At 36.1% G+C, this 72,089-nt stretch overlaps 2 protein-coding genes across 2 annotated transcripts; one reads left to right on the forward strand and one right to left on the reverse strand.

Annotated features, from left to right (window-relative positions):
- The first annotated feature begins 12,555 nt into the window (after positions 1 to 12,555).
- Positions 12,556 to 17,253, forward strand: LOC129892597 (purine permease 3-like). The gene is made up of 2 exons (XM_055968178.1): positions 12,556 to 13,341; positions 16,863 to 17,253. Exons 1-2 carry the CDS (start codon positions 12,592 to 12,594, stop codon positions 17,211 to 17,213), a joined length of 1,101 nt encoding a protein of 366 aa, XP_055824153.1. The 5' UTR covers positions 12,556 to 12,591; the 3' UTR covers positions 17,214 to 17,253.
- Positions 17,254 to 21,218: 3,965 nt separating this feature from the next.
- On the reverse strand, positions 21,219 to 25,182 carry LOC129892959 (uncharacterized). The gene is made up of 4 exons (XM_055968463.1): positions 24,220 to 25,182; positions 23,777 to 23,840; positions 23,469 to 23,536; positions 21,219 to 21,425 (listed from the first exon to the last, which is right to left on the reverse strand). Exons 1-4 carry the CDS (start codon positions 25,180 to 25,182, stop codon positions 21,219 to 21,221), a joined length of 1,302 nt encoding a protein of 433 aa, XP_055824438.1.
- Positions 25,183 to 72,089: the final 46,907 nt, after the last annotated feature.

Consider the following 72,089-nt stretch of genomic DNA (forward strand, 5'->3'; position numbering starts at 1 on the left):
ATGTTTTTTTTATATACCCAAGTTTTATCACTAATGGTCTCTTTTACTCCTTGCAGTTTGAAGAGATGGCGATTTTCAGACAATACTTCTCTCCCTTCACCAAACTTAGGCATCTGGTAGTTGAAACTGAGAAAGGGGTGGATCAAACTAGGTTCTTGACTCACATCCACTAGTCGGTCAACATGCGAGTCCGTGGCCTTCCTTTAAAAACCCATTTTGTATGGCGAGTTGGACTTCGGTGCAAACCCATAGTTCTAATAACCTGCTCAGGTTGTGGTCCCTTCAAGCACCAGATCATCATCATGCTAATATTGTAACTTCTCTTCTAAGTTTAGGTCATTGCATAATCCAAGGTGAGATACGCTAGGGAGATACAATGATGGTTGAGGGAGAGTATCATCATATTCCAGGGTACTGGAGTGGACCGAAGATATACTTGGTAAAATTCAAGAAGTCTTAGGTATGACACAACTTTATGATGTTGTTTATGCATCTCTTTTCACTTATGATCGTAATTTAGATATTTTATAAGCATTCTATGAAGCTTGGTGTCCCAAAACAAACACACTTCTTACCTTTGTTGGGGAATTATCTATTTCTCTCTGAGATTTACATATTTTTGGAGGCTTGCTGATTTGGGGTTCTCTTTATGAAGAAATGATGCTTGAGGCTAGAGAACTTACGTAACTAGATGAAAAGAAGGTAAAATACATTCCTCAAACTTGAAAATATCTGTTTGCGGCCTTTCATCATCTTCGGGGTGCTAACCAAGAAGTATCTTTTAGTAAGTGGATAAAATTCTGGTGCAAGAAACCTTTAAGGTATGGACCTGCTCCGCCAAGGAAGGAGAAGAAGTCTACTCGCCTTAAATAGACACATAATCCTAGTGGGGTTTTTCCTAATATAGTCAGATGATCGCGTGTCAAAGAAAGAGTATTTGCTGAGCTTGGGGTGAAATCTGGCAAAAGAGATGACACATATCTGATAGCTTTCTTATCTTGTTGGTTGTGCGATTTTGTTCTCCCCAATAGGGAAAGTGACTTCATTCGTCCGGGGACTTTCAAGATGGAGAGTGGGAGGAAGGTCAGCCTTGCTATTTCGGAATTAGCCAGTACCTATAATGGTTTGAAAAAGATCTCGACTTTATTACAACTTAATCAAATTAAAGTCTACTTCCCCATTCACTATGTTTATGGTTGACTTGTTCATTATTTCAAGACTCATTACGCATTTGTCAATGGTCCCTTTGTTCCCACTATGGTAGTATATTTTGGAGAGGGTGGCGCAAAGTATTTTGATAAAAATGATGCAAGAAAATGTTTTCATGGTGGAGAGGACGCGGCTTAGACATCTACCACACTGGATAAAACGTACCCTTACTTTTATGTAGATAATGATCATGCACCTGATTTAGAGTCAAGCTATTTCATGAGTATCTGCTTCAACTATCTTCCTCTTATATGTAAAAATTCATTTATCATTGAGCCATATAGCCCACATCGCTTTAGTCTCCAATTTAGATTCTGCCAAAATATTCCTGGTATCATGAGGAATGACATTCACAGTACCTCTTTGGACAAAGGACTCATGTTTTGAAGGATTTGTACTATGGGCTGTTTTTCATCATGAGAAACTTTTCCTTCAATCACGCCTAATGCGGGAAAGTCCTTTGGATCTGATTATGATACTTGGTGGAAGAAAACTCATGGGAGTTTCCTTAATGATTATTTACAGACTTTAGTGAATGTTGCTGGGCTGACTCCTGTCGTACATCTAGAGGGTTTTGACGAAGTACATATGAACAAAGTATTTAATGCTGGTGTGCCTATTTTTTTGAATGCCACATTGCCTGCTAGTATGCCTATTTCTTTGAATGCCATATTACCCCAACAACGTAGAAAAAAAATATCTCAACTGTCTTCAAGGGTGTTGAAAGAGAGGACACTTGCTCAGGTTGCTCATATCTCTAAAAGGGTGCTTCAAGATGAGAGTGAAAGTAGCAATAGAGATCATTGTTGGAAGAGAATAAGAGCAAGCCCAAGCAATTTGAAAGATGTTACTATACCTGTGGTTGAACTCTATAATGATACGAATAGCCCATCAAGGACCATAACAGTCCCTATTGAAGAGGTAGATTAAGAACTTCACTCTACCGAGTATATACTAACACCTTTTTACTTGAATATTTATCTATTTCCTTTTCTAATGCAGGAGAACAACACTGCGGCATTACAGCGAGGAAAGTCAAAAGATAGTGATGAATCTATATCTGCTTCGAATTTGATGAAATCACCTTCCATGGCTAAAACGGGTGAAAGGCTACTTTTTATTTCTCGTGACGAGGTCAAAATAACTTTTGAAGTCTAATGTACACAAGCATCCATCAGTTGTTGTATCTATATTTGATAGGAAGAAGGTCATTTTAGATGCTCAAAAGAATTTTGTCTCTACTCTTTGGGCCGTCATTCGAGGAAAACTTTCTAAAAGTGATGTAGATTCTACTTCTTCTCTTAAAGATGAAATCCAAATAATTATCAAGGAGATATAATGCAAGGATGTGGATATCTCACCTTTGTGAAAATTATTGAACTCCTTCTTTGAGTTTTCCACTTCGTATGACTAAGCACGATCAGCCCTTCATGATATGGATGTGGAAACTGCAAAAAATGAGTTGTTTTTAGCAGTGGGAAAACGCTTTTCAAATGCTATGGTTGAAGAGCATGAAAAAGTTAAAGTGAAAAAGGCGCAGGATTTAGAAGTCCTTTTAACAGCTGCTCAAGATGAAGTCAAAGGAGCAAAGCTAGACACCTTACTGGAAGTCAATGAATTCAATGCATACTTTGATACAGATTTGTCAAATGATTTGGGACAAAAGAAGGAGCGTCTAGATGCTATGCGTCAAGAATTGATTAATTACAAATTATGTCTAGATTATATTTTCTTTTGTTTTCTTTATCTTCTTTTTTATTTATTTACTTTAAAGTTTGTTTGATATGTTTAGACGATTTTATGGTAACAAAGTTTCTCTTTTATTTGTTTCGCCCTACACCATGCATTTTATAGCTCTTTCATTTGCACTCTTCAATTATGAATTTGCTTTTTTATTTTCTAATAATCCAAACTCGATCCACATTTTGCATGTCATTAAGAATAAGAATAATGGAGTTTCTTCTTTTCTTTAAGTTTGTGCATTCAATTTTGACTTGCAAATATTATAGACTTTAGTGCTTTAACTTATAGAATTTATTTTTTAGATTTTTGAGGACTTCAACTCGTAAACCTGATTGATTTGAGATCTAACTTGAAGACTTGAAGAATTTGATGATTTTAATTTGTAAAACTTTTGTTGATTTTAGAACTAACTTGAAGACTTGAAGAATTTGAGTACTTTAATTTGTAAAATTTTAATTGATTTGAGAACTAACTTGAAGACTTGAAGAATTTGAGGACTTTAATTTGTTAAACTTTAGTTGATTTGGGACCTCAACTTCAAGACATGTAGAATTTGAGTGTTTCAACTTCTATTGGAGAAATTCATAGTTCACAGGGGTTTGACCCCATCGAATTACCACCATTTGGTACAAGTATGAAGTTTGATGAGAGAGTATATAACATCAATATTTATGTGATAGATCAAGCGAGAACATGTGAGTTTTTTTACACTCATGCAACTGAATTCAGAATATAATTCTAAGCGCATACGTACCTCAGTGAAGAGGATCAAATCACAACGTAGTTCTAGGAGAGTGATTTTTTTTGTGTCCTAACTTTTGCCTAGGCCGCTTCTTTCGAGATTTTCAATCTAGCGGACTTCGTTTTTGGGCCGTACATAGTTTATACTCTTACGGTCCACGAGTAACATGCAGTTTATACTTATACCTTAAGGAGTGGCATCTCACTTTAAGTATAGTATCTTTTCAGGAATTTTGCATTAATAGGACCAATCTTCATGTCATCAGCATCAACAAGCTTGTAAGCGCCATTTATATATGCTTCTTGTACGATATATGGTCCATTCCACTTTGAGGTGAATTTTCTCCTAGATTTATGTGAAGTGATAATGGGTCTTCTTACTACAAGGACTTGATCTCCAACTTGGAAGCACATCAAATGAACCTTCTTGTTGAAAGCAGGAGATTGATGGTCTTGATAACATTTAAGATTTTGTTGAGCTTCTAGTCTCTTTTCATCAAGTGCTTCTAACTCGGCAAGACGTACTTGAGTATTTTTTTCCTCAGTGAGCCCTTCTGGGATAGAAAGTCTTAAGGAAGGTATTTGACGCTCAAGTGGTAAGATAGCTTCAACTCCAAAAGTAAGTGAATATGGGTTTGCTTGAGTCGGTGTGCGGTATGTCATCCTATATGCCCACAAAACTTCTTCCATTCTTTCATGCCAATCTTGCTTGGACTTGGAGATGAATTTCTTCAATAGATTGCATAGAGTTTTATTGAATGCTTCAGCTAGACCATTAGCAGCAACATGATACATAAAAGATTTACGCTACTTGAAATCAAAGAGATCACACATTTTGTTCATTAATTTGTTATCAAATGGCTTGCTATTGTTTGTTAGTATATAGAGAGGAATGCCAAATTAGTAGATGATATTCACCAGAATAAAGTTTGCAACGTTCTCTTTCTTCACTTCTTTAATAGCGATAACTTCGACCCATTTTGAGAAGTAATCTGTTGCAACCAGGATATATAAGTGTCCACTAAAAGACTTTGGTAGTATTCCAACAATGTCTAATCCCCAAGCATCGAATGACCAAGATGCGATAGTTGGATTATAATACTTTGGGCGGTTGTATAAAATTTGCATGAAATTGACAAGCCTTGCACCTTCGAGCATAGTCTAAGCAATCCTTCACCATGGTTGGCCAGTAATAACCCATTCTTTTTATGTGAAAGTGGAGCTTAGGTTCAGATTGATGTGATCCACATACTTTTGAATGCATTTTTTGTAGAGCTTGGACTGCTTCTTCCTCTCCCCAATATCGCAAAAGTACTCCCTCAAATGACCTTTTATATAATGTGTTCTTGTAGTATAGGAAGCGAGGTGCACGACGATGAATGTCAGTCCTTCTTGTTGGATTTTCTGGAAGTATCTCATAACACAAATAATCGGTAATAGGTTGATGTCAATCTTATTTTGCAGCTTTAGAAATAGCTACGAGATGCTCAAGCTTATTTTCTGCATATTCATCCTCATGTGGTGGTGGTAGTACCCATTTTTGACAGATAGTGACTTATGTATGATCTGGAAGAGTCAGAGTTGAAGCGAGGGCAGCTAGAGCGTCAACTTTCTTATTCTCTTTCCTTGGAACATGTTGGAGGGTGACATCTCCAAGCCATCCTATTAACTTCTGAGCATAAGAATGATAAGGACGTAGTTTAGGTTTCTTGACTTCATAACTCCCTAGAATTTGAGTGATTACCAATTGAGAGTCACCAAAGACTTGTAACTATAATTGTTTCGTGTCAACAGCCATTTTGAGTCCAAGTATTAATGCTTGATATTCAACGACATTGTTGGAGTAATATTGTTTCAAAGTGAAAGAGAATGGAAGAACCTCTTCTTGTGAAGTGACAAATACTATGCCAGCACCAGCTTCTCCTGATGTGCATCTCTATTAAAGTACATCTTCCACGGAGGTAGGACTTTGATAACCATCGCATCTTCATTAGGAAGCTCATCGGTTAACTCCCAATCATCTGGTATTGGATGGTCTGCCAAAAAATATGCCAATGCTTGCCCCTTCACAGCTTTTTGAGGGATATACATGATCTCAAGCTGTTGGAACTATAGGTACCACCTTGCTAGTCGGTCATTAAGGACTGGTTTCGACATAACAAATTTGATGGGATTTGCTCTAGACATAAGGAGAACAATATGAGCTTGAAAGTAATGCTTCATCTTTTGGATTGAGAAGACTAGCGCTAAGCACAACTTTTCTATTAGCGAATAATTTAGTTCATTTGATGTCATCATTCTGCTTAAGTAATAAAGAAAGTTTTCCTTGCCTTCACTATTTTTTGAGCTAATAGGGCTCCTACCGACCTTTTTTGTGCCACAATGTAGAGTATTAATGACTTTCCAAGCATAGGGGATGCTAGAACTGGGGGCTTCACTAGATATGCTTTGATACTTTCAAAGGCATTGTTACATGTTTGGTCCCACTTGAAAGGAGCACCTTTCTTCATGACATGGCTAAATGGTTGGCATCTTCTAGGTAGATTCTAGATGAACCTCCTCAAGTAGTCTAACTTTCTTAAAGACTTTTTAGCTCATGAACATTTCGAGGCTCGGGCATCTTTAAGATATCATCAACTTTGGCTTGATCAATCTCAATCCCTCAATGTCGCATAATAAAGCCAAGAAACTTATCGGAAGCAACTCCAAAGGCACATTTCAATGGATTCATCCTTAATTGGTATCTTCGAAGCAACTCAAACACTATTCTTAAGTCTTTCAAATGGTCGCTCCTCTTTCTTGACTTCACCACCAAATCATCAATATAACATTCAAAATTTTTGTAAAGCAAGTCATCAAATATATTTTACATAGCCCTTTGATATGTGGCGCCAACATTCTTTAAACCAAAAGGAATCACCTTGTAACAATAAATACCTTTAGGCATGGAATGCGGTGAGTTCTTTATTTTTTGGCGCTATATGGATTTGGTTGTAGTCGGATGAACTATCCATGAAAGACATCGCCTCGTAGCCAGTTGTAGCATCAATCATCAGGACTGGAATGGGAAGCAGAAACTCATCCTTAGGGCATGTATTATTAAGGTCTCTAAAGTCAACACAAACTCAAATTTGGCCATTCTTCTTCCTCACAGGAATAATACTTGAAATCCATGTAGGGTATTTGACTTCACGAATAAAGCCTGCTTCAATGAGTTTGTTAACTTCATTCTCAATCAATGGAACCAAGTCTGGCCAAAACGGTCTTTGATCTTGCTTAACAGGGAAAACACCATTCTTGACTGCTAATTGATGGACTGCTACTTTAGGATTCAAGCCAGGCATTTATTTATAAGTCCAAGCGAAGACATCCCAATATTCTCTGAGTATATCCATATAAGAAATTTCTTCATTATCTTCCAAAAAGGCACTCAGGTAAGTTGGCCTTGGATCTTTATCAGTGCCAAGGTTAACTTCCTTTAAAGGATCTATTGTGGTCTTCACTTTTTTTCTAATTATGGCGGAGCATCTCTAACATGTTCATCTTTTTGAGGATCGTTGTCATTGACAGATATGTGATAGCACGAGGTAATATATCTCAAATCTTTATCAATCTTCATTTGAGGCGAGATGTCGTGCTCACTCTGGGTTGTAACATGAAATGAGGAGCCTACACTTTTTTCATCTTCCTCACGCCCCTTGGTGTAAACCATAGTGTGAGTCTTTGCCTTCAGTATTTCTTTACATGAGACCATAAGTCTCACTTATTTCCTCATTCTAGAAGGAATTAAACTTTTGAAATCCTTCTGGATCATAGGTGAATCATGCGTTGTCACCCTTAGGTAGCTTTTTTGGTGTTCGATATTCTTTTTCTTCAACAGACATAACCTCTCAAACACAGAAGTTCTTGTGGTTGATTTTCCAAGTCGATCAGAGATGAAAGGCCTTTGGTTTGAGCGACAGACTCATCTTCTATAGTGATATAGTTATTGCTTGCCCTTCTTATAGAGATGCGAACTGGCGGCGGTTGGCTATAGGCTAAGCCTTTATGTGCTTGCCTGGTTGTATCCTCCGATGGGAGCTTTCCTAACCTTGATGTCTCATTAGGGTTGTATCCGGTCTTCGTGAATAACTTCTAAGCATTTGTGTCAAATCCTTCTTGTGTACGTCTTATAGGAAGTACCACATCTTGCGATGGATTTTGGGTAGTTGACTTCTCTGGTAGCTTCGAAGATAAGTTTATTGCATCAATCTGTTTGATAGGAAGGGTTAGTCCTCTAAGTACATTTCCTTGGGTGCAAGATGATTGACCTTCTGGTTTCTTCACCTTTAGAATGTAGCGGAGTATAGAAGCCGACTTCTTTTTCGAGGATATGATCTTCCCTTCATTGAATGGAACAAGGCTCCTTAATATCAACCTTGAATTTCCAAATAGTCATATCAACTCTTTTACCTACGAGCTTATTCGACTTGATCGATTTGATATCGTCGAGTTTTTTCTCCTTCACGATGTAACTCTTTAGATAGAATTTTGCATCGGCAAAGTGTGATTCGACTTCAGTGAAAGGATTATTATCAGCAACTATTTTCCTTTCAATTTCATTGTCAAGGTATTTCAAACATTGATAGTAAGAAAGAGAAACAATTTTGTTCTCATGTACCCAAGGCCTGCCAAGCAATATGTTATATGAAGTCTTTGCATAGATCACATGCATCCAAGCGCTTGATCACAAATCTTTCATGTGGATTTCTATCTTGATTGAGCCTATGGACCTCTAACCTTCTTGATTGAATCCTTTTATCAGCAAACGACTTTCACTAAGTTCTTCGGTTGTGATGCCATGTTCCTTCAAAGTGTGGATGGGCAGAATGTTAACTCCAGATCCTTAATCCATTATGATTCTATTTATCTTCTTCTCTAGCACATGACCCACCATATACAATGGACGATTATGTAGTTTTTTACCAAACAGAAGATTTTCATCGCTAAATGTGATTTTTGTATCACATGCATGTACTTCTTGGGAAGAAGGTTCAACAAGATTTTTAGAAGGTGACGGAGATACCTTTGATAAGATTTCATATGTTTCTTCTTCTTTGTTAGCAGAAGACGCCTTTGGTGAGATTTCACTCAATGTCTCTTCTTTGTCAGTATTGAAACATGAAGCCTTGATTCTGTCTTGAGTAGCCTTTGCATAGAACCAACTTGGTAAGAATTCCTCTAGAGTCACAGGAAGTCGAGAGATGCTTGATTGGTTTATGCTTTTTTAGTATCCTCACCATATTTCTTCCGATTGGTTGTTCGGACGATTCTTTTCACAAACTTTTCTTGTTGCGTCTTTGTCTAGTCACAAGAATCTAACCTTCCTCATCGTCTATATCAACTTGGGATTTGTATTGCTCCAATGACTATTCTTAATGCTTTTCAGAGATACATATTTGTACTGGATCACGCAAGCCGAATATGATAGATATTTGGTTAGAACTGTCCTTAGTATCATCAAAGACAATCTTCTTTTCGTTAGCCAATCGCATAACTTTATCCTTAAAGACAAAACATTTTTCAAGAGGGTGACTTACAAGTCTATCATACTTGAAATAATATGGGTCATTAGTTTTTCCAACTTCATCAAGTCGCTTCATCTCTGAAAACTCACTGAGTTTTAGTTTGAGCAACTCATCAAAAATTTCAAGGACGTCAGAATCTAAAAATGGGTATTCTTTTTCATGCATCTCCCTCAAGGTTGTCTTTCGATTCAGACGCTCTTGAAAAGTCGTCTTCACACTTTGCCATTTGCTTTTCTTTGTGGTAAAGTCATCTTCACACTTTGCCATTTGCTTTCCTTTTTGGTAAACTTCACAGGCGACACATTAGTATTCATGGATTCTTTATCATTCTTGGGCACAAATCTCATCCACCTTTTGGGTTCATGTTTTTCCTTTTCTTTGAGAGGATCATGGACGAACGTCACTTCTTTTCCTGTAGAAGACATGCTCAACTCTATATCATGAGCGCGAGTAGCTAGATCTTCAAAAGACTTTGGTTTTATTCCCTGTAAGATGTACAAAAGCTCCCAGTGCATTACTTGGATACACATTTTGATGGCAGAAGCTTCACTGAGTCTATCTTTGCAATTTAGGCTTGCATTTCTCCATCGATTTATGAAGTCTATGACCGGTTCATCCTTTCTTTGATGAGTATTTGTGAGTTCTACCATGCTCACAGTGCGCCTTATTCTATAGAAACGATTGAGAAACTCATGCTTTAGTTGCTCCCAATTATCAATAGAGTTAAGCTCGAGATTAGTATTCCAATCAAAGACATTTCCTTTCAGAGAGAGGATGAACTGCGTCACAAGATAGTCTCCATTGGTCCCAGCGTTATTGCATGTTTCCACAAAGTGTGCAATATGTTTCTTTGGGTTTCCTTTTCCCTTAAACTGTTGAAATTTGGGAGATTGATAACCGATAGGCATTTTGAAGCTATCAATTCTTACAGTGTACGGCTTGGCAGACATATAGGAAGACTTGATGGAGACTTCATAGTTATCATTGATGGTCCCTTCGATGAGCTCTTTCAATTGATCGAGTGAGATTATCCCTTCAGAAAAGACTATCATATCTTTGACAGGCGGTGCCTGCTTTCCAAGATCTTCAATCTCTGAAACTTCTATACCCTTTCCGGGTGCATGACTGGCATCTTCGTCTAAGAGACCCTCCATCCTATCCATTAACTTATCAATTCGAGACTCTAGATGGTATACATGCTTCGCCAATCTTTCAACTAACTTCGTCAGGTTTGCAAGTTGTTCTTCCATGGATGAAGCATCAATTACCATTACTTGCATGATCATTAGGGTTGTACGAGAATAGCATGGATTATCGCGTAAGTTGATATTCAATGGACTCATATTACGTAGTGCATGTGGAGAGGATATGCCAGTTGAATCATGATTCCCATTTGTGGTAGAGTCTTTTAAGCCAGAGCGCTCGAGTATAGCTAAAGTCTTCTTGATCCTTTCAGCAACACTCCTTCCTCCTTCTGAAGCATTTGTGGAGGACTTTGAACCTTTTGGAGTTAAGGACCCCAAAATAGGAGTTGATGTAGACGACACTTAATGTGTTTGTTGTCCCAACATAATGGCTTTGCTCCTCGTGACATCTCCAAATCTTCCGAAGGTAACATCAATGATTCCTTCTATATCAGCAGAGAATTTGGAGTTAGCAATCTTGGAGGAAGTTGATTAGGAGTTGATCTTCTTAAAAGTCATTTTGATATTCTCTGATGCTTGAAAAGTTGACATGAGAGGTAGAGATCGTCCCACTGGATGTGCTAGAATTTGTAGACAATAAAATTTGCGTCAAGAAAATAATAATCAAAAATGGAAAATATCGCAACAATCATAGTATTTGAATTTTTGAATATGAGTGTTATAATCTCTCTGTATTCTCTGATTCGTCTTTTCGAATATAAATTCAAGGGCTCTTGAGCTTGATCTTGAATTTGGTTGAACTTAATGGATTTGATCTTGACTCGTTACTTCAATTCAAGGGCTTTTGAGCTTGATCTTGAATCTTGTGATCTTGATCTTAATTTGTTGATTTGATGATCTTGAACTTAACTTTTTCTTGAACTTGACGATCTTGATCTTCACTTGTTCTTAAACTTGACGATCTTGATCTTCACTTGTTCTTGAACTTGATCTTGAATTCTTAAACTTGTAGCTTGTAGAAAAATCTGCGGCGTTTGATCCACGAGCTCTCTCTGGCTTCTTGTTAGAATTCTTATCTTCTTTCTGAATTATGAGGACCCCTATTTATAGTTGTAGGATGGAGGAGTTATGATGAAAATAGATTTTTCTTCAGCCAATCAGATTTAAGTGACATGACATAATGGGCTTTAGCGAATGGGCTTGTCATTTTGATACATGACATGATTCTATTGGCTTATTTGTTTGACTTGACATGACACGTCACTTGACACGTGACATCAAAATGGGTCTCTAGGATGAGATGATATTGGGCTTAAAAAAGTGAGCTCATCTTTATAACCCAAATCAATGAATTTGGATTTTTAATTAAATCCACATTTATATATAAATTGAATCATTTTATAAATTTATATTTAGTATACATGACAATTAATATGGAACGAAGAGAGTATATATATATAGTGTTTCTGATACAAAATGTATATATTCATTGATACTAACTTTTTGTGATTGCTGCACTTGCCTAATCATTCCTACTGGCCTATCTGTTAAAGGTCCCTTTCCTCTCATTGATCTTTTTAGACCATTGTTGATATTTTGAGGTAAAAAAAAACAGTTTTACATTATCTGGCTGACTGGCTATGCTAAGAACCTTATAGTATGACATCTGATATCCAAAATTCATTGTAATTCACTGCTTTCTAAACATTTTAAATTAATTATAATTTATAATTTTTTAATATAATTTTTACATATATAAATTTTATTTGAAAAATTGAAGAATTTTAAGTCTGGATGATTCACATCGAAAATTAGATAGTTTGACGCTCATACTCTAATTGTTTCATATGAAGTAGGACGGAAAAAGTATATGTAATTGAAGACATTAAAAATAATTGTGTAGATTGTTGTTTCACACATAGAGTAGAATTTAAGCATCTTTTGAACTTTGTTTTTTTATTTAATTTGTATTGATTAATTTTTTTTATATGTTTTAATTTATCATAAGAAAAGGTCCTTAAAATCGGCACGAGAAAATATATTTTTGACAATTTTGACACACAAGACGTTGACACATTTGAAATCTCCAATACCAAATGACTATATATTTAATTTTTCCACACATTATAAATCACTACTCAAACAAAAGAAGAAAAATCTTCAATTTAATCCTCTATAAAAATTAAATGACGACTCAAGCAAGTTCATCAAGAACGAAGAAATTTCTTCTAGTTATAAATTGTATAATTCTAGCTATAGGAAATTGTGGTGGCCCTTTAATCACCCGCCTTTATTTCATTAAAGGAGGTAAAAGAATTTGGCTATCAAGTTGGCTACAAACGGTTGCTTGGCCAATTATTCTCATCCCTTTAGCCTTTTCCTATTTCAATCGTCGTCGTGAATTCCAAGGTAAAATATTTGAAAATAACGACAATAACAATAACAATAGTAAAACGAAAGTCATTTTAATGACTCCTTGGATTTTTGTATCGAGCATCGGGATCGGAGTCCTAATCGGTTTCGATAATTACCTCTATGCTTACGGCGTAGCTAAATTACCTGTCTCCACATCAGCCCTTCTCATCGCTTCTCAACTTGCTTTCACCGCGGGCTTTGCTTTCCTTCTTGTAAAGCAAAAGTTCACGTCCTACTCCATCAACTCAATTTTCGTACTGACACTTGGCGCGGTGGTATTGGCCCTCCACGCGAACGGTGACCGACCGAATGGGGAGCCTAAGAAGGAGTATGTTCTAGGGTTTATCATGACACTTGGAGCTGCAGCTTTGTATGGACTTATTTTGCCTTTGTTTGAGTTGTTGTACAAAAAGGCAAAGCAAGGTATCACTTACACACTTGTTTTGGAGATTCAGGCTGTGTATTGCCTTATTTCTACTGTGGTTTGCACAATTGGGATGATAATAAACAAGGACTTTCAGGTTTGTCTCTTCCTCCCTCTTTAACACAATCATTTTTCTTCTTCTTCTAACAATCGTGTTCAAGCCAACTTGTGCACCTCAACTAATTTCATGAAATATATATTATATAAATATGTGTTGCAACCACCATCAGTACAGACAAATAACTCCATCCACTAAAGTTTAAATAGATGAAAATACCATTAACATAATTATTTAATTACTATTCTCTCCGTTCATTTTTAATTATCCACGATGTACTTTGCACTTTCTTTAAAAATAATAATTAAAGAAGTACATATTTTACTATAATATCCATGACTATTTAGCATTTTGAAAAATCTTAGGAAATCATGATTTGAGGAATTGGTAGTTCATGCTGATGATAAAACATGAAAACGATTGTTCTTTCTCTTGATATGCTAAAGCGGAGAGAATCAATTTTTTTTTTTTTTAATATAATGGATAAGTAAAGATAAATGAAGGGAGTACAATATAATTAGCGCTATCTCAAAATAGAATTTTTTCATCATTTTTTAGTTTGTTGTGATTGAGGTCTAATTACCTTTCTAAAGATTTTTTTAAGTCATTGAAATTATCATTGGCAACTAATAATGACAGGCTAATAATTAAATTCTGGTTATAAATCACTAGCAATATCATGTACTTGTACTTTCATCCTATCTTTTGTTAATCGGTCGTTTAAGGTTTGACATATTAATCAAGAAAAACGTTTTGTAGATTTAATCAAAAGAATATTTAACTAAATTATGTTTGCCGGCAATGAGCAACTAATAATGAATATATGTCATGTTTGAATATTTAGGCCAGGGTGGAAAAAAAAAGACACAAAGTTGTCTTGCTAAGCTAATTTTTAAAATGACAAATATTTTGAATTAGATTATTTTAACTTTAGTGATGAATTAAAAGAACATGATAGACAGTGGCGGATCCAGAATTTTAAATAAGGGGGTTCAAAATTTAAATAACTAGACATACGAACTAGTCGAAGGAGGGTTCGACATCTACTTTATATACATAAAAAATTATTTTAACCATATATAATTAGTATAATTTTTCGCCGAAGGAGGTTCGGATGAACCCCTCGGCATAAGGTGGATCCGCCCCTGATGATAGAGTATCCAATGTTTTTTTTATTTCTACGGATTCTTAAGATTAAATAACTCAATAAAATAGCAATAATCAAATTTAGAATTTCAAGATTGGGAGTATAAATGGAGAGAAAGTAGGTAAGTACATACTCCCTTCACGTTCATTTTTACTTATCCATTTAGGACATTATACGCCTCATAAAAAATAATAATTAATATGAATATTTTATTATAATATTTATATTAATTGATGTATAGTTTTAAGTTTTGAGAAATAATTTAGAGAATAAGTAATTAATATTAAGAATAAAATAAAAATAAATAAATAATTTTTTCTTAATATATTAAAAATGACATAATAAAACCCTCTCTTCTTCTCTTTAGTGATTGCCACACGAAATGATGTTGACTTGGTAATTAAAAGAACTTTATATTGAACATAATAATTATATTTTTGGTTCATAATTTCATATATTATTTTTTATAAATATATTATTTATATCTTCGCCTAAAATTTAGTCGATATATATATATATATATATATATATATATATATATATATATATATATATATATATAATTTTTTATGTAACATTAATATTATTAACTTTTAGTTTGTGGCTTGACATGCATATATATTTTCCCACCAAGAAGATATTTAATTGATTGACATCATCATATCAACAACCTAACTATTTCAAATGCAAATTTGTCCTTTTAATAAAATTAAGAATAAGACCATGAAAATTGATGATATCTAAGTCAGTGGTTGAAGTAGAAACGTCATCTAGTCTTGAATAAAATTCCACTATCAAACTTGGCTGTCCATCTCTATCTTGAAATAATTGATTTCTAACAAATACTAAAAGTTAAGGCTCTGGATTCAACAAAATAGGCTCCCATCTAATGACAACTTTATTATTTCATCTACTTTTTGTTTTTGTTTGTGTGGGGGTGGGGGTGGGGGTGGGGGTGGGATGTTTGAACTTTGAAATATCTTATTATTATTATTATAAAAGTATTTTAAAACACTAAAAAGATTGTAGCTTTATTTGCTTACTTATCTCTCACACGCTTCCTCCAATGACGGAGTTAGAATTTTGACTAAAAGGATTCAATTGAAGAAGTAAAAATATATGAACTAATTGAAAATGATTTGATAATTATGATATAAATAAAAAATATTTTAATCATATATAAATAATATAATTTTCTAGCTCCCCATATTAAAGACATCTTGAGCAGCAATAACGAATGTATTAGTTTCAATTTTTATTTGATTGTATCGAAAGAGTCAAAAGAAAGAGTCAAGACATCAAATACTAATATTGATCTTATCATTTAATAGGTGCATGATAGACTTAGAAGTTTTGACCCTATTGATCTTAGCATTTAATAGGTGCATGACGGACTTAGAAGTTTAGATGGTCAAACAAATAATAAAATTGATTTTAAAATTTAAATTATTTTTTAAAAAAACATTATAACTGCCATGTTATTAAATAAATACTAAAAGTTATATTTTTGAAAATAATGGTCATGAAAGCTATCTTGACAAAAAATTAAGTGACTTTTGAAAGACAGAATAAATTGAGTGATTATGATGACCAATTACTCAAAATTGATTGACCATATAAAATTTTAATTTGTGTATGACGATAACAATAATAACGTACTTAATATAATCTCATAATTGGAGGAAAGAACAAATGTACAAAAAATTTATTTCTTTCTTTATAGATTAATAAAATTATTTTCAATAAAATTATTTTATCAAAAAGTTTTAAAAGGAATGCCAAAGTAGAATAGGTGCATCACAACCAATGTATAATTTTAACTTATATTCATTATGATTTAGTCATAGGAGGATCCACCCTATATCAAGAGGTGTCAATTGACATATTCCATTTGCTCAAAAATTACACTGCTTAAATAAATAAATAATTTGTTTATGTGTATATATTGCTTGTTGAATTTTTTTGATTTCTTTATGTATTTCCTCTTTTATAGTTTGATATCATTTGGCGAAAATTTTAGATCAACCATTGAAATTCGTATTTTGTATACCTTCTTATGTATCTTATTTTTATTAGCTTATTAGTTTCCATTTATTATGAACATAATTACCAATCGCGGATGCAGAATATACTATATAGGTTCTTGAAAAACTATATTTCTATTAAGAAATTCTCAATATATATAAATATGTAATCATGAACTCAATTATTATTATATGTTAACTTGAGATCGTTACAGAGAATTCATAAATCTCAAAATTTTGAATACGTTTCAGACGATTATATATCGTTATTTTTAAGATAACCTGATACTGTAAAGCTAAATTGGTTAGTTAAACATGTCGATTACATAATAACAATATTTTCGTAAATAATTTATTAGCTTTCGTATGTCTCTTAAACATGCATGCAGGCAATGTCGAGGGAGGCAAAATCATTTGAACTTGGAGAAGGAAGATATTATATTGTGATAATATGGTCAGCTATAATTTGGCAATGTTTCTTCTTAGGTGCTATTGGAGTTGTTTATTCTTCTTCATCATTGGTTTCTGGAATTGTAATTACTGTTTTACTTCCTATTACTGAAATTTTAGGTGTTGTTTTTTATGGTGAAAAATTCACAGCAGAAAAAGGTATTTCTCTTGTACTTTCTATATGGGGATTTATTTCTTACCTATATGGTGATATTAAAGCCAGCAAGGTGAAGACAAAAAATGAATCTCAAGAACAAGAGATGATTGATAAAATTATTTGTACTCCATGATTAAAAATATTAATCATTTATATAATTATTGCAAAGACAATTATTAGTACATGTAATTTTATGAAAATTTTCTTTTGTACTTCTTGTTGAAGGATAAGTCATTATTAACTTAATATTAAATATATTCCTATCAGATAAATCAACGACACTGAGCATGGAATACACAAATAGGAGAGAAAATTTAACCCCGCAAATTAAATGAGCAAAATAATTTTAAAGAGAAAGCTTTGTGCCACCTTGTGTACAAGGTAGAATCTTAGAATATTCAAGATGATAAAGAATTGGAAGAAAAATTCTAAAATGAGGGTTTTAGAAGGGGGGGGGGGGGGGTTGACTATTATGAAAATTGTGAGTATTTTTAAAAATATATATATATTTTTAAAGTGAAAAACGAATTTTGAAAATTGCAATTGTGATTGGCTATAAATATTAATTGGAGTTGTTTATGAATTTTGAGTAATTTGAAGTGAATGAAAATATTTTTTGGTGTTTTTCAAATTCTAATAAATTCTGAAATTCTATGACCAGACTCATTTTTCGAAATTCAACTCTTGAGGGAATTTCCAACTCAAACATCAAATTTTGTGTAAATCAACTCCAATCCACTGCACCAAATTTTATACCAAAAAATAATCTTTTTCTCTCTTTGCATTATTATTATATTATTATTTTTTATTTCATTTATTATTTCTTATTTCATTGTTTTAATTTTTGTAAATTATTATATTTTGCTGTACTCTTTAAAATCATTATGTATTTTATATTTCAATTTTGATGTATGTCAATTATTAGTTTGTTGAATGTTTATTATTATCGATAATTCTAAAGTACATTGTATTATTTGTCCACCAATGTATATTTTTACATATTCTGTTTTTGTGAAGGTTAATTGTACTTATATCCAAATAAAATTTATAATAGAATTAAAATAAATTTAATTTTAAAAAAATTCAAGTATAGGAAAATAATTTATAAAAAAATTAAAATTTTAATCTAAAATTAATATTATGATAATATCACTTAAAAAATAAGAAAATGTTTAATTAAAACATAAAATTTATATGATGTTTAATTAAAAGTATTGTATAATGAATAATAAAATAATATTCAAAATGTACAATTGGTGTGATGAATAGTGTTACACCAAATTTAGTGCAATACTATTCACACACCAAATTTGGTATGAGTTGTAGTTTAACACCAAATTTTACACCAAATTAACATTTAAATAGTGGCTAAACTTTAAATACCGGTCCCAAAGTGGCTACGCCACCCATCTTTTACACTGCTAGTTGTGTTTCAGCCTGTATCTCTTTATAGGACTAGACAAAATTTTAGTGGGACAGTATACATTTAGAAGAACTAATCTAAATAGCCGTTCATTAAAAAAAAATAGTGAATCAGACTTAGGAGAAATTATCTTATTAGGTATATGTTCATATTCTATATATTAATTTTATCTATATTTTTAAATAATTATGTATTTTATCATTAATTAATTTTTTTTATCATATATTGAGGAAGATACACTTAGATATATGTATTTTTTCTACCAAGTACGCTAAAATTAGGGAGAGAGGCAATCGAGATAGTCATGTATATTAGATACATGCGAATCACACTAGATACTTAGTCATGTATCTGGTGTGATTCACACGTATCTAGGATACAAGATACATATAGAAGAGGAGAGTGGCGAGCGAGATGGGAGGGAGGCGAGGGAGGAAAAACAAGATTTGTCCATATGTTTCAGATACATGCTAACCCACTTAGATACAGTGTATCTAGAACACATATAGTTACACCTAATTTTGATCTCATGTATCCCGAGATACATGTATCTGAACGTATCTAGATGCACCAAAATCTGATAAGATATGTAATAATACAAACTAGAGTGTATGTAAGTAATTATCTCCTAAACTATTGAGAGTAAGTTTGATTATTAGTATAAAGATCTCCATCATTTATTGTATTCTATATTTTCTTGCTTCAGACTTTGTTTTCGAAGTTATATTTTCATGTTTCAGACTTCTTTTTATTTTTTAATTAGGTATACAGTATATGGTTTCATCTATCATTCTATCTCATTTTTATTTGGAGCACAATATTTATATAGCATATAGTATATATATGTTTATGGATACAAATTTATAGTGATTATGAGTATTATTTAAGGCTACAAACTACGTACCCGTACGTGTTACATGTTTCGACTAGCTATGTATTTCTTATTAGCATGAACATGGTTCTGGAAACAATTTCAAATCATGTGTTTTCGAAAGAGAGCTTTATGTATAAATAAGTTAGAAATCTTACTCGAAAACTAGTCATATTGATATATTTAGGTAAGTGATGAGAATGAAAAGACTTTTAAGCTTGACGGATAGTGAGTCATGAGATAGAATAAAATAGTATTTGAATTAGAGCAGGCTGAAGAGAGACCTCTGTACACAGTTTGTCTTTTCTTGGATAAAGGCCGAGAAAAAAGTCAATTCATTAAATGTTTTGAAACTGTGCAGATAAAGAGTCATTGAAAGATCTTTCTCAAAAGAGTATCATACTCAATAGAATCAGACTATTATAATTATGTTAGTAACAATTATGGTGGAACTCAAATACGGACCCTAAAACTTCTTAAAACAATAAGATATTATTTGAGAAATGACAACCTTTAATTACTAAAATCAACTTAGCTATTCACTTAATATGTTCAATATCAACTATTGGTATAATATAATCTAGAAAACAACAATTAGAACGACAATATTATATATTGTAGACAAGCAACTTGATCATCTCATGAGAATAAATAACACATAGTCGAAAATTACTAATTAGTGTCCACCACTGCATAATACTTTGATTCCACCAAATAATTTTTTTTTGACAACCATTCCATAAAAATAAATAAGATACAATTAAATTAAAATCCTAAAAAAAAAAATATCTTGTTTCACCTTTTACTTTAATGTACTCCATGTTGCTGAGGATTTCTTCAAGATTTTGATATTTATGGCGTGAAACTGTCGATTAAAGTAATTTGATGGTTGATTTGAAGGACTCATCATATCAAGGTTGATTTCATAAAGACAAAAGTATTGAAAACACTTCTAGACTTGGCGCAAATTAGTAGTTTCGTTTCTAAACTATTGACACGCTTAAAACACTCATCTATTTGACTAACTAAACTTAGAATATACACCTCCGATCTGCCACATACATGACATAGCAAGTGGTCTCAAACTCGTGTAGGAGCATGAGTCTCTTAATAAAAAGCGAGAGAAATGTTGAAAAACACCCCTAAACTTGAAGAGAATTTAGGGATGTATTTCACTCATGTTGCAAGATGGGAGGTATTTTTAAAGCTATCAATAATTTGGGGATAAAATTAATAATTAGCGCCGATTTTACAGATATTTTCAATACTTCTCTCTTCAATAAATGGTTACTCACCATTCATTTTATTGCACTAAAATCGTTAAACTATTTTAATAATTAAAAAATAATAAAAATACTCAACTTATTTAAGTATCACAAAAATCACTAAACAATTTTCTTGAACCAAAAAAATGACACTACTTTATCTAAAAATCACAAAATTCATCAGGAGGAAATAAAAGACATTTTACTAAGATACTCAAGAAAAGATGAAGCACTTCTTTATTACGTACAAATAATTATTTAGTGACTTGTTGTGATTTTAAGTAAAGTTGAATGATTATTTTCTTGTACAAAGCCCTTTTGAAGAAAGCTATCCTGGAACAAATAGATTGTTTTATATTTTAGGAATAAGCACAAATAATTATTTATCTTTTATTTTAATCTTAGTAAAAAAAAAGGAATTAAACTTCTTGAATTTAAATATTCAAATGGACTTTCTTCCTGTTGAAATCTAAAAAGAAATATATATATGAAAAAACGAAGTTGAGTGATTTCTTTATTACAAAAAAATAATTTAACAATTATAGTACAGTAAATAAAATTAACTGACCATTTATGAAATTAACGCGATCCATCAGCGGGTGGTAATGAAGGAGAGAAGGCCAAGAAGATGAGGAAAACAAAGAGTATAGCTGGAACAAAGAGAAGCAAAAGTGGTGGTGGTGGAAGAGGAGGTAGAACCAATGGCAATACCAAGAGACATAGCGTTAGAATCACCATGAAAGCTATAACACAAATACGCCTAATATTCTTCGCCATCAACTTCTTCTGATTTTGATGATTTGACAGATAAATATACGTCTAATGTTCTTCAATATGAACTTCTTCTTGAATTAAAATCTTCTTTTCGATATACTCTTCATATCGATCCACATGTACAACAAACCTTAAATCATCTACGTACATCGATCATTATCTTTTTTGTAACACAAATTATGTAGACATAATATGTATCGATGAAAGTGTAACATCGCAGTTCAACTAGTGATATTGGCCGTTTTGAACTTAAAATGTGTCACACGATTCTTGAAGTGATCACTATCTCTTTGTTTTTCTCATGTGAAATTTGTCTAGCTTAAGTAGGAGTTGAACGAAAGGTGGAATGGAGTGATGATGACAAAGATGAATACATATAGAGTGTGTATAAGCGGGGGGGGGGGGGGGGGGGGTAGAGGCTGATGCAGCCTTATAATTTCGAATTTATTTGAATTTAATATTTTTAATGTCGTGAAGTATAAATTTACATATAAAAATTTATTAAAATGGTAATAATATTTTTGTCCCAATTTGTATAACTCACTTTTCTTTTTAGTTAATTCCAAAAAGAACGAGACATTTTTATATTTAGTAAAATTTAACTTTAAAATGTCTATTTTATCTTTAAATCTTAATGAAATGATTTATATCCACACAAACAGCTAAGACTTATTTTAGATAATAAATTTCAATTTTTTTCATTCTTTTTTAAATTTTGCGTCAAGAAAACTAAATCATATAAATTGAGAAGAAAGAAAATAATAAATTTGAACCAATGTTTTAAAAAATGTAGTAATTTTAGTGTTAAAGATCTTAAATATTGAATATATAATGAGTTTAAATCTTGAATTTGCATGATGAAAGTGATGGGAGGTCATCATCAAGTTAAGGTCACCTCAAATACAGGCACTATATGAATGTTCAGGTGTTAGATTCATTGTACAATGATTTAAAAATGTATTATTACTGTTTTCAAGAATCATTGTATCATTAGAATTCACAACTTGGCTTTGTTATATGTGTATTTTTTTAGGAAGTAGCAGCCCTAGTTGGGCATATATGTTTTTTTTTTTCTAATATTAGATTCTTTTATCATTATCTATTTCAATATATTTTTTTTAATCTGCTTAAAAAAAGAATATATATTTTTTATTTGGCAATTTTTTTAATTTTTGAATATTGCAAATTTAAAATTATAAAATTAAAGGATATTATGATACATTGCATATATTTTTAATTAATAATCATAATATTAAAAATCTTTTTTACTTTTTTTTAAAATTTTTATCCTACAGTCAAACTAAGACAAATAAATTGAAAAGAAATGATTGAATTATTAAGTCTAGTGAGTCTAGTCCAAAGGGCCCATAGCTTGTTATCAGATATATTTTGACTTGTGCATGTTTGCTACTAATTATCACATATTTTACTTTTACTATATTGTTATATAATACTATTAGGGGTTGTTGGGTAGCTGATTTGGAGATGAGTTATATAGATATTACATTCAATGTCATGTTTGATAATTGTTTAAGAGGTAAATTATTTATGTGTAAAATTAATATGATGTTTGATTTGCAATTTAGAAACTCACATAACTAATAAAAGTTTAAGTTATGATGAAATCTATGTATAATTAATTATATGCAGGATAGAAGGTGGAACAAATAATACATAATAACTAAACGCTTCATATCTAATTTCGACATAAAATAATACATAAATTTCTTCATAACCAATCTATGTATTACTAATATACTTGCATAACTGTAATCAACTACCAGACCACCCAGCCTTATTGTCTTCATGCATTATATAATCTCAATAGGTTTAGGATGATCAAATTCACTCACTGCGCAATTGATTCTTGTTACTGTAGTGTCAATTTGAAGTAAGCTAATCATTTTCAGATTATGGTGTCATCTCTTTTTTATCTTGTAACTATGGTGAAATTATAATTACAATTAGAAATAAAATAAAATAAAAATATCTTCAGCTTGAGGCACGAATATCTTTTTTTAAAGAAAATTTACGTTTTTTGAAACAAATCTTTACCAGTTCAGCAGTAATCTTCTTGCTTCCAAGAAACAACAGTCCAACAACACTGTATAACTCAATAAATTCTAGACAAAAATTGAGTCCAAGGCTCCACCAAGAAAACAACACCTTTCTTCAACTAAATAAAATTCTTGTTTCTACTCATATTATGCTCTATATTACCCAATATAATGTAAGACCATCACTATTTATAGGTAAAGTATATGTCCGTACAGTGGCGGATCCAGAAAATTTATGAAGGGGGTTCAAAAAAAAAATAAACACGCTAATCATATTCATAAATAAACGGGTCGGGTCAAATATACCTGTTTTGCAAGAAGCAGGGTCTTTCTCCATTTTTTTCAGTTTCTTTTGAATTCTCTTTAGCTCCTGAAAGTGCAAATGGAGAGCAAACATAAACTTTTACTTTAAAAAGACTTAAAATAAACACCATCTCAAAATAAAAGTACTCTTCCTCCACAAAAAAAATGACAAAAAATGGCTTCAAAACAATACAAAAATACCCTGAACAATATAAATTATTATATCTTGATATGTATTACAAAACATAGTGATAATTACACCACCTTGAAGGGGGATTAAGAAACCAAACATACGAATAAGCCTATCAAAATATTGTTTTACAATTAAAATTCAACCACATACACTACTATTACAATTGTATTCTACGAGGTTTCATATCTTGAAATGTCTTAATAATAGCATCATTAGAAATACTTTCAAATACATCTTTTTCTAAATAAGGCACCAAACAACCACTAAAAAAATCATCACTCATTTGGCTCCGCAAGTCATTCTTAATAAACTTCATTGTCAAAAAAGCTCTTTCAACGGAGGCAGTGACAACTGGTAGAAGTAGAGCAAGTTTCACTAAACGAAATACCAAAGGATAAGTAAAATGTTTTTTTGTCTGAACTAATCTTTTGGAAAGATCACAAAGCCTATTTGTATTGGAGAACCTTTCATCAACATCACGAACATCAACAATATAACTTGCAAGTTGATTCTTAAGAGCACTCATATTAGATTCATCAAAGTCATCTAGATATAATTTCGCCATTCTCATTACTTTTTTTATGTCAAAACTTAAAAATGAGTTAATTGGATTCAAGCAAGCAATTCCATGGAGCAAATCGATTGTCACCTCATCAAAACGATTATTAAGTTCTTGAATTTGCCAATCAATAATATTGCAAAACACTTCAACACGATAATGATGTGAGATTGTATAGTTAACAAGCTTTCGTCGTGATCTTAAAGAGCTAATATATGGCTCCTCAAAGTTAGGTATCAAAACATCATGTTGGATACAAAATGTAGATACCTTAGCAATAAGAGAGTCCCATTCATCATCTCTTAAAACTTGCAACCTTCTCTTTGCTACTTCAATAAGTAACATGACATTTGCAATATCTTGCTCCTTTTTTTGTAAGCATTTATTAAGCTCATTTGTAATTCCTAAGACATCCCTCATCAAATGCAATATGAAACCAACCTCATATGTTCGGCAAGCTTCGAGATGTCCCATTGCCTTAGCTCTTTCATCCAAATTTCGTGCATCAAGAGAAAGTGATTCAAGAACATCAAGAATAGAGCCAAACATAATAATAAAATTATTAAAGGATTTATAATGAGATACCCAACGAGTGTCACAAGCTCTTGAAAGACCAAGTTGTTGATTCAAGCCCCTACCGGTTGTAAGTTCATCCATATCTAATGTCTCTTTAATTTTTTTTTTTGAGAATCACGTAATTCATCCATACGTTTTAAAGATGATCCCAATACATTTAAAATATTTGAGACCAATACTACAAGTTTTCCCACTTCAACACACTTTTTAGAGACCCCAACAAGAGTTAGTTGAAGTTGATGAGCAAAACAATGGATGGAATGAGCCGATCTACTTTGTTGCCTAATCAACATTTTAAGGCCATTGATATCACCTTGCATATTGCTTGCCCCATTATAACATTGTCCACGCACACTTGATGGACTCAAAGAATGTTGAGCAAGTAAATTAACAATTGCCTCCTTTAGAGATGAATCACTAGTATCTTAAACATGTACAATGTCAATAAGTCGCTCCATCACAAATCTCTTTTTATCAATATATCAAAATACAATAGCCATTTTCTCCTTGCGTGACACATCAAAGGATTCATCAACGAGCAAGGCAAAGTAATCACCATTTAATTCATCAAGAATAACTTTAACGGTCTCTATTTTACATGCACTCACAATATCTTTTTGAATCTTTGGAGAAGTCATTTGATCATTTTGAGGAGCATGTTCTAGTACATATTCACAAATTTTATCACATTTGTTTGCATACCATGAGAGAATTTCAAGAAAGTTTCCCTTACTAAGTGATGATTTAGATTCATCATGACCTCAAAATGCAAATTCCTAAGTTATGAGAAGTCTTACTACATCAACCGAAGCACTTAAGCGAATTCAATATCCATACTTGAGTTGATTAGATTACCTCTCAAATGAAAATTAAATAGACTTCCGTTGTCATAATAAATTTTGACATTTCTTTTTTGATTGATTATGTATGCTATTTGGTTGACCAATATGTTTGTCAAGACTACTCTTTTTATTCCAACTCTTAAAATCAACACTTGAAAATACTTCACCTCCTCCTTGATGAATGTTATGGTCTTTAAATAGATAACAATACAAATAATAGACTGCATCTTTACTAACACTATACTCCAACCAATCGTGATATATATCATCAAACCATTCATGATTAAAATGACGTATTGATCCAGAAATATTTGTTTGAGGATACTCATGCACCGCTAAACAAGGTTGGCAAGAACCATTCAAAAGATATGCTCTTTTAATCATATCACGATGATTTGGATGATGGTTCAATATTGAGATTGTTTCACCGGGATCAAACTTTAAAGAACCTAAATCAAATTCTTGAGAAGAATGTAATGATACTTTCGAATGATTAGCATTTTCTTCTTGGTTAGATTGACTATGACTTTGAGAGGCTAAACTTGATTTTGAACTTTGGTGAAATACTTATTCATTGAAGCTTGAGACTGAATCGTAAAGACTAAGAGCACATAAATAAGACAATAAATACCATTATACCAAAGCCAAAGCCATATAGATTTTTAAAAAAAATTTCTAAAAATTTTAAGAACAAATAAAATGAAAAAGAACTAAGAACTTACTCTTACAGTTACAGGCAGTGGCTGAGAGAGAGAAACGGACAACAGCAGCAGCAGCGACGGGCAACGGCGGTCTAGCGGAGAATGGACAGCAGCAGGTAGTCCTTTGGCTTATGCTCAAGGGGTTCAATGTTAAATATATACACATAAATTAAAAAAATTATCTTATATATACAGTGTAATTTTTTAACAAAGAGAGTTCGGATGAACCCCCTAAACAACACGTGGGTCCGCCCCTGTGTCCGTATATTGAATAGGAAAAAAATAGGATAATAATGAGGATAAAAAATGAAAAAATTATGGCGTAGAATTTACCTGAGTTACAAGTCACAATTAAGTAAAATAATGGACATATAAGAATTATGAGGGAAATTATAGACACATTCTACCATTTAACTCATGTGAGTAATGAAACATAAAATGTGACTCATGTATTAGGAGTAATCCAGCTAGCAAATGAGCTTAAGTAATGCAGCCAATGAGGGCACACCTTCAATCTTTGCTTCATATTTTGCTACAAATTTGATGTTCCTTTAAATTTAGTGCAAACCAATCAATCTACTACACTAAATTTTACTCCAAAAATGAATATTTTTCTTTTACTCTTCTCTTTTTTAATATTATATTTTTTTTTATTTCATAAAATAAATTTTTCTTCCTTTTTTACATAATCATCCTGCATAATTCATATTATTTTCTTATATAATTTTTTAATATAAAATTATTTTACACCCTAAACTTTTAAATAATATAAATTTTAAACAAATATTATGTATTATACATATTAATAGATAATTCAAATAAAAGTAATATCATTGATGAAATATAATTAAATAAATATTACATCACAGTAAAATTTTGAGTCAGGTGAAAGCTAGGGTGATCATGTGAATAATGGGAGGTCAAACCTCTAATTTGATTAGATAGGCTTATAGCCAGGACGATACAGAGCATTTACGACTTCGCGGAATCGCTTTCAAACGAGTAAAACTCTCGAAATCGAGATTGGCGTTAATGGTATATTTTAATATGTCTTTGAAAGGGTGTGTGTTGTAAAATGGGGGCTTGGAGCACAAAGTTCGAGATCACTGTTTCCGAATATGCTACCAAAGCAGGGCAGTCGCGACTTAAGTCGTGAAAAACCATAGAAATGGTCTTTTTCTGCAAAATGAGTTTCTAAAACTTCAAGAGGCGACCTAGATAAAGATTTTACTCCCTAAATTCATACTTTGATTCTTAAAACTTAGAAAATATGGTTGGTAATCATTGGAGAGAGTTTGAACTGAAAATTAACGGTGAAAAATAGCCCTAGGGTGAGATTAGAATCACGGGTTTGGCTTAGGATGTGAATTGTATTATATTTCATGATATTTAGGACATTGTGTTCATCCTTTATATGTATTTACTGTTTTGTAGACCAAGAATGAGAAGAAACAACCCGAAAAGAGAAGGCTCTTTCATTGTAAGGTTGTTGAAGCTTGAAATTGAGGTAGGTGATGTTCTAGTTTCTCGTATGTGTTTTATATACTTGTTAAGTTGCTTCATAATATGCATGTGTGTATGAATAGGGAAACATGCTAGATTATGTGTGAAATGATTATTTGTTGGCCTGTTTTGTGATGAACCTGTTCTTGGTGATATAAATACTGTAAATACCGAATGCATTTATGATTGCTGTATGCTTGGATCGGGTGTCACATTCTGATGTATAATTAGATCGGGTGTCATATTACGATACAACATAATTAGATTAGGTGTCACATTCCGACACATAATTAGACCGGGTGTCACTTCCGACATAAAGTTGATTATTTGTAGGTCCCTTGAGAAGACCCTTGTGTGAAGTTATAACATGTGGAAGGTATTGAGTTGTGATGTTTCTGAATATGGTTGAACTTGAGATTAGTTGACTTATTCTGTATATGTATATGCCTATTGTGTTGAATTTACTTGTCTATGATCCGCTTACTAGCTAACCGCGTGATCCTACAATACACCATTGTTTTGTGTACTGATACTACTCGTGCTCTCCCTTTTATTGAGTATAGGGCATATTCAGCCGGCTGCGGAGAGACCTCGGTTAGAAGATTAAAAGCTTGTTCGAAGTCCAAGGGTGAGCTATTATGTCATGCTGCCATGGAATTTCTCATTAGTCTGAGTCCTTCTTTCGGGACTCAGATGTTCAGACTTTGTTTAGTATTTTAACTTCTTTTGGAAGTATTCCCCTTTTTCTTGCATTGACATTTATTAGAGTTTTGGGATGGATGACTTTCAATTCCTAGGATGTATTTACTTACGCATATTTTGGGTTGATAAGTAGGCGTTTTCTGATTTTATGGGAAATCAACATTTATTCTTGATTTAAATCTTTTTTCGCATCTTTAAGATTTTGTATACTTGCGATTGTTGTTGTTGGGCTGTTTAGAATGATTCTCCCATCGGAGAGTTAGAATGGGTGCCAGTCATGGCGGGTCAGGATCACGGCGTGACAGTTTAATTGGTGTAGTATGATCACGTTTAACCTCAATTATCATGTTGTGTCATTATATCATGTAGGAGTTCTTTTCTCCAAAAACATGATGGCCATGTAATAATTGCAAAAACTCAAATGCGCATTCAACATCTTTTCGGCATGATTCTTTTTTTGTCGTGAAATATTTTTTCTTTTGGGAACGTGGCTCACGAATATAATTAACCTATATCTAAAAAAATTATATATGGAAATTAATTTATTAAAATCCATAAATTAATTTAATTTAAAATTAATATCATAAAGATATTACATAAAAAATAATTACGAATACTAGGGACTTAATTTATAGTCTTACAATTTATAATATGTTAAATTAAGAGTGTTATATGTGATATATGTTAAATTAAGAGTGTTAATGTGATAATAATAATACTAAAATATTTAAAAAGTGATTTGAAATTTATGAATAGTACTGTTGCATCAAACTTGGCGTGATACTATTCATACTTCAAATTTGGTGCCAAAAAAGGCAAAGTTGGAGTGCGTTGCTTGAAATTTTGCTTGGTTGGAGATGGGTTGTGTCTCTTTATTTTCCATAATTGTTGATCGGGTTATTTTCGTAAACTTTTGTATTCAAACTCTTTACTTAATAACACTCACATAAATGAATGATAAAATATATTTATAATCATAAGATTCAAATTTTAAAAATCTGATGTAATGACCCTAAATGTCATTATCGAAAATTCTTGGAAAACTCCTCCCGTTAGTTGCTCCAGTCATGTTTGATCAATATTTGAGATAAAAAATTTAAATCAGATTAAAAAGTGGAGATTCTTAGAAGTTTGAGAGTACTTTTGGAAGCTTCAAGTTGTTAAAAGTGAATTTTGAAGTCACCTGAATTACCGATCTCAAAATAAAATTCCGTCAATTTCATCAGCTTTAGTAAACTTCTTACCCTTTCTTTTGTCTTTCAGGTATACCATTCAGTGGGGGTTGAAGAGTTTATAATAAATTTGAGGAGGATCATAACCTAGTTCTCTAGCATGATAGCTCATTGTAAGTAATCTTTTTGTCCTTCCTCTGATTTTCTTTTCTCCATATTCCAATTTTCTCTTCTCAGCGATGCCAAAATGTACAAACCCTGTTGTTACTAGATATCTTCGAAATGACCTCTAGGCTGGGTTACACTTTCTCATTTTCTAAGATCTGGTTCCTGACTCTCCTTTTTTACTGGTGCATATATTTCTTTTTGCTGGCTGACATATGATATGTTAGTTAGAACTCGTACAACTATTTTTCTTCTAGCTAGGTCACAAACTTTTTTGTATATATAATAGCTATATCACATTGTGACTCCTTCCTTGACTCTCATAGTAATGGTTGTGAATATTGTTGATTCTCCTTGTTCTTATTCTGATTGCCGGTATTGATGTTTCTCTATGTTTAATATTTTTCTTACTCTTGTTGGTAACTGATTAAAGCTATTGCATTATTGTTTTTTTATCTGATTTATACCCAAATTAGCTATGTAGTTTGCTAGTTGGTTTCCTTCTTTATAAATGTGATTAATATAAACATGTAATATCTCCATTAGTTCCTGAATATCTTCAATCCTCTCAATTAAACTCCATGGAATTTTCCAAGTTCTGTGAATTACATCCTTTTGACTAAAGAATTAGTCTCTAAAATAATACGGTTGAGACTTCGAGACTTGCAAAACCTTAATGCTTCCCCTACTGCTATTATCTCTGCATCCATATTAGTCGTGATTCCTGTGCTTCTTGCTTCTGCAAATCTGAAATCTACCCTTTTATCTCTGATGCGAAAATCATAGGAACTCTCTCTAGAATTGCCTTTGCTAGCTCTATCTATATTGCAATTAATCTATCCTTCTTCTGGTAGGATCCACTTTACTATTCTAAAGTAAATATTAGGCATGTATCCTTGTAATAGATCAAACATCATATTCCAATGAAATATGTCATTTTTTCAGGCAAGGATATTTGTTTCTGATTAATTGATGTATTGTTAATTGACATTGATGGTATATCTTATTGAAAGAAACATCCTTGTCATGTCTTCTAGAATTTATTCTTTTTCATAGCTTCCAAACAATAATAGCAGCGATGGCACTCATACCTTATTGTAGTTAAGGATTGGCATCATACTTCCGCCAAGATGTGATCACTTGGTGTAATTGTAATCTATTTATGCTGAAACCTGCACAAGAAACAAACTGCTTCCATAGCCTTTGGGCTATAGGAGCTGTTAGAAAAGGTGATTCATGGTTTTCATATTCCCCTCAACACAAAAATAACATTTGGAGACAATGTGCATTCTCATCCTCTATAGATAGTCATCTGTAACAATTCTTCTTTTCCAGAAACTCCATAGGAAAAAAGATATCTTAAAAGGTATCTCTTTTATCCAGATGTGATTCATTCAATCTATCTTGTCTCTCTTCTTTCTTAACATATGGTAGGCAGATTTAATAGTGAAGGCACCATTAGAACTTCCCATCCACCAAGATCTATCATTGGGATCTTTTACAATTGGTTTAATGGTATCCCTGATGTGAGTCACCATCTCTTGTGAAACCTGCTCGTGAAGTTTTGCCACCCTTCAATCTCTTTTATCAATATAGTCTTTCACTTCATCATCCTCTACCACTATATTATCTTCTTTTGTAAAACATAGTGCTCCTTACTTAGTTCAGTTATCAAACCAAAAGTTTGAGTTACCTTCCTTTACTTGCCACCATATTTCATGTTCTACTTCCTCCCTAATGGCTAACATCTTTTTCCACACATGAGAAGAATTCAAACACCTTACGATGGTGAGATGTAATTTCTTGCAATATTTGTTGTCCAGTACCAACTCCACAATTCAGATGTGAAGGACCTGAAGTTCCACCATAAATTAGAAAAAATAGCTTTGTTGACATCAAAAAAAGATCTAAAACTCAATCCTCCTTCTTTCCTAGGGAAGCATATATCATTCCAAGTAACCTAATGTTTTCCTTTAATCACACCAGAATTATCCCAAAAGAATTTAGCAAAGATCTGATGAATTTTTTCAAAAATATTTTTTGGGGGATTCATATTAGACAAGAGGTAAATAGGTAAAGACTGCAACACATTACTAATAAGAACATATTTACCTCCAAAGAAAAGAAACTTGTTCTGCCACGTTAATAATCTTCTAGCCATCTTTCTTATCAGATCTTCAAAGTAGCTCTTATTCTTCCTCCTATAAAATACTGGACAACCAAGATAAGTGAAAGAAAAGTTTTCTTGTCTTATACCAATTAGTATTCTCAATCTTATACCCACTATCAAAGGAGTTTTGTTATGAAGGAAGAAGGAAATTTTTTCCTTATTTGTTCTTGTGTAAACTATTAAGACCTCTAAAAAGCACCTTTGTAGCAATAATGAATAGAGTAGGGGGGAGGCTATCACGCTCCGAGAGGGTATTCTAGGCTTGGACGGCAATCAGAGACCATTACTGGCTCCAAGTGAATCATTCAATATGGTCACTCATTGAATCACTCAGTGGAAGACTCAATTTTAGGGTAAAAGGACCCAAGTGGGAAACTCAAATCTCATCATTAATAGATAAATAATAGGTTTAAAATACTCAAAGTATAATACAACTCAACATCATAAACTCAATAAAAAAAGTATGTTTAAAAATAGACTCTGAAAGGACCATTCTATCTCAACTTTGACTCTATCTATGAAGCCTGTATCAACTATCCAGAATATGCCGAGACAAGTCCACGGCTACCTCAAAAGAACTACTCAAATCAACGAATAAAATAAAAATAATTCCTCTAAAAGTAAGGATGTCTCACCACTATCGGAAAAAGGGAATAGATATTCAACATAGTGCCTATTGATGATCTTTAACACCTGTATCTACATCACCGTTGAAAATTTTCAAAAAACAATGAACTATGAGGGAACAAGTTCGCGTCGTGCACTTGTTCCCCCACAGGCTAAATTTGTTTGCCGAGATTATTTTAAAGAGGGGCTTTTCAGTTTTTTTCCACTCCTCCTATAATTAACCCATGGCTAATATAGATTGTTTTCGACCTTAAAAGAGTTTTTAAAAATTCTTAAGTTCATTCAACGCATTCTAACTAGAGACCGAGGGCTAAGGAGTGGAGAAAAGACTAGGGTTCAAAAGCTTCAAGCAGTTTCTTGTTAGATTGATTGTCTTTTCTTCATCCCAGGTATGTAAGTCTAAACTAAAGAATGAACTTTGTTCTTCCATGTGTCCCATGATTGTGATAGGTTGATTTGTGAATGAATTGAGTCTCAATGATTGTGTTTTTTGAGAATTTCCTTAAAGTTAACATATTTTTACATGATATTCCGTAATTGATGTTTTTCTACGAACTTGTTTCTTGAAAAAATGATTTTAAGCTATTTATTTTATAAACCTCATAATATTTTAACTAATATTGGATGTATATGCCTAAGAATTGAGTCTAGAGCCTTGAACTTGTGAATGGATGATTTTGATTGGATGTGAACATTATGATAGTCTTAATGAAACTTGATAGTTCTTTATATATTCATAATTGGACCCAAATGAATGGTCTCAACTAAATGTTATCATAAATGATTGTCAAAAACTACTCTTAAATAAATGATTGAGAATGATTGGATAATTGATAGGTTGAAAGGATTGATTGGATAAAACTGATGAACTGATAAGAGTCCATATGAGACTTATTGATTGATTTGATTGAGATTGATTGTCTTATGAGCATTGAGTCTTGGGAGGAGTATTAATCAACAAATTAGTTAAGAGTATAATTACCACTTGAATCCAATGAACTATGTAGCCAACATAGGATGGAGGGTAAACCTCTTAAGTCCCAAAATGTTAAACTTTGATAAATTATGTATCCAATGATAGTGATTCGTCCCTTAACCTAGCAAAGTACTGGATGAGTGTGGAAATGACACCGCTTCGTTGTACATCACTGACTCATAGGTGATGATTGTCGATTAGAAAAACTCTAAATTAGGATATGATCTTGCTTGATATAATAGTTTGATTGAGATTATGGGTGATTGAGTCGATTTTGAAAAGCTTCGCTATAGTATAAATTTGCATATCCTTTGACTTGAGTCCTTTGAGTTGATTGATGAGATTGAGGTAAGTGTAGTTGATTATTTCTCCTTCCCGTTATTTTACATACTTGTACATTTCATATAATGATGCCTTTTGGCCTGCATTATTTCATGATGCAGATACATGAGCTAGAGATCATCAATAAGTGCTTCGTTGAAGATCTACTTCTTTCCTGAGAGTGGTGAGACCTCCTTGTTGTCACGACCCAACTCCGTAGGTCGTGACTGGTGCCCGAGTTGGGCACCCATACGTACTCTTAGCCCCACTTAGCATGTTAGCAGAATAAATAAAAGTAGAAATAAAAAAAAGGTTGCTAGAGAGCATACGGAAGCAAATGTAGCACACGAAGGCTGATAAGGCCGTCACGGAACATAAAAGTCCAAAACATATATAGAACCTACAACACAAATCTACGGACCTCTACAGAGCATAGCCTGATCATATGATGGGACAGGCCCCATCATACCCTTGACCAACATGTACAAATATGCAATATAAAAGTTAGTACCAAAATAGAGCTCTGGACAAATGAGCACTGCCAAGCAATAGGGTGTATATACTATACGAGTGGATCAGCAAACCGAGCGTCTATACCGGCGGACATGTAATGTAGCCCCCGAGGAAAGAGGGTCAGTATGGAAAATGTACCGAGTATGTAAAGTATGGACTGTAATAGGTAAAGCTGTTACTAGAACAGAAGGTGCAAAAATGAGCAAAATATCCATAACATCAAAATGCTTTTCATAACCACATATAATATATGCAGAAAAATATATGCCATATCTGGCTCCATTATGGGACTCGGTGAACAAATCGTGGTCACCGCCCCATCACCGACACCACAACATATCATTACTTCAGAGTAAAAAATATCTTCGTAATAAATTATATCATATCAGATGGTCATATCAGATCATATAATAGCATATGTGTACATGGCACATCATAACTCCATAAATCAATCCCATGTACAGGGCGTACCTGCCCCCTCACGTTGGGGAATGATGAACGATGCAGAGAAGTATGAACGATAACAAAACCTGACCCGAGATCGGTGAAGGAAGCATTGAGGCATCCATGAGTGGAATAGTGAGAAACTAAATGCACTTTAAATCATTTTTGAGACTCGATAGAGTTAACAAAATGAGCTATTATTCAAAAATCAAGACAAGAGTCGTATCAAGTACCTTTTGAATATCACTATGACTTATATCCAAATAGAACTTTTGGAATCATATACACGTATCTAGGCACGATAAAATATCCTTTCGAAAATCAAGAAGTTGGCCATCCTAGTGGCTCTACGAATAGGAACTTTCTTGGAATCATATAAAAGTCATATACTTGTTTCATAAAACCATACCAAAAAAGAAGATTAGCTTTATAAACTTATGTCAAAACATGCCAAGAGAAAGAAAGGTTAGCTTTACATACTTATACCAAAGACATGCCAAAAGAAGGAATGGTTAGCTTTACATACCTCTTACGGATTACTCCTAATACGTTCGCCTCGTCGTCTCTTGAACCTATTTAACATGAAAGTAATACTAAGATTAATAACATTTCACTTTCCAATTTCCAACTTTACATCCACGTATCTATAGGAATCATTTCCTTATCCATTTCCCTTAACTAGCTTATTACTAGCTCTGAAGTTACCAAATATTGGGCAGCATCTCCCCTATAACTTCAAGATCTCCGAGATTTCAACTCAGCTAAAATATCAACAACAATACCAACAATAACAACCAGAAGCATATATATAAATAAATTACTTCAACATTACCCAATACAACTCCAAAAAACTAGCTCTGAAATACGATACCAAAATAGAGTTTTTAACCTTTATTTCATAAAATCTTTTACCATACGAAATGGAGGGTCATGTGGATGAAACCAGCATAACCCACACCCATTTTTGAGTACTTTTCATCCCTGCAAAATGTAATTAAACCACCGCCAACCTGCACCACCATAACAACAACACACTACTTGACTTTGATTTACCTACTACAACTTCAATTTAGTTTGTTTCTAATGTCAAGCATCCTTATACACTTTTTCCATTTCCAAACTCATTAAAGACATGTAATATATCTCATAAAATCATCATAAACTCCAGTTCAAAAGGAAAAACTTTACCTTTCCCGAAACTCACCAAAACTTGTCGGAACTCGCCTCAGAATTTCCTTTAGCACAACAGAAACTTTGGGGCTGTTTGTTAACGTTTTGGGGCTTCTACAAACCATAAATTTATATTACTAACACCTTCATACCTTCCTAGTATACCCCATATAATTAATTCACAGAACGGAATCGGAGAACTTGCCTTTTTCTCCTCCTAAAACTGTAGCTCTTTCTTCTCTCTAGCTTAAGTTTCTCTTCTCTTCTTTTTGTCTAGAACTTTCTTGTAGATAAGATGACTTATAGGATAAAGATGAACTTAAAGTCATAAACTATATATATATATATATATATATATATATATATATATATATATATATATATATATGTATATATAGGCCACTTTAGGAGGACACATGTCATCCCCTAAGTGGTGACACATGTCAAGCCCTAAGTGGTGACACGTGTCAAGCCCTCATTGGGCCAACACATACCTTCCTCTAATTATGGGCTGCCACATGGCATGTGGGGTCTACCACCCTTGCTCCAGCTGCTTCCATATGGCACTCTCTTATGCTGCCATGTGGCACTCTCTCATGCTGCCACATGGCACTCTCTTTTCCCCCTCGTGGATTGGTAATCTTGTCTTACTTTACGAACCTATGTAATCCTTGCTACGTAAGCTTGGTATGTACTTAAGTAGATTAAGTATGTAAGATTTACAAGTTGGTAGCTTATGTAAATAAGTCGAGTCCTACGACTCATTATTCAGTATCCAACTTTTTTTGGATTCTTATAACTCTATTTCCAATCTTCTCTACTATAGGGTATCACATTCTCCCTTCCTTAGAGTTGTTTGGTAGCGTTATAGATTATCCGGCTCACATGGTGACTTCTAAAAAGCTTAAGAACCTTTCAAGAAACTTAAGAAGTGTAAGAAGCTTAAAATTCTTTCAAGAAACTCAAAAATTTCTCAAGGTACAAAAGTCTTTCAAGATACAAAAGTACGAGGTATAACATTCTTCCCCCCTTTAAAACATTAGTCCTCGAATGTTAACTCGTCTTATAGGGTTTTACGAGGATTTTGGGAGTTCTCTATAACCGTTGTCTTTCAATCTTTTTAGGAGTTTAGACTACCTTTGGATATAGGGAACAAGTACGAATATCTCTTCTCTACCTCTTTGTAACATATCCAAAATATTATAACTGTATTGTCCTTATTGAACTCTTATTCCTTTTACCACGTACTTACTAACTTGGCCCTATATGTAACACATACATATTTATAGGTTGCATAACTATCACGCCCCGGGAGGGTACCCTAGACGTGACCGGCACTCGAAAGCCATTTCTAGCCTTCAAACGAACCACCTGATTCAGTCACACTATCATTCAATCACATTATAGGGGCCGAAGGCCAAACACTATCAACTCAACAAAACAAATATAATAAGACTTCTCAAAAGTAGCAGTCCAACCTTCCCACACTCTAGTCTATGAAGCCTCTATCAAAGTCTAGAAGGTGTCGATGACAAGCCCATGGCTACCAAAAATCAAAATAAAGGAAACGACAACAAAACTATACAAGAAAGCTCAACATCCTCCGAAAACTAGGAGGACTCACCAACTAGCTGGGAGTGTATATGGATCTTCAATGGAGCGCCGGTTGATGATCTCTAGTACCTATCTCAGCATCATGAAACGATGCAGTCCAAATGGCATCAGTACATAAAATGTACGAGTATGTAAAATGGTCGGATGAAACAAACATCAAGAAAACATCAATATCAACTTAGGATCTCAACTCATATATATATATACATAACAACTCACTCAAGTGTCCTAAGTCTAATAAGAAATAGTTTAGATGGGACCAATCACAAGCCACTCAACTCAATGACTCGGAGTACTATCAAGACCTAAATGAGAGTTTCTCTTATCCGACAACCATCACCTATGAGCCAGTGATAGTACAATAATCAGACATTGTTGCCACGTCCGTCCATACCTTGCCAGGGCATGAACGCCTTCCTAATCATGGATACCATCGATTAGTCAAGTACTATTATTTCAGGATAATAAAATGGGAAATATCCGACTTTAATGGTTCGATCCCACGGGAAGCATCCAACTTTAACGGTTCCATCCCTACCTACGTTGGCGGCGTAGTTTCTGGGGTTTGAGTATGGACTATACTCTTACCTGCTTTGGTGCTCGATACTCTTCCCATGACTCTATGCTCATAAGACTCCCTCCAATCATCTCAAACAAGCCCTCACGGCTAGTTTCATGTGGAACATTGCCAACTCATCAACTCTATTCTCATTTCAACTCAATTAAGCCATAATGGCAAGTCCTATTTAGGACCTCATCCACTCTTCAATTCTATCCTCTAATCAACTCAATCAAGCCTCATTTAGATAAGCAATTATAATCTCTCCTTAGGACTCATCACAACTCTAAGGCTTTAACTCAACAATTCAAGTAGAATAGCACATTCAAGAAAATTGATTTATGCAACACAATCACATGGTTAAAGAGATCAACAAAACATAATAACAAGTCATCTCCATCAACTCCTACTAACATAAAGATTTTAGGAACTTCTTAGCTTAACAACATCAACACCAATAAAGTCAAATTAATAGGAGACAAAACTCATTCAAACATAAATCATACTAAGAAACTCCATTCTCATGGACCGCTAACCTCAAAGCACGAGTAGGGCACATGGGTGGACTCAACCCATGTTTTGGATAGCCTTACATACCTTAGTGGAGACTTGAAGAAAACCTCGTGGTTGGGTCTTCAATGGAGAACTCGAATCTTGAAGCTCTTGGAAGCAATTCCTTGTTAGAAATGGAGAAGAAGAAGAATAAGAGAGAGAGAGAGGCTCCTAAGGCTTTTAGAGAGAGAGTGGGGGCTGAAAATTATGTTCCCAAATGTTCAAGGATGATACATATATAATATGGGACGAATTCCCAAATTTCCCCTCCTCAAAAGTTCTAAAAAATAGGCTAAAACGCTCCTGGCGCGATAGTGGCGCATCGCGCCATTGCAGCGCCAGGCCGATTACGCCTAAAAACCTGCACAACTTTTAGTAGCGCGCCGCGCCAAGGACCAAACTACTAAGGCATGTTCTTGGCGCGATAGTGGTGCGTCGTGCCCTTACAACGCCACGGCCAAGTTTTCTAGGTTCTGGAAAATAGGCTTGAAAAACCCTGCTACCCAATAGTGGCACGTCGCGCTAGGGACCAAACTACTGAGGCATGTTCCTGTCGCGATAGTGGCGCATCGCGCCTTTGCGGCGCCAAGGCCATATTCCCAGCAGTTGTAACCCAGGTCTAAAATTCCCGTCGAGCTAGTTCGTCTTAGGATCGTCATATCTTTTGACCCCGAACTCCAAAAATTACATTCTTGGTGGCATTGGAAAGAAGACTCGACGACCTTTAATTTAATAGGTCGTAGGCTACCCAGATTGTCGTCCTTCAAAAGATAGGATCGTTAGAAGTCAACCCCTTATGCGAACTCCTCCTCAAACTTAGCCACGACAAATCTTTTAGATTTGATTTGGTCCTTGGGGTCCTTTGTGACCCCACATCAACTCTAACACTTCTCAATTTCTCAAGGACTCGTCTTGACTCATGCAAATGCTCCACAATACTTGAGTTCAACCCTACCCGAAAACAAGAAGGGTCCGAATCTTAGGGAAAATTTTTGAGAGGTGTTACATTATCTCCCCCTTGGGATCATTCATCCTCGAATGACGAGTGACCAAGAAGGGACTCGGGGTACAAATCACAATCAGAATTCAGTCAATCAACCAATCAATTTCTCAAACAAATCACCAATCAAACTTATAATGTGCAAACAAATTCAAGTCAAGGAAATGGACATTACCTTCAACATTCTCGTTGGTAGGCACGAATAGATGTGGATATTTAGATTTCATATCTTCCTCTGCTTCCCACGTGGCTTCCTCAACGAACTGGTTTCTCCACAGGAGTTTAACTGAGGCGATCTCTTTGTTCCTCAACTTGCGAATTTGGCGATCAAGAATTTGGGCCGGAACCTCTTCATAGGATAAACTATCCTTAACTCCAATACTATCAATGAGGACTACCAATGAGGGATCGCCTAAGCACTTCTTCAACATCAAAACGTGGAATACCGGATGAATAGAGGCTAGATCTGAAGGTAACTCTAACTTATAAGCAACACTCCCAATCCGCCTCAAAATCTGGTAAGGACCAATATATCGAGGACTAAGCTTCCCCTTCTTTCCAAACCTCATGACGCCTTTCATGGGTGACACTTTCAAGTATACCCAATCACCCACCTCAAACTCCAAGTCTCTCCTCCTCACATCGGTGTAAGAATTTTGGCGGCTTTGGGCTGTCTTTAGCCTATCTTGAATAACTCTCACCTTCTCTATGGCTTGTGAACAAAATCAGGCTCAATCAACTCGACTTCACCAACCTCAAACTACCCAATAGGTGATCTACACCTCATCCCATACAAAGCTTCATAAGGAGCCATTTGAATGCTTGTATGATAGCTGTTATTATAGGCAAACTCTATGAGAGGTAAGTGATCATCCCAATTTCCTTTGAAGTCAAGCACACATGCCCTCAACATATCCTCCAACGTCTGAATGGTGCATTCCGCTTGGCCATCCATCTAGGGATTAAAGGTCGTACTAAGGTTCACCTTTGAACCCAGTCCCTTCTGAAAAGATCTCCAAAATTGAGAAGTGAATTAAGCTCCTCTGTCCGAGATGATGTACAAGGGGACTCCATGCAATCTGACTATCTCTTGAATGTATAACTTTGCATAATCTTGTGCGGTGTCAGTAGTCTTAACTGCCAAGAAGTGAGCTAATTTCGTCATTCTATCCACAATCACCCAGATCAAATCATGTTGCTTCCGGGACTTCGACAACCCTGTAACAAAGTCCATGTTGATCATCTCCCACTTCCATTCCGGAATCTCTATGTTTTGGGCTAAACCACATGGCCTTTGATGCTCAACCTTCACCTGTTGGCAATTTGTGCACTTGGAAACAAATTCCGCAATGTCTCTCTTCATCCCACTCCACCAATAGATTTCCTTCAAGTCATAGTACATTTTTGTAAAGCCCGGATGAATAAAGTATTTGGAACTATGAGATTCGGCCATAATCCTCTCTCGAACATCATCGACATCAGGTACACACAACCTATTTTGGTACTTCAACACACCATCTCCCCCTTTGGTAAAAAACATTACCCCTTGTTTGTGAACAACTCCCTTCAATTTGAGAAGGATGGTATCTTGGTCTTACTTCTCCTTTACCTCTACCACAAGTGAGGATGTAGACTCATCTTGAATAGTAACTCCACCTTCATTGTTCTCTTCAAGATGGACTCCCAATTGGGCTAATCTATATACTTCCTTCGCCAATTCTCTCCCCCCCTCCTCCACCTGGGCAGTGCTACCTATAGACAACTTTCTAAGAGCATCGGCAACCACATTAGCTTTACCTGGGTGGTAAACGATGCTCATATCATAGTCTTTAAGTAGCTCGAGCCATCTCCTCTGCCTCAGATTGAGTTCCTTCTGGCTGAAGACGTATTATAAGCTCTTGTGATCGGTGAATACATCAACATATACTCCATACAAGTAGTGGCACCAAATTTTAAGCGCAAATACCACAACTGCCATCTCAAGGTCATGAGTTGGGTAATTCCTCTCATGAACCTTAAGCTGTCTTGAAGCATAGGCTATCACCTTCCCCCTTTGTATCAACACACAACCCAAACCAATTCTGGATGCATCACAGTAGACCCACAAAGCCCTCTGTTCCATCGGGCAAAGTTAGAACAAGAGCAGTGGTTAGCTTGGTCTTTAATTTCTGGAAACTCTCCTCACAAGCATTGGACCATTGGAACTTAGCGTTCTTCTAGGTCAGCTTGGTCAATGGTGATGATATGGATGAGAATCCCTTTACAAACCTTTGGTAGTAGCCAGCCAAACCCAAGAAGCTCCTTATCTCTGTCGGGGATGTGGGTCCGGGCCAATTCTTCACAGCTTCAATCTTCTGAGCGTCAACCTGAATACCATCTCCAGATATAATGTATCCTAGAAAAGCCACTGATGCAAGCCAAAATTCACATTTAGAGAACTTTGCATACAATACCTGGTGTTTCAAAGTTTGCAAGACGACTCTAAGATGATGGGCATGCTCCTCCTCATTCTTGGAGTAGACTAAGATATCATCTATGAATACAATCACAAACATATCAAGATATGGTTTGAATACTCGGTTCATGAGATCCATAAAAGCTGTAGGGGCATTAGTCAACCCAAAGGACATGACCAAAAATTCAAAGTGGCCATAACGAGTCCGAAAAGTGGTCTTCGGAATATCACACTCCCTCACCTTCAACTAATGGTAGTCGGATCTCAGGTCTATCTTTGAGAAACAGGTGGCACCCTAAAGTTGATCAAACAAATCATCTATTCTGGGGAGAGGGTATTTGTTCTTTATGGTGACCTTGTTTAGCTTCCTGTAATCGATGCACATTCTAAGGGATCCATCTTTCTTTCACGCAAATAAGATGGGAGCACCCCATGGTAAGACGCTCGGCCTAATGAATCCCTTATCTAGCAAGTCTTTTAACTGCTCCTTCAACTCTTTCAACTCGGCTGGAGCCATTTTATATGGGGGAATTGAGATGGACTGGGTATCAGGAAGAACATCAATCCCGAAGTCGATCTCCCTATCAGGAGGGACTCCAGGTAGATCCTCAGGAAAGATGTCGGGAAACTTATTGACAATCGGGACCGACTCGAGAGATGGAGACTCAACATTGCCATCTTTTATTCCGATAATGTGATAGATACACCCTTTTGAGATTAGCTTCCTCGCCCTAAGGTAAGAAATAAACTTACCCTTAGGCATAACAGGACTACCCCTCTACTCTATGACAGCTTCGTTCGGGAATCTGAACTTAACGATTTGAGTCCTACAGTCAACTGAGGCATAACAGACATAAAGACAGTATATGCCAAGGATCACATCAAAATCGACCATGTCCAACTCAATTAAGTCGGCCAAGGTGTCCTTGTGATGGATTGACACAGTGCAATCTCTATAGACTCTCTCAGCTAAGACAGAATCACCGACAGGAGTAGCTATACTGAAGGGCTCAAGAAGACATTTAGGAATTTTATTGAATTTACTAGCCACATAAGGAGTCAGAAAAGATAGGGTGGCACCCAGATCCATCAATACATAACAATCAAGAGAAGAGACTCGTATCATACCCATCACAATGTTTGGAGAGTTCTCTTGATCTTAATGATTACCCATGGCATATAAGTGGTTTGTACCTCTACTCGTACCTGAAGTAGTGCCCCTCTGATTACCTCTAGCTGGCGGTGCAATGGCAGAATGCTGGACTTTATTTCCCCCTACTGGACACTCCCTCTGGAAATGGTCCATTTGGCCGCATTTATAACAACTAACCCTTCCCGCTCTGCATTCTCCCAAGTGGAGCCTACCACACTTGCCGCATGGTGGCTTTCCTATAGAGCCTTGACTTACGCTGGCCTGGGATTGAGAACTCTGGGGTCTGAGATTTTGGCAACTCTGTCCCTGCCGATCATACCTGTTCTGCGGCATAGGTGCACTGGTGGTGGATGAGGCATAGTTAGAAGGCCTCTTTTGGAAGAAGGACTTGTTGCCTTTGTCTTTCCTCTGTTCATTCTCATGGCCCGCTTATTTTACCTTCTTGCTTAGATGCTCCTCTCTATCTTTTCTCTTCTCATCCTTTACCTGTTGAGCATACACCATTAATCTGGAAATATCCATATCCGAGATCAATAATGCTGCTTTGCATTCCCTCTTCACATGCCTCCCTAATCCAGAGACCAACTTCCTCATCTTTCACCTCACATCTGGGATCATTTCTGGAGCATACCTGGACAGCTGGATGAACTTCAGGCCATACTCCTTAACTGTCATACCCTCCTATTTCAAATTCACAAATTCCTCCACTTTCGCTTCCCTCAATTCTCGGGGAAAGAAGTGGTCAAGAAAGGCTCCCTCAAATTCATCCCACATAGCAGGTTTAGCATCCTCACCTCTACCTTGTTCCCATTAGTTATACCAAATGTTTGCCACATCCTTGAGTTGATAAGACACCAACTCAACCCCCTCAATTTCCGTAGCATGCATAGCTTTAAGAATTTTCCATATCTCATCAATAAAGTTTTGGGGGTCTTCATCAACCTTAGAACCCGTGAATGCTGGCGGATTCATCCTCAGAAAGTCTCTAATTCTAGTGGCAGCAGACGGCTCTTGGGAATTAGAGCTAAGAGTCAGCGAACTCTGGTTAGCATTCCGGGCAGCTATTAATTGCGTGAGCATTGCAATCACCCCACAAAATTCTGCCTCTGATGTGGGTGCAGGTGGAGTAGCAGGCACTTGGGGTGCCTTTGCATACCTCGCAAGTCGTCCTCTAGCCCTTGCTGGGCGTACCTCTGATTGGGGCATCTCGGCATTGTCAACGTTTCTCTGGCTAGCCGTATGTTTAGGAGGCATTATTTGTAACGTATAAATGCATGAATTAGAAAGGAATTTTATAGAGTTTAACTCTATCGCATGAATTCAGAGTATGAAAGAAGGGAAACAATTCCTAATGCCTTATAGCCTCCTGCTTATAAGTGTGGTGCACAACACACCTATAAGCAAGACTCTACTAGACACGACTTCATAGACTCCCTAGGACACTTGAACTCTAGGCTCTAATACCATATTTTTCATGCCCCGGGAGGGTACCCAAGATGTGACCGGCACTCGAAAGCCATTTCTAGCCTTCAAACGAACCACCTGATTCAGTCACACTATCATTCAATCACATTATAGGGGCCGAAGGCCAAACACTATCAACTCAACAAAACAAATATAATAAGACTTCTCAAAAGTAGCAGTCCAACCTTCCCACACTCTAGTCTATGAAGCCTCTATCAAAGTCTAGAAGGTGTCGATGACAAGCCCATGGCTACCAAAAATCAAAATAAAGGAAACGACAACAAAACTATACAAGAAAGCTCAACATCCTCCGAAAACTAGGAGGACTCACCAACTAGCTGGGAGTGTATATGGATCTTCAATGGAGCGCCGGTTGATGATCTCTAGTACCTATCTCAGCATCATGAAACGATGCAGTCCAAATGGCATCAGTACATAAAATGTACGAGTATGTAAAATGGTCGGATGAAACAAACATCAAGAAAACATCAATATCAACTTAGGATCTCAACTCATATATATATATACATAACAACTCACTCAAGTGTCCTAAGTCTAATAAGAAATAGTTTAGATGGGACCAATCACAAGCCACTCAACTCAATGACTCGGAGTACTATCAAGACCTAAATGAGAGTTTCTCTTATCCGACAACCATCACCTATGAGCCAGTGATAGTACAATAATCAGACATTGTTGCCACGTCCGTCCATACCTTGCCAGGGCATAAACGCCTCCCTAATCATGGATACCATCGATTAGTCAAGTACTATTATTTCAGGATAATAAAATGGGAAATATCCGACTTTAATGGTTCGATCCCACGGGAAGCATCCAACTTTAACGGTTCCATCCCTACCTACGTTGGCGGCGTAGTTTCTGGGGTTTGAGTATGGACTATACTCTTACCTGCTTTGGTGCTCGATACTCTTCCCATGACTCTATGCTCATAAGACTCCCTCCAATCATCTCAAACAAGCCCTCACGGCTAGTTTCATGTGGAACATTGCCAACTCATCAACTCTATTCTCATTTCAACTCAATTAAGCCATAATGGCAAGTCCTATTTAGGACCTCATCCACTCTTCAATTCTATCCTCTAATCAACTCAATCAAGCCTCATTTAGATAAGCAATTATAATCTCTCCTTAGGACTCATCACAACTCTAAGGCTTTAACTCAACAATTCAAGTAGAATAGCACATTCAAGAAAATTGATTTATGCAACACAATCACATGGTTAAAGAGATCAACAAAACATAATAACAAGTCATCTCCATCAACTCCTACTAACATAAAGATTTTAGGAACTTCTTAGCTTAACAACATCAACACCAATAAAGTCAAATTAATAGGAGACAAAACTCATTCAAACATAAATCATACTAAGAAACTCCATTCTCATGGACCGCTAACCTCAAAGCACGAGTAGGGCACATGGGTGGACTCAACCCATGTTTTGGATAGCCTTACATACCTTAGTGGAGACTTGAAGAAAACCTCGTGGTTGGGTCTTCAATGGAGAACTCGAATCTTGAAGCTCTTGGAAGCAATTCCTTGTTAGAAATGGAGAAGAAGAAGAATAAGAGAGAGAGAGAGGCTCCTAAGGCTTTTAGAGAGAGAGTGGGGGCTGAAAATTATGTTCCCAAATGTTCAAGGATGATACTTATATAATATGGGATGAATTCCCAAATTGCCCCTCCTCAAAAGTTTTGAAAAATATGCTAAAACGCTCCTGGCGCGATAGTGGCGCGTCACGCCATTGCAGAGCCAGGCTGATTACGCCTAAAAACCTGCACAACTTTTAGTGGCGCACCGCGCCAAGGACCTAACTACTGAGGCATGTTCTTGGCGCGATAGTGGCGTGTCGCACCCTCCTTACAGCGCCACGACCAAGTTTTCTGGGTTCTGGAAAATAAGATTGAAAAACTCTGCTACCTAATAATGGCGCATCGCGCCAGGGACCAAATTACTGAGGCATGTTCCTGGCGCGATAGTGGCGCGTCGTGCCCTTGCGGTGCCAAGGCCATATTCCCAGCAGTTGTAACCCAGGTCTAAAATTCCTGTCGAGCTAGTTCGTCTTAGGATCGTCATATCTTTTGACCCCGAACTCCAAAAATTACATTCTTGGTGGCGTTGGAAAGAAGACTCGACGACCTTTAATTTAATAGGTCGCGGGCCACCCAGATTGTCATCCTTCAAAATTTAGGGTCGTCAGAAGTCAACCCCTTATGCGAACTCCTCCTTAAACTTAGCCACGGCGAATCTTTTGGATTTGATTTGGTCCTAGGGGTCCTTTGTGACCCCACATCAACTCTAACACTTCTCAATTTCTCAAGGAATCATCTTGACTCATGCAAATGTCCTTAATACTCGAGTTCGACCCTACCCGAATACAAGAAGGGTCCGAATCATAGGGAAAAATTTTGAGGGGTGTTACAATAACCCTGCCGGTGCAACTTGTATGAGGTAGACGTAGTCTTTTCGTCTCCGGGTTCATTCTGCTTCACCTATATTATTCACATTGAAACTCGCTTATCCCATCTTATCATACTTCTTTTTTTCCTTTATTCACTCTTTACTCTTCTCACTTCCGATCATAGGAGGCTTTCTATTCCTTTTTCTTCGTTATTTATCTATCGCAGCATCATTTGCGACCAACTCTATAGCCAACATCTTGGCTTTTGACCCCACATGGTATCGTTATCCTTCACACGATCTCTTGAGTTATTTAATACCCTTTCCTAGTCGTACCCTTTCTTTTTTTTATACACACCCATCTTCTAATGTTATGTCGTGTAGGGTTTTTCCAAAAACTTCTTGACACCGCCTTAAATACCATTCTGACATCTATCCCATTATTGTTGGCTTTCATCCCTTCTAACTTGCTTCAGCATGTGATCTTCTTGAAGTTTAAACATCTATGTCCGCTATATTGTAGTATCCATTGTTTCCATCTTGCCCTTGTATTCTTCTCATCCTCTTCCCCCCTTAAGGGGTGGGGGGTACTTATACCTTTGTCCAATCTCAAAACTCATCCAATATCTTTTCCCAATCCACTTGGTACCGTATTATGTCCATCTCTTTCTTCATCCTTTATAACTTGATTTTGTACATACGAAACCTTGACTAAGTCACAAAGTGACGAGAACCTTTCCATACATAGTGCGACATCTCATCTATTAGTCTGTACTTATGTAATGTGACCCATGGAACAACTCATCCAATGCCACACTTCACTTATCTTTATAAAAAGTTAATTAGCACTTTTAGTCATTCCAATTTCAATTAGGCAATATTTGTATTCCGATGATAATTTTTCAAGGTTCTCTTGCAGGAGTAGCTTTATCGCAACCTATATCCTTTGTTTCTTAGGATGAATGTATATTGCACCATTTATTCCTTAAGTTTACCGTCTTTGTCTCTTAAGGATTCCACTATTATCAGGGCGATGTTGTTTGCACGCACCACCCCTTTATACCTTATACCCCTTGCCCTTACTGTGTACCCAACACCGACTTCTAATTTTATGTTACACCCCGCACTCTTGAGCTCGAAACATCTTCTTAAGTTCCTTAGACACTATCATGTGAGCCGGATAAGCTACAACACTATCAAACAACTCTAAGGAAAGAAGATTGTGATACCTCGCGAGAAGGGAGATTGGAGATAGAGTCATAAGAATCCGGAGAGAGTTGGAGGCTAAGAAATGAGTCGTAGGACTCGATTTACCTATGTAAGACACTAAGTTAAGAGTCTTATGCACTTAAGTTGCTTAAGGATATACCAAGCTTACGAAGTGTGGATCACATGAGCTCTTAAAGTAAGATGAGATTACGAACCCGCGAGGAAGGGAAAAAGACGACGCATGGCAGCCAATGGAGGAGCGACACGTGGCAGCACCTCAAGCAAGAAGGTGATGCACCTACTTAGGGTCAAGTAGGTGATGCATCTGCTTGGGGGAGGTGGACCCCCTCTGCCACGTGGCAGCCCCTAATTGTCAGCATGACACGGTGGCCAATCATGGCCTGACACGTGTCATCCTGAGGTGATGACACGTGTCACCACCTAGGGCCACCTAAATATATGTATATATGACTAATGTATTCAGTTTTGATCCAAAAAAATGAGCAGCAACAAGAGAAAAATAAACCCTAAGCTAAGAGAGAAAAGGGTGACGGCTTTGGGAGAAAAATAAGGTAAGTCCCGATTTCATTCCGTAAATTAATTATATAGCGTATACCACAATGATATGGAAGTATTAGTAGTATAAAATTAGGATTTTGTGCAGCAAAAATCGGACAGCAAGCTGCCACAACGATTCAGCACGTGAAAAAAAGTTCCGAGGCACGATTTCGGCGAGTTCTAGCCAATTTCGGGAAAGGTAAGTTCTTCCCCTATAATTTGAAGTTTATGATGTTAAATTATGGTGTATTAAACACCTTAGGAGCTGCTGGAAGTTGGGTAAAAGGTTTGAAAAGTTCGGCGTTCGAAATAAACGAATTTAGAATCGCTATAGTTAAGTTGTTGTCGAAATAAGGTGTTGTGCGCGTGGGGGCAGCTGCTGGTTGTGTTGTGGCGTGTTGCAGGGTCTAAAAGTTATCTAAATGAGGTGTTGGTGCTGCTGGTTGCATCCACATGACCCTCCGCTTTGCAATTAAAGAATTCGCGAAAGAAAGATTAAAAACTCTAGTTTTGGTATCTTAGTTTCGAGTGAATTGTTGGGGGTTTATATTGTATAATTTTGGTCGTAATATGTATATGTATGGGCTGCTGGTTGCATTGTTGGTTGGCTTCAGGTGCTAAGGACATGGTTGGGAATTTGGATAGGGCACATTATAGGGGAGGTGCTGCCCGATTTTCGTTAATATCCTAACTAGTTAAGGAACTAGTCGAGAAGGCGAGCGAAGGGATGAATGTTATGAATACTCGTGGGTAGTCTAAGTTGCTGAAAAGTCCAAGGTTGTTAATACTTACATTACTTCCATGTTAAATAGGTTTCGAGGACAATGATGTGGACGTGATTAAGAGAAGTCCATACAAGGTATGTGAAGTTTTCCTTTGGCGTGTTTTTGGAATAGATATGTAGAGCTATTCTTCTGTTCTTTTGGCATGTCTTAGATATAGGCTATAAATGATATGTATATGATATTTGGGATTCAATCCATTCGTAAATCCCTGAGTATGAGTCGAAACTCTTGTTTACTTCTTGGTATTAGAACTTCTGCAATAGCTGAGTCATTGCCTTTTTGTCTTCTATGTGATGAAAACTAGTACATGTAAAGCCTATTTCTTCTTTCCTTTGGAATGGCTTAACTTTAAGTGAAATGGTATATGATATAGGTAGGGCTGTTTACAGTTTTGGTTAAAACCAAAACCAAACCGAAAATTTAACCAAACCGAATAAAAAACCCGACATTCAGTTTGGTTTGGTTTGGTTTTAAATTTGAATAACCGATAATATTTGGTTTGGTTATGGTTATAGAAAAAAATAACCGAATAAATAATCGAACCAAACCGATAATTATATACTTAAAATTTATAATTATTTATATGTATAATATTAGTTTTTCATAAATAATTAAAGATATTTTATACGTTTTAATTATTAATTTAATATTAATATACTTATTTTTAAGGCCCAACAATCCAAACCCAACTCTCAAGCCCAATTATAAATTCTAATAAACACTAAACAGCGGTCCAAGTTCAACAATCCAAGCCCATTAGCCCAACTCTCAAGCCCAATTCTAAATCCTAAATTTCTAATAAGCACTAAGCACTTGAGCAGCAGGCAGCAACATAAAGTAAAGGTTAAAACTTTAAAACCCTAGTATATGTTTTCCTTTTACATTTTTTTTCCTCTCACGTTGGTTTCTCACAAAGTCACAGACTCACAGTCATAGACTAATAGTGAAGGCTCAAGAGCAACCTCAACTCCTCAACATCAAGTATAAGATTGTCAAATTTTGAGAAGGTTTGTAAGGAGTTTTTCAAATTTTAAATTGATTTTAAGTTGTTTTCTTTTTTTTCCGAATGTTTAAGTTGTTTCATTTTCTGTTTTGAACCTCTGTGGGTCATGAGGAAAAAAAAGCTTCATAAGAATTTGAAGAATGTAGAGAGAGAATATTTGAATTATCTTGGCTAGTCATAAACCGAATAACCGAATCAAACCGAACCAAACCGACAATAACCAAACCCGTGGTTATTATTTTACTTGGTTTGGTTATGGTTTTAGACATTTAATAACCGATTAAATTGGTTTGGTTATGATTTTAATCAATAACCGACCCAAACCGAACCATGAACACCCCTAGATATAGGTTTAGAGGTAATTCCATTTATGAGCTCTGATTGTAACTCGTGACTTATAGTCACTCCTGAACATCAAGAGTCTGAAAGTAGTCAAACTACTATTCTCGAGCCTGCTATATAATGAATAGTAAGTATAGGTACTAGCTCCTCTTTTTAGAGGCTCTAAAATGATAAATGTCGTTGATTGCATGAGTTGAGTCTTTGACTAGATAAATTGTGTTTCTGATTGCATAGACTATATTTCTGATTGCATAAATTATGTGGCATTATTTTGATGCATGTTTGTGATCCCTGAAGCCCCAACTGATATAAGCCCTAAGGACATCTAAAGGGATACCTCGGATAATTACTCCCCCAGTCTTCAGGTGACGGTTCACTTGACTGTTTCATCGAGTCTTAGATAATGACTTAGTTGCATATGATTTCTCACTATTCTACTCGTGCATACTGTAACCCATCCTTCCTCGAGTCCCATGATGGGCCGGGATATGTTATCGTGCACAGTGTTACTACTTCTTTCACTGAGTTCCAGGACGGATGTGTATAGTTCCACGCACGAGGAGACGATGCCGTACGTGAGGTGTGATATATGTTATATGTTATGACGATACGATTATTCACCGAGTTCCGAGCCGGCAGTAATATGATAGTATATGTGGTGAAATAAGGAAGGAACACCGAGTCCCTCCTTAGAGGGCCGGGTACATATGTATATTATGATGGTACGCTATAGACGTACACCACTCCATTCACCGAGTCCCTCACTAAAGGGCCGGATACTTTATGTAGGCATGCATATGAGATTAAAGCAATACATTGTAACCCTGAGCCCCGTAGTGAACCGGGTATAATACGATGATATATATGATAAGATGATATCGTATACGATGGTATGACACTGAGTTCACTAGAGGGTCGGGCACAGTATATGATGGTGTATAGGATCACGTGTCCTAAGGTGCAGGTACAGTAATGTGTTAATTGTTATACTTATCCCCTGCATCCCTATTTCAGTATGATATCAGTTACGATGTGTTATGCTTTACATACTCAGTACATATATCGTACTGACCCCCCTTTTCTCGGAGGGGCTGCGTTTCATGCCCGCAGGTACATATGTTTATTCTGGAGATCCATCAGCATAGGAGTTCCTCTCAGTTGTGTCGGAAGTGCTTCACTGTTCTGGAGCCTAAATTTTGATGCTGGTCACTTAATGTATATATTTGTACATTCAGGGGTACGGCGGGGGCCTTGTTCTGCCATATGTTGTTGTTACTATTCTTAGAGGTCTGTAGACATATGTATATGTGGATTGTTTGTGAGTTAGTTTTGATGTTGCCTATTCGATATATTGTGAATGTTTTTGTTATAGCAGCCTTGTCGGCTCGCATGCCCTTTCATGATATGATACAAATGAAAGAGGCTACATGTACATGAAAAAGTTTTAAACTATTGGGGTTTTTATATATAGTATCACATCACACACGGTTCAACTTAATTGTAGTTGATAAATACGCATAAGAGGGTCCAGGTCGGACCCCAGTTGCGGCCTACGGGGTTGGGTCGTGACAGAAGTGGTATCAGAGCAGTTCGTCCTTGGAATGTCTACAGACCGTGTCTAGTAGAGTCTTGTTTATCGGTGTGTTGTGCACCACATCTATAGACAAGAGGCTACAGGACATTTAGGATGTTACTTTCTTTCATATCTAAGATCGTGCGATAGATTCGAGCTATAGGAAATGAAATTCCTCATACTAACCTGCGATTTTAGCAGAAAGACAACGCCGATAGAAGAAAGTAACCGACAATATTGGATGTTACGAAGCACGCAGGTAAGAAAAGGCATGAAAGACCTATTTCAGATAAGGTATTTAAATGCGATTGACAGATACAATTAAAAAGTGAATGGAAAGGTAAACAGGAAAGTATAACAGGTGCAACTCGAGTGGACATAACAGGTAAGTTCATTTCCATATTGTTAATTGTGGGCACCCTGTGCGGCTGCGATATGAGATGATATAACTATATATATGTGCCCTGTGTGGCTGAGATGTTATACAATATGAATATATATATATATGTGTGCCCTGTGAGGCACTGTTGGTATTTTCTGCATGCAGGTGTTGAGATAGTAAGAAATACAGAGGAAACTCTGCCCAAATTTTCCTAGAAATAAGAGGAGAATGAGGTACAGGGCTATAGTATGTCTTGAAAGGTTGTCCTCGCAACAATGATGAGATTTGACTAAACAAGTATGACTGACCTCCTGAAATAAGTTAATTGCTGAGTTAATGGCAATAGAAACTAGGAGGACGATACTGGAATAGTAGAATAAGTTAGAAAGGAACTATAAGCCAAAGAAAATGACTCAGAGAGGACTGATAGATCGGGATAAAACGAGATAGTAAGGCATTGCCTGAATTGATACATAGGGATAAACTATGACAAGTGATAGTTGAAGGAAGTAACAGTATGGTTAAGACAAGAGTAAGACAAGAGTACAAAGGGAAAAGAATTGTGACGGATATGAAGTGTTAATAAGATAGCTTGTGAGACATTAAGGACAAGACTAGCTAAGAAGGGTAAGTAACCCATAGTAAGAATCGTGAAGAAAGTCAAGCGGTATTATACTATGGGTCTGAATGCGAACAAGGTACCAGGTGAACATAACAAAAACCATTATGAGAATAAGCAAAACTTAGTAAGGAATTAACTAGAAGGTATGATGTGGTCCATGTAAATGGAATGTAAAGATAGGTGTGGAACGGAAAAGCAAGCTATGGAACAAATAAGGAAGATTTATCAAGTTTCATAAGGAAAGTTTCGAATAAAGGTTATATGATGACAAAAAGGATGGCTAGTGCAAGGAAATAAAGGGTAATATGGAATTCCTTATGCCCAACCAAAAATGGAAATGAGTTGAAGGAATAATACAGAAGTTCTAATATAGGCATTCAAGATAGATGCGATTAATTAAGTATAAGTATCGAACAAAAAGAGAAATAGACAGTTACGAACTGGAGGTATAGTACGATGAAAAAGTATTAAGACAAGGCCACTACTACCACGAAGTTGATGTGGTTTTAAGCAGGATTAGAAATGATCCTTAGGCACACGACAAAGGTGCAAGCTCAGGAGGCGTAAAGAAGTATGGTGTACACGTGACTCCACTCTAATGATTAGTGGTATCCACTGGAATAAAGTTAGTATAATGATGAAGCTTGAAACATGAGTAATTAAAGTATAAGTACACTCGAGTGGGGAATGTGCACCAATTATGAGCCCTCCCTAATTACTGATTGGGATGAATGGAATATGGCTTTGAATGTACTGCTACATTACGGATATTACTCGAATATCAATTGTTAGATGAGATTTGATTCAAGATATTTCAAATATTACAGCACCCTACGATTGTTCTAGGGTTTCCTAGAAAGGCAACCTAACGTGGGGATGATTTAACAGAAGATGTAGATATGGTGCAGCCTGTTAAATATGTTGGAATAGAATCATTTGCGTGTAAATAGCTGAAAATATACGGAGAATGACATAGGTACACCCTAAAAGGGGGAAAGTGGACAAAAGAAGTACAAGCGTAAAACAAAATCAACTGATGCTATTGCATGTAAATGGGGACGCTTAAACATCAAACGAGACCCATAAGGGATGGACGTGATCATACCCAAACTGATGCACCGGATTCCGTCAAAACTCCGAAGTTAAGCGTGCTCGAATGAGAGTAGCACTGGGATGGGTGACCCCCTTGGAAGTGAGAAAGAGAACAAAACAAGTATGACAAAAACAGATTATAAAGGCGTGTTGGTACAATGACACATATAGAACAGAGTAAGCCAAGAGCAAAAAAGATTATGACTGAAATACAATGCACCTCATAAAAATGGCACAAGAATAGTTGTGCAACCTATGAATATTGGCATACTAAGAGTGAGGTCAAATGATTACTCGATAAAAGAAAGTCAGTAATAACAATGTGATTGCCATATTTAGAATCTATTCAGGAAAAGTGTAAGATGGTTCAAGGCAGAACAATTCAGATATAATCGGTATTAAGGACACGAGCCATAGTGGAGCCCTGACCTCGACTAAAGGAGGTAAGCCACTAGTATAGCAATGCTAAGGAATTTTCTAGATTGCTCTAAGTCCGTACACACGTTTATGTAAGGATTACAATTTGATGTATGGTAAGAAAACTGGAGAGAAGATCTGAGTAAAAGAGAAAGATAGCATACCTAAGGTATTACAAGTTGGATTAAGAGGAGTTGTACAATAGCTTAAGTTAAAAGAAGCATCAGCAGTCTGATAGCCTATCTCAGGGAATGGAAACCCCGACTCAGAAGTGGAAAGTAGTTAATATGTATTATAGTACGAGCTGACCTCGCATTCTAAGGAACTGGGAGTTCGTACGGGCTATGGTAGATGGGCTGACAGAATCAACCTGTTCCCTTCCAGTTCGAAAGGCATATTCAGCTGAGGGTTCTGCGAAATGACATAGTAGGGAAATAATAAGATTTCACGGAGTCCCCACATCTATTATCTTAGATAGAAAAGTTCAATTTACAGCTAACTGCTGGAAATCATTTCGAAAGGGATTGAGGAACCCAGATGAATCTTAGTATGACATTTTTCCCTTCGATTAAGGGACAAGACCAGATGTGATCCACTAAATTATTGATGAAGTAAAGCTTATTCCGGAACAAGATATCAATTAGCAGCCTAAAGTCAGCAAGAAGGGGATACATTGATCCTTCGCAGAGCATTTTTAGAATAGATAAAGCTGCCTATGAGTGGGACCTACCGTCTGATTTGAAAGAATACATTCAGTTTTCACAGATCAATGCTTCGTAAGAATGGGAACGACGCTCCCAGAATATTTCCCGTGGAGGAGGTCCACGTAACAGGGAGTTATCCTACGAGGGGCAACCTATCTCCATCCGGGATCAAAAGATTAAACGGGTTGCGAACTAAGGACATAACTTCCGTCAAGGTACTATGGCGGAATAAGAATCGTGAAGACATAAACTAGGAGGTTGAGAAGGACATGAAACACAAGTGTCCGTACCTATTCCCGATGTCTACGAATAGCCCCAGTTTTGGAACTCGTATATTAATTACTTGGATGAAAATGTATGTCATTCCAGTAGAAAGGCATCTCCCTATGATCCGTATAAAGTCTTAAGGAAAGTTTTATTCAACATTCGGGGACGAATGTTCTAAAGGGGGGAAGGATGTTACACCCCGCACTCTTGAGCTCGAAACATCTTCTTAAGTTCCTTAGACACTATCATGTGAGCCGGATAAGCTACGATACTATCAAACAACTCTAAGGAAAGAAGATTGTGATACCTCGCGAGAAGGGAGGTTGGAGATAGAGTCATAAGAATCCGGAGAGAGTTGGAGGCTAAGAAATGAGTCGTAGGACTCGATTTACCTACGTAAGACACTAAGTTAAGAGTCTTATACACTTAAGTTGCTTAAGTATATACCAAGCTTACGAAGTGCGGATCACATGAGCTCTTAAAGTAAGATGAAATTACGAACCCGCGAGGAAGGGAAAAAGACGACGCGTGGCAGCCAATGAAGGAGCGACACGTGGCAGCACCTCAAGCAAGCAGGTGATGCACCTACTTAGGGTCAAGTAGGTGATGCATCTGCTTGGGGGAGGTGGACCCCCTCTTCCACGTGGCAGCCCCTAATTGGCAGCATGACACGGTGGCCAATCATGGCCTGACACGTGTCATCCTGAGGTGCTGACATGTGTCACCACCTAGGTCCACCTAAATATATGTATATATGACTAATGTATTCAGTTCTGATCCAAAAAAATGAGCAGCAACAAGAGAAAAATAAACCCTAAGCTAAGAGAGAAAAGGGTGACGGCTTTGGGAGAAAAATAAGGTAAGTCCCGATTTCATTCCGTAAATTAATTATATAGCGTATACCACGATGATATGGAAGTATTAGTAGTATAAAATTAGGATTTTTTGCAGCAAAAATCGGACAGCAAGCTGCCACAACGATTCAGCACGTGAAAAAAAGTTCCGAGGCACGATTTCGGCGAGTTCTAGCCAATTTCGGGAAAGGTAAGTTCTTCCCCTATAATTTGAAGTTTATGATGTTAAATTATGGTGTATTACACACCTTAGGAGCTTCTGGAAGTTGGGTAAAAGGTTTGAAAAGTTTGGCGTTCGAAATAAACGAATTTAGAATCGATATAGTTAAGTTGTTGTCGAAATAAGGTGTTGTGCGCGTGGGGGCAGCTGCTGGTTGTGTTGTGGCGTGTTGCAGGGTCTAAAAGTTATCTAAATGAGGTGTTGGGGCTGCTGGTTGCATCCACATGACCCTCCGCTTTGCAATTAAAGAATTCGCGAAAGAAAGATTAAAAACTCTAGTTTTGGTATCTTAGTTTCGAGTGAATTGTTGGGGGTTTATATTGTGTAATTTTGGTCGTAATATGTATATGTATGGGCTGATGGTTGCATTGTTTGTTGGCTTCAGGTGCTAAGGACATGGTTGGGAATTCGGATAGGGCACATTATAGGGGAGGTGCTGCCCGATTTTCGTTAACATCCTAACTAGTTAAGGAACTAGTCGAGAAGGAGAGCGAAGGGATGAATGTTATGAATACTCGTGGGTAGTCTAAGTTGCTGAAAAGTCCAAGGTTGTTAATACTTACATTACTTCCATGTTAAATAGGTTTCGAGGACAATGATGTGGACGTGATTAAGAGAAGTCCATACAAGGTATGTGAAGTTTTCCTTTGGCGTGTTTTTGGAATAGATATGTAGAGCTATTCTTCTGTTCTTTTGGCATGTCTTAGATATAGGCTATAAATGATATGTATATGATATTTGGGATTCAATCCATTCGTAAAGCCCTGAGTATGAGTCAAAACTCTTGTTTACTTCTTGGTATTAGAACTTCTGCAATAGCTGAGTCATTGCCTTTTTGTCTTCTATGTGATGAAAACTAGTACATGTAAAGCCTATTTATTCTTTCCTTTGGAATGGCTTAACTTTAAGTGAAATGGTATATGATATAGGTTTAGAGGTAATTCCATTTATGAGCTCTGATTGTAACTCGTGACTTATAGTCACTCCTGAACATCAAGAGTCTGAAAGTAGTCAAACTACTATTCTCGAGCCTGCTATATAATGAATAGTAAGTATAGGTACTAGCTCCTCTTTTTAGAGGCTCTAAAATGATAAATGCCGTTGATTGCATGAGTTGAGTCTTTGACTAGATAAATTGTGTTTCTGATTGCATAGACTATATTTCTGATTGCATAAATTATGTGGCATTATTTTGATGCATGTTTGTGATCCCTGAAGCCCCAACTGATATAAGCCCTAAGGACATCTAAAGGGATACCTCGGATAATTACTCCCCCAGTCTTCAGGTGACGGTTCACTTGACTGTTTCATCGAGTCTTAGATAATGACTTAGTTGCATATGGTTTCTCACTACTCTACTCGTGCATACTGTAACCCATCCTTCCTCAAGTCCCATGATGGGCCGGGATATGTTATCGTGCACAGTGTTACTACTTCTTTCACCGAGTTCCGGGCCGGCTGTGTATAGTTCCACGCACGAGGAGATGATGCCGTACGTGAGGTATGATATATGTTATATATTATGACGATACGATTATTCACCGAGTCCCGGGCCGGCAGTAATATGATAGTATATGTGGTGAAATAAGGAAGGAACACCGAGTCCCTCCTTAGAGGGCCGGGTACATATGTATATTATGATGGTACGCTATAGACGTACACCACTCCATTCACCGAGTCCCTCACTAAAGGGCCGGATACTTTATGTAGGCGTGCATATGAGATTAAAGTAATACATTGTGACCCTGAGCCCCGTAGTGAACCGGGTATAATACGATGATATATATGATAAGATGATACCGTATACGATGGTATGATACCGTGTACGATGATATGATGAAATGAAATGCATTATGACACGATGATATGTGATTATGAAGTAATGATAATGACACTGAGTTCACTAGAGGGTCGGGCACAGTATATGATGGTGTATAGGATCACGTGTCCTAAGGTGCAGGTACAGTAATGTGTTAATTGTTATACTTATCCCCTGCATCCCTATTTCAGTATGATATCAGTTACGATGTGTTATGCTTTACATACTCAGTACATATATCGTACTGACCCCCCTTTTCTCGGAGGGGCTGCGTTTTATGCCCACAGGTACATATGTTTATTCTGGAGATCCATCAGCATAGGAGTTCCTCTCAGTTGTGTCGGAAGTGCTTCACTGTTCTGGAGCCTAAATTTTGATGCTGGTCACTTAATGTATATATTTGTACATTCAGGGGTACGGCGGGGGCCTTGTTCCGCCATATGTTGTTGTTACTATTCTTAGAGTTCTGTAGACATATGTATATGTGGATTGTTTGTGAGTTAGTTTTGATGTTGCCTATTCGATATGTTGTGAATGTTTTTGTTATAGCAGCCTTGTCGGCTCGCAAGCCCTTTCATGATATGATACAAATAAAAGAGGCTACATGTACATGAAAAAGTTTTAAACTATTGGGGTTTTTGTATATAGTATCACATCACACACGGTTCAACTTAATTGTAGTTGATAAATACGCATAAGAGGGTCCAGGTCGGACCCCAGTTGCGGCCTACGGGGTTGGGTCGTGACATTTTACTAACAACATACCAAGTTCGCCTCAATCAGGGCCTTACCTCCGTAGGCCATGACTGGTGCCCTAGTTAGGCGCCCATACGTACCCTTAGCCCCACTTAGTATGTTAGCAGAATAAACAAAAGTAGAAATCAAAAAAGGGTCGCTAGAGAGCATATAGAAGCAGATGTAGCATACGAAGGCCGTTAAGGACATCACGGAACATAAAAGTCCAAAACATATACAGAACCCACAATACAAATCTACAAACCTCTACAGAGCATAGCCTGATCATATGACGGGACAGGCCCCATGGTACACTTGACCAACATGTACAAATATGCAATATAAAAGTTAGTACCAAAATAGAGCTCTGGACAAAGGAGCACTGCCAAGCAATAGGGTGTATGTACTAAGCGAGCAAATCAGCAAACTGAGCGTCTGTACCTGCGGACATGTAATGCATCCCTCGAGGAAAGGGGTCAGTACGGACAATATACCGAATATATCAAGCATGGACTGTAATAGGTAAAGCCATTACCAGAACAAAAGGTGCAAAAATGAGCAAAATATCCATAATATCAAAATGCTTTTCATAACCACAGATAATGTATATAGAAGAACATATGCCATATCTGACCCCATTATGGGACTCGGCAAACAAATCGTGGTCGTCGCCCCATCACCGGCACCACAACATATCATTACTTTAGAGTAGAGAATATCTCCGTAACAAATCATATCATATCAGATGGTCATATCAAATCATATAATATCATATGTGTACATGGCACATCATAACTCCACAAATCAAACCTATGTATAGGGCTTACCTTCCCCCTCACATCAGGGCACGGCGAACGATGTAGAGAAGTATGCACAATAACAAAATTTGAACCGGGCTTGGTGAAGGAAGAATTGAGGCATCCACGAGTGGAGTAGTGAGAAACTAAATGTACTTTAAATCATTTTTGAGACTCGATAGAGTTAACAAAATGAGCTATTATTCAAAAATCAAGACAAGTGTTGTATCAAGTACCTTTTGAATATCACTATGACTTATATCCAAATAGAACTTTTGGAATCATATACACGTATCTAGGCACGATAAACTATCCTTTGGAAAACCAAGAAGTTGGCCATCCTAGCGGCTCTACAAATAGGAACTTCCTTGGAATCATATAAAAGTCATATACTTGGTTCATAAAAACCATGCCAAAAAGTAATATTAGCTTTATATACTTATGTCAAAATATGCCAAGAGAAAGAACGGTTAGCTTTACATACTTATACCAAAGACATGCCAAAAGAAGGAATGGTTAGCTTTACATACCTCTTACAGATTACTCCTAATACGTTCAACTCGTCGTCTCTTGAACCTATTTAACATGAAAGTAATACTAAGATTAATAACCCTTCACTTTTTAATTTCCAACTCTACATCCACGTATCCATAGGAATCATTTCCTTATTCATTTCCCCTTAACTAGCTTATTACTAGCTCCGAAGTTACTAAAAATTGGGCAGCATCTCTCCTATAACTTTAGCATCCCCGAGATTTCAACTCGGCCAAAATATCAACAACCATGCCAATAACAACAACCAACAGCATATATATAAATAAATTACTTCAACATTATCCAATACAACTCCAAACAACTAGCTCCGAACTACAATACCAAAATAGAGTTTTTAACCTTTATTTCATAAAATCTTTTACCATACGAAATGGAGGGTCGTGTGGCTGAAAAAAGAAGCACCCATACCCAGTTTTGAGTACTTTCCATCCCTGCAACACGCAATTAAACCATGCCAACCTGCAGCATCATAACAACAACACACTATTCGACTTTGATTTACCTACTACGACTTCAATTTAGTTTGTTTCTAACGTCAAGCATCCTTATACAAATTTTCCACTTCCAAACTCATTCAAGACATTTAATATAACTCATAAAATCATCATAAACTCCAGTTCGAAAGGGAAAACTTTACCTTTCCCAAAACTTGCCTCAGAATTTCCTTTAGCGCAGCTGAAACTTTGGGGCTGTTTGTTAACTTTTTGGGGCTGCTCTAAACCATAAATTTATAGTACTAATACCTTCATACCTTTGTAGTATACCCCATATAATTAATTCACAGAACGGAATTGGAGAACTTACCTTTTACTCCTCCCAAAACCGTAGCTCTTTCTTCTCTCTAGCTTAAGTTTCTCTTCTTTTCTTTTTTTCTTGAACTTTCTTGGAGATAATATGACTTATAGGATAAAGATGAACTTAAAGTCATAAACTATATATATATAGGCCACTTTAGGAGGGGACACATGTCATCTCCTAAATGTTGACACATGTCAAGCACTAAGTGGTGACCCGTGTCAAGCCCTCATTGGGCCAACACATCACTTTCTCTAATCACGAGCTTCCACATGGCATGTGGGGTCCACCACCTTTGCTACAGTTGCTGCCATATGGCACTCTTTTTTCCCCCTCATGGGTTCATAATCTCGTCTTACTTTACGAACCTATGTAATTCTTGCTACGTAAGCTTGGTATGTACTAAAGTAGCTTAAGTATGTAAGATTTCCAAGTTGGTAGCTTACATAAATAATTCGAGTCCTATGACTCATTATTCAGTCTCCAACTTCTTCCGGATTCTTATAACTCTATTTTCAATCTTCTCTACTATGGGGTATCGCATTCTCTCTTCCTTAGAGTTGTTTGGTAGCGTTATAGATTTCCGGCCCACATTGTGACTTCTAAGAAGCTTAAGAACCTTTTAAGAAACTTAAGAAGCTTAAAAATCTTTCAAGAAAGTCAAAAACCTCTCAAGGTACAAAAGTCTTTCAAGATACAAAAGTACGGGGTATAATACTTGCTTTGTGGAGGGATCATATTTGTTTTATCTTTATTTTAAGTAATTTCTTTTGGGTAGCCATGAACTTGTCATTGGTACCATCTGGATAGTGGTAGAGGCTTCATTGATGGCTAGTAATGACATTAAGTCTTTGTCTGGGTTTTCAAACTATTTCTTTGAGTTGAAGTTAAGTTGAGATTAAATTTAAATTGCTTTGTATTTCTTCGAATTATTGAGTTGGTTAGCCCATCCGAATGACTTTTAAATTTGTATTGAGTCTTCCGCTGAGTGCATGAATGAATGAATGGATGAACGTATGATTGGACCAAGTGATTCACTTGGAGACCAGTAATGGTCTTTGAGTGTCAGCCATACCTAGGATACCCCCTTGGGGTATGACACTATCTCCTTTTTGGAAAAAACCATGAATTTCTACTTATGAACATTATCTTTCATTTGAAGTAGGATGAGATCTTGGTCTTGATTTTCCTTCATCTCAGCAAGTAGTAATGATTCATCCCCATTATGAACAATATCACCACCTTCACTAGAGTTAATGAGTTGAACTCCCAAACGTCCAAGTCTATGCACCTCTTTAGCCAACTCCCTCTTCCCTTCCTCCTCATGGGAAATGCTCTCCATAGATAACCTGCCAAGAGCATCAACAACCACATTAGCTTTACTTGGGTGGTAGAGAAGACTCATGTTATAATCCTTGAGTAAATGAAGCCATCTCTTCTGCCTCAGGTTCAACTCTTTTTGTCTAAAAAATTACTGCAAGCTCTTGTGATTGGTAAATAAATAAACATGAACACCATAGCGATAGTAACGCTAAATCTTGAGAGCAAACACTACGACTGCTAACTTAAAGTCATGAGTTGGGTAGTTTCTCTCATTAATCTTAAACTATCTGGAAGCATATGTAATAACCTTACCTTTCTTCATCAATACACAACCCAATTAGACTGTGGACATATCAAAAATATAACAAAACCATTTGTTCCCTCAAGTAGGGATAAAACTGGGGTAGTAGTCAATCTCATTTTCAGTTCTTGAAAACTCTTCTCATAAGTATCGGACCATTGGAACTTAGCCTTCTTCTAAGTCAGTTTAGTGAATGGATATGATATAGATGAAAACCCCTCAACAAACCTTTAGTAGTAGCTAGCTAAAACTAAGAAACTCCTTGTATCAGTCATAGATGTGGGCCTGAGCCAGCTTTTTTCTGCCTTAATCTTCTACAAATCAACTTGAATACATTCAACAGATACAAAATAGCCTAAGAACGCCACAGAAGCAAGACAAAATTCAACTTCAAAAACTTATAACTCTCTATCTTTGAGAGTGTGAAGAAAAATCCTGACATGATTGGCATGTTCCTCCTTATTTCTGGAGTAAACCAATATGTCATCGATAAACAAAATTACAAACATGTCCAAATACTGTTTGAACACTTTATTCATCAAGTCTATAAATGCTATATGAGTGTTAGTCAAACCAAAAGAGATAACAAGAAACTCGAAGTGACCATATCGGATTCGGAAGGTCATCTTTGGGATATCACATTCTCTCACTTTCAATTAATGCTAGCCTACTCTGAAGTCTATCTTTGAGAAACAAGTGACACCCTAAATCTGGTCAAACAAATCATCTATTCTAGGAAGATGATACTTATTCTGAATGGTTACCTTGTTCAACTGATAATAGTCAGTAAACATTCTGAGGAAACAATCTTTCTTTCGCATGAAAAAGACAGGAACGCCCCAAGGTGAGATACTCAGCCTAATGAATGCCTTGTCCAAGAAATCTTTCAACTGCTCTTTTAACTCTTTCAATTCAGCAGGAGCCATTCTATATGGTGGAATAAAGATAGGTTATGTAATAGGAAGAACATTAATCCTAAAGTCGATAGGGATTCTAGGCAGATCATCAGAAAAGACCTTGGGCAACTCATTTACAACAGAAACTGACTCAAATGAAGGAGAATGCACACTATTATCTTTAACTCAAACTATGTGGTAGACACAACCCTTGGAGATTAATTTTCTGAACCTAAGGTGTGAAATGTATTTACCCCTAGGCACTGTTGGCTACCCTTCCACTCTATGACAGTGAAATGACCTTGAGGATCATTTTTAAAAATTTATGTGAAATTAACATTTCACTTATATCATTAGTTCCCCTAAGTATTATTTGATTGGTTTGTGTAGTTGAAAGTATCAAAATATTAATGGTTTGTAAATTGTGTAATTTTTTGAGTTTTATAGAGTTAAGAGGTGAAAAAGTGATTTTCGGTACCAATCGGAGTTACGGGTCTCTAAATGGAATTTTGTCAATTCCAACAGCTTCAAAATGTAGAAATTGGTCTAGGAGAGTTTATGGAATTAGTTTTGGAGTTGTAACAAAGATTTGATGTCTTAAGTTGGTCAACTTTTGGAGTTTCGATACTCAGAATAGAATTCTGATGACTCCATTGGATTCGGGGAATAGTTTTTGGACTAGAAGAAGTGTTGGCTGATTTTTTAGAGGTATCGAGCCCATTTTTGTATTTTGAATGTCTAAGTTGGTTTAAATGTGACTTTTCGAGTTATGGGTCAAGGAGACCTCGAATTTGAATTCTAATGGTTCCATCATCTATGAAAAAATAGACAAACTAAGCTAGTAGCATTATCGGCATGACTATCAAGGCAATCGATACGAGTTTGGGGATATTTGACGCTTTTGACTTTGAACGTTAGCCTATGGTTGACTTTGGTCAACATTCTTGGAAAAGGTACTTGGATGAAAATTCTGACAGCGCGGTTAGTTTAGAAATGTCGATTTTGGTCTAGAACGACCCTTCATTTGCTTCCCAAAGTTTTTGGTTTAATCCTGAGGCCTATTGTGGAATTTGGCTTAAAATAACAGTTTGATGTCCGATCTACTTTTTATTAAAATGATATCGTATTATAATTTTGAATGCATCATTGAGTACGGAATATCGAATTTAGTAGGATAGCATATCTGGTTTATTTTTATCGGGTTTTGAATGAATTTCGAAGGTCCGTTTGAAGACTTTAAATAATACAAAAGTCAGAAAACATCTAGTACAAAAGTGTAGATTTTTCAGATTTTCTCTCAACTTTGAACCCTCATTTCTTGAGCTTTTCAAGTCCAAATCTGGCGATTCAAGAGAATTTTATGGGGAGTCCATTGGTGAGCTAGGAATATTGATTAGAAGCTTCATTAGAGGTAAGATTTGATGTTTTAGATGCTGCCTCGATTATTTCTGGATTCAGATTTTTGTAAACTTTGAAAAGTGATTTCTTGGCCATCTTAGATTTGAATTCAGTGATTCAAAGTTCTAAATTGCATAATTTTTCCGTAAGAATCTAATGGTAAGCTCAAAAACTTGATTAGGAGCTTCGTGTAAGGTAAATTCGCTAATCTAGTTGATTCCACCATACCATCACATCATTATATCATCATATTACATTGCATTGACATCTATACTGCTTGAATTATCTGGTTAATTTTAATTATGAGTTGTTATTATGGGTTTACTTTACTCGCACTATTATATATATAAACTGGCGGCACTGATGCCGAAGTGGGACATTTCTGTATGCAGGTGGAAACATTCCTTTGTTTATTCCATATATTTGATTAATTTTTTATACTCCGTCGGCTAAAACCTACTGAGTACATGTGAATTGTACTCACTCCTACTTTTGTTTCCCTTTTTGATGTAGATACTAGTTAGGTTACCTCATGTGGATGTTGATATTCTGGCAGATTAAGTATTCTCAAATTAGTGGTGAGGTTCTGAAATTCGGATCGTTACTTTTCTATCTTTATTTCTCAGTCTCTTGTATCATTTAGAGATTTATGTTGTATTTTTGGACTCGAACCTTGTATAAGATTCTCCTTATACTTATGATATCAGGTTTTAAGATAATTTCTTTATTGTCTTCTTGTCATTTAAATGGTGGCAAGACTTTCCCTTTGGGAGTTTCGTATGAGTTTTACTTTTAGGTTTATACATCAAGTTAGATTTTGGGATGTGTGCCATTATAATCTCGATTTTTGAGTCGTGACAAATTGGTATTAGAGCACTAGATTCATCGGTATCATAAGTTAAAGAGCAGGGTGTCTAGTAGAGACTTGCAAATCGGTACGTAGACGTCCGTACTTATCTTTGAGAGGCTACAAGATACTTAATAGGAGAAATTCCTTCTTTTGATTCCTTTTATGTGATTTGTTCATATAGAATATTGTATATCTCTAATCAATTCCTTCTACATTAAAAGTAACTGTCGAGTTCGAAATAGCGGCTCTTGCTTGAGGATGATCTAATGATGCCCCATTTGAGCCTGATTATGGTATGAAGATGTGGAGGAAAAAACAAAAAGGGTAGGGAAATGGTCAGTTTGCCTTCGAGTGTTGGATTTCAAATTTTAGATATCTAATTAGCCCCACTTTGGATTCCTTTGAGATTTGTGGCTCCACCTATATCTTATAGCGTTGCTATGTTTACTTAGGAGCAAAAGAGTTTTGGGGAGATTTGTCAGGGTATTATCTCTCAAGTTTGATGTTATCACTATTGAGAAGACTTATATTTTTTTTACAAAGTATCAGGATAGGCTGTTCATAATTAGGTATTTTGAAGGTACATGGAATGTCTTATTTCTCTTTACAGTTGCGGGAATGGCTAAGGAGTGATGGGGGTCTGTTCTTGCTCATAGAACTATCGGTCCTCTTATGATGAGTTGGGAGTAGTTTACTGAGATTGTTTTGTTATGGTGAGTTTGAATAAGGGGCAAATGTGTGATTCTTCTTCTATTCAGCCAGGGTCACATGTTGTCCGTGATACACTAGTTTTAGTTATTTGAGGTGCTCTATAGAGTACTCGAGGTGGTGGTTGTGGTGGTTCACAAGCTAAGGGTGACCATCATTTATGCTATTCTATACCAAGTAGATTTGAGGTAGAGGCCTCTGATGTGGTTATTACAAGTATTGTTCTAGTTTGCCATCATTTTACGTTAGTATTATTTGAACCAGGGTCTACTTACTATTATGTGTCAACTTATTTCAATGTGGGTATTGATTATATGAGTGAGTCCCTTGTTGTGCCTATTACTATTTCTACCTCGGTAGGTGAATCTTTTGAAGTAGATAGAGTATATTGGGAGTGTGTAGTGATATTTTTGGGTAGAGAGACCTGAGCTGATTTGATCTTATTAGATATGCTTGACTTTGATGTGATTTGGGTATGGACTGGTCATCTCCCTATCATGCTATATTAGATTGATATGCTAAGACCGTGACCTTAGTCTACCTTGGTTTACCTTGCTTGGTGTGGAAAAGTAATTCAAGTTTATAGCCTAAAGAGGTGATATCGTATATTTTTTCCTGTTGTATGATGGATAAAGGTTACTTGTGTTATTTGGCTCATGTATGTGATCTTAATAAGGAGTCATCTCCTTTAGAGGCCACGAGGGTGGAGGGTGGTGAGAGAGTTTATGGATATATTTCCTATAGACTTATCGGGTGTTTCTTTTGATCGCGATATCAATTTTGTGATTGATTTAGAGCCGGGCACCAAGCCCATATCTATTTCTCTATATCGAATGACTCCAGCAAAATTGAAGAAAATAAAAGAATAATTGGAAGATTTATTGAAAAGAGGATTTATTAAACCTAGTGTATCATCGTGGGGTGCACCAATTTTATTTGTGAAGAAGGACGGTACTATGAGGATGTGTATTGATTATCGACAGTTGAATAAAGTCACCGTCAAGAACAAGTATCTTATTCCTTGCATTGATGATTTATTTAATCAGCTCTAGGGTGCATCAGTGTTCTCTAAGATTGATTTGAGGTCAGGTTACCATCAGTTGAGAGTTTCAGAATCTGATAACCCGAAAACTACATTCAGGCATTATGAGTTTGTGGTTATGTCTTTTAGATTGACTAATGCCCCAGCTTCTTTTATGGAGTTAATGAATCGAGTATTTTGGCCTTATTTGGACTCATTTGTGATTGTGTTTATCGATGATATCTTGGTTTACTCTAAGAATGAGGCCGACCATGTTAATCACTTAAGGTCAGTACTTCAAAGATTGAGATAGAAGAAGTTGTATGCAAGTTCTCCAAATATGAGTATTGATTCAAGTCCGTGGCATTCTTGGGTGAGGTGGTGACTAAGGATGCTATTATGGTTGATCCGACCAAAGTTGGAGCAGTTCGTCATAGGATTAGATCTATTTCAGTTATCAAGATTTAGAGTTTTATTGGGTTGGCAGGTTATTACTGTTGGTTTGTTTAGGGTTTTTTTTATTGCAGCCCCATTGACTAGGCTAACTCAAAAGACTGTGGTATTTTAGTGGACTGATGAGTGTGAGGCAAGCTTTTAAAATCTTAAGGAATTGTTGACTTCAGCACCTATTCTAGCCTTACTCGAGGAGGGCATGACTTTTATTGTGTTTTGTGATGCTTTCATAGTTGGATTGGGTAGTGTATTGATGCAAAAAGGTAGAGTTATATATTATGCTTCTCGACAGTTAAAGATACATGAGAAAAAATTTCCTACCCATGACTTAGAGTTGACAGCGGTGGTGTTTATTTTGAAGTTGTGGAGGCATTATCTCTATAGAGTGCATTGGAGTCTATATTGACCACTGTAGCCTTAAATATATCTTTTCTCAGCCGAATCTGAACATACGGTAGCATAGGTGGTTAAAGTTATTGAAAGACTATAATATAACCATTCTTTATTATCTGGGCAAAGCTAATGTGGTAGCTGATGCCCTGAGTTGCAAAGCATCTAATATGGGTAGTTTGGCCTTCCTAAAGGATGTTGAGAGGCCTTTGGTGTTGGAGGTTCACTCATTGGCTAGATAATTGGTCTGACTTGATATTTATACACATCATAGTATTTTGGCCTTTGTAGAGGCTAGGTCTACTTTGATGGACCAAATTCATACACACTAGTTTGAAGATGACAAGTTGAGGGCCATCTGAGACAAAGTGTTGAGTGGTGAAGAAAACCCAGCCTCTATTGATTCGAAAAGAGTTTTGAGAATTAATAGTCGCATTAGTGTGCCCAAGGTTAGTGAATAAGTACGTATGATATTGGAGGAGGCTCATTATTCCAAGTATTTGATTCACCCGGGAGTGGCAAAGATGTTTCATGACTTGAAACAACACTATTGGTGGTGTGGCATAAAGAGAGACATTATTGATTTTGTGGCTAAGTGTCTAAATTTCCAACAAGTGAAGTATGAGCATTAGAAATTGGGTGGTCCTATGCAAATGATGCCCATTCTCGAGTGGAAATAGGAGCATATGACTATGGACTTTATGTCTAGATTACCCATGGCATTGGGTAAGTATGACTCTGTTTGGGTGATTTGTAGATCGATTGACCAAATCAATCCATTTCCTCCTGGTGAAGACTAGATACAATGCAGATCAGTTAGCTAGGATCTATCTTCGTGAGATTGTTAGGCTGCATGGTGCCTATCTCTATTGTGTCGGATCGGGGCTTAGTGTTCACCTCTCATTTTTTAGGGACATTGCAGTATGGTTTGAGTACTCGACTAGAGATGAGTTTAGCATTTCATCCCCAAATTGATGGTCAGTCCGAGCGGACTATTCAGGTGTTGGAGGATATGATTAAGGCATGTGTGATTGATTTTGGTGCCTGATGGGACCAAACTTGTCCTTAAAGGAGTTTGCCTATAATAATAGTTATCATTCCAGAATTCAGATGGAACCATTTGAGGCATTATATGATCGTATATGCCGATCACCCATTGGATGGTTTGATTCTATTGTGGTTGTTGCATTGGATACTCACTTACTTAGGGATACTTTGGAGCGGGTACGTTTGATTTAGGGTCGACTATTGGCAGCTTAGAGTCATCAGAAGAGTTATGCTGACAGGTGGGTTCGTCCTTTAGAGTTCATGGTGGGTGATTCTGTGTGGCTTAAAATATCGCCTATGAAGGGTGTGATGAGGTTCGGGAAGAAGGACAAGCTTAGCCCAAGGTTTGTTGGCCTGTTTGAAATCCATATGAGAGTAGGTGGGGTGGCGTATGAGTTGGCCTTACCCCCTAAATTTTCAGCTATCCATCCGGTGTTTCATATTTCCATACATACTATATGGGTCTCATGTGATTTCTTATGATGTAGTAGAGTTGAGTCCAGATTTGACTTATGAGGAGGAGCCGACAACTATCCTAGATAGGCAGTTTCATAGACTCAGGATCAAGAAGATCACTTCGGTCAAAGTACAGTGGCGGCATCGGCCTGTTGAGGAGGCGACTTAGGAGTTAGAGTCTAATATGCGGACCCGGTATCCTCAACTTTTTTGGACCCCAGGTACTTTCTTTTATCTTATGTTCGAAGACGAACGTCATTTTTAGTGGTGGATGTTGTAATGACCTTGAGGATCATTTTTTAAAATTGTGTGAAATTACCATTTTACCCCTATTATTAGTGCCCCTGAGCATTATTGTTGAAAGTGTCAAAATATTAATGGTTTGTAAATTGTGCAAATTTTTGAGTTTTATAAAGTTAAGAGGTGAAAAAGTAATTTTTGGTACCAACCGAAGCTACGGGTCTCATAACAAAATTTTATCAATTCCAACAGCTTTGGATTATGGAAATTGGTCTAAGAGAGTTTACGAAATTAGTTTTGGAGTTGTAACGAAGATTTGAAGTCTTGAGTTGAGAAGTTAAGGAATTTTAGGCCAAGGTTTGATTTTACTCAACTTTTAAAGTTTCTATACTCAGAATGGAATTCGGACGAATTTGTTGGTTTTGGGGAATAGTTTCTGGTCTAGAAGAAGTGTTGGCTGAATTTTTAGAGGTCCCGAGCCCATTTTAGTATTTTAAAGGCCTAAGTTGGTTTAATTGCGACTTTTCAAGTTTTGGGTCAAGGAGACCTCGAATTTGAATTCTAATGGTTCCATCAGCTCTGGAATGACCAAATTAGGCTAGTAGCATTGTCGACATGACTATCAAGGCAATTGATATGAGTTTGGGGCTATTTG

Source organism: Solanum dulcamara, chromosome 6 (assembly GCF_947179165.1).
Source record: "Solanum dulcamara chromosome 6, daSolDulc1.2, whole genome shotgun sequence".
Taxonomy (NCBI): Eukaryota; Viridiplantae; Streptophyta; class Magnoliopsida; order Solanales; family Solanaceae; genus Solanum; species Solanum dulcamara.

What these genes read in the sequence shown, in the direction of transcription:
- LOC129892597 (XM_055968178.1), top strand. Translation starts at nt 12,592, where the DNA reads ATGACGACTCAAGCAAGTTCATCAAGAACGAAGAAATTTCTTCTAGTT. An exon ending in TAATAAACAAGGACTTTCAG is followed by an intron (nt 13,342 to 16,862) that starts GTTTGTCTCTTC and finishes ACATGCATGCAG; the next exon opens with GCAATGTCGAGGGAGGCAAA.
- LOC129892959 (XM_055968463.1), bottom strand. Translation starts at nt 25,182, where the DNA reads ATGGATGAACTTACAACCGGTAGGGGCTTGAATCAACAACTTGGTCTT. An exon ending in CCCTGCTTCTTGCAAAACAG is followed by an intron (nt 23,537 to 23,776) that starts GTATATTTGACC and finishes ATTTTTGTCTAG; the next exon opens with AATTTATTGAGTTATACAGT. An exon ending in AGAAGATTACTGCTGAACTG is followed by an intron (nt 21,426 to 23,468) that starts GTAAAGATTTGT and finishes CATCAAAATCAG; the next exon opens with AAGAAGTTGATGGCGAAGAA.